At 34.2% G+C, this 72,089-nt stretch overlaps 1 protein-coding gene and 6 long non-coding RNA genes across 7 annotated transcripts; 6 read left to right on the top strand and 1 right to left on the bottom strand.

Moving 5' to 3' along the window:
- The first annotated feature begins 331 nt into the window (after positions 1 to 331).
- On the top strand, positions 332 to 12,593 carry LOC149090156 (pancreatic lipase-related protein 2-like). The gene is made up of 7 exons (XM_089233840.1): positions 332 to 425; positions 2,263 to 2,540; positions 3,245 to 3,391; positions 3,477 to 3,585; positions 5,903 to 6,022; positions 9,402 to 9,536; positions 12,337 to 12,593. Exons 1-7 carry the CDS (start codon positions 332 to 334, stop codon positions 12,591 to 12,593), a joined length of 1,140 nt encoding a protein of 379 aa, XP_089089966.1.
- Positions 12,594 to 31,656: 19,063 nt separating this feature from the next.
- Positions 31,657 to 32,603, bottom strand: LOC149090155 (uncharacterized). Its single transcript, XR_016192750.1, has 2 exons — positions 32,558 to 32,603; positions 31,657 to 31,794 (listed from the first exon to the last, which is right to left on the bottom strand). It is a non-coding gene; the product is annotated as an uncharacterized LOC149090155 (long non-coding RNA).
- An 11,531-nt stretch (positions 32,604 to 44,134) lies between these two features.
- Positions 44,135 to 46,570, top strand: LOC149090154 (uncharacterized). The gene is made up of 3 exons (XR_016192749.1): positions 44,135 to 44,321; positions 44,561 to 44,622; positions 46,542 to 46,570. It is a non-coding gene; the product is annotated as an uncharacterized LOC149090154 (long non-coding RNA).
- Positions 46,571 to 49,923: 3,353 nt separating this feature from the next.
- Positions 49,924 to 52,790, top strand: LOC149090153 (uncharacterized). The gene is made up of 2 exons (XR_016192748.1): positions 49,924 to 52,548; positions 52,673 to 52,790. It is a non-coding gene; the product is annotated as an uncharacterized LOC149090153 (long non-coding RNA).
- Positions 52,791 to 55,618: 2,828 nt separating this feature from the next.
- Positions 55,619 to 57,583, top strand: LOC149090152 (uncharacterized). The gene is made up of 3 exons (XR_016192747.1): positions 55,619 to 55,941; positions 56,919 to 56,977; positions 57,495 to 57,583. It is a non-coding gene; the product is annotated as an uncharacterized LOC149090152 (long non-coding RNA).
- Positions 57,584 to 61,526: 3,943 nt separating this feature from the next.
- Positions 61,527 to 62,911, top strand: LOC149090151 (uncharacterized). The gene is made up of 2 exons (XR_016192746.1): positions 61,527 to 61,654; positions 62,784 to 62,911. It is a non-coding gene; the product is annotated as an uncharacterized LOC149090151 (long non-coding RNA).
- A 3,253-nt stretch (positions 62,912 to 66,164) lies between these two features.
- LOC149090150 (uncharacterized) lies at positions 66,165 to 67,172 on the top strand. Its single transcript, XR_016192745.1, has 4 exons — positions 66,165 to 66,412; positions 66,590 to 66,610; positions 66,716 to 66,798; positions 67,098 to 67,172. It is a non-coding gene; the product is annotated as an uncharacterized LOC149090150 (long non-coding RNA).
- Positions 67,173 to 72,089: the final 4,917 nt, after the last annotated feature.

Genomic DNA, 72,089 nt, shown 5'->3' with positions numbered 1-72,089 from the left:
TTCATCTCTCGATACTATTCATCAAAAAACTTTTACGAGGAACTGTATTAATATTGCTTTGATGACATCATTACATAAAAAGAAACAGCTTCTTTCACCGAAGTTTATGAATGTTTCAATCGCCAGCTATATCACATAAGGGGAGGTGGGATCGACATTGACCGAAACAATCGTTTCATACCGATGCGAAAGTATCGTTACCCAATATTATATTGTAAACCACATACGTCTTTTTCAAGTTTACCTGGATTTTAAATGTTGGTATGGTAGATATATAAATGGCTGTACAGATACGACGTGTTATGACGTACGGAAAAAAAAAAGCGTGATAATGATAGGACTGTTTACTATTGTGTGTGTCTCTTCCGTAACAGCATCATTACTTGAGGATATTGGAGGTTATTTCCAAACAGCTGCAAATGAAGGTAGGAATGCAGTAAATTATGAAATTTCGGCCCGCATTTAGGGACCCTCACGCAATTCTGCAATCAAATGTTTTATGTTCCGTGCCCTACCACGGTTCGTAAGATTCGTAGATGAAGTATTGATTCCCCATTAAGCTGCACAAAGTCACACTATTTAGTGTGCACTATTTTTTATACAAAAAAAGAATTAGTCTTAAACTTTTGTCGATAGAGTGAGTACGCTAGGCGCAAATCACTTGATATATATAAATTAGACTCTTATAAAACGCAGGGTGATTAACAGCTCGTAATTTTCCTGTTAATGGCGCTTACATCATGCTTAGATTTTGACGCTGACATTTGAGGGTAAAGCACTATTGGTTAAGTTGTTTTATCTGAGCCACACGAATTGCCGACTGTAGCTTTACGAACGTTTTGCATATGGATGGTATTGAAGAAAGGTTCAGTTCCAATCACTCTTGGCGGACTGAAGTACGATACCTTCTATTCGCAAAAAATTTAACTCATCATTTTTTACTGTGCCGAAAAAAAATCTCCTTCGTGAGAATAATGTTTTTGCAAACCCCCTTCAAGTTCTCTAATTCCTTCGATTTTTATAAATTTTCAACCACTTTACGATCGAGGACGTAATATTGCGTCCAAACGGAAGTCGATTAAATTTATACAAATTCTCTCTGTTTTATTTCCTCTGTCCTCATCATCGCGAAGCTTTGTTATAACCCTATAATTTTTTTTTCTCTTGATTTCTTTGTATACCCAGATAGTGATTTATTTTCCACTTATGATGCATCTTTTCACAAGAGTGAAAGAGAACAGTTAGGGTGAGGATGAAAAGAGAGAAATCTACATTGCACCCACATTCTTATCAAATCATCTATTATTCTGTCTTTTTTTCCTTTTCTCCTGTACTTTTCTTCTTTTTTCTAACGCGTGGTTAGGTCAAGGTTACCATATTTATCACCGATTCATCAAATAGAAAGCATCCTAATTTTTTGCCAACAGCTTGTAAGCGAAGGGGTTAAACTACTTACGAATTAATGAAACACGCTGTATACGTTAGGTTCTTGTGCGAAGTCAATCATCTCCGAGAAGTGCCTAGCAAATGACCGATCACTTCGCAAGGTAGCCGGTATCTGAAGTCCGGGTGGTGCGCAGAGTGGCGGGCCATTTCACGAAGGTGCTACATTTTGGACCGTTAAGACCGAAACACACTACACTGACTGACGTACCGTGATTTCACGTCATGTCAAAGTCGCTGTGAATTCTGATTCATGGTGTCAACGCCTGATTCTATGACGTTGGAATCCCACGTTACATAATTTCCACGAGTCATAATTCGCAACGTCTCGTCTCACACGCGATTAGCACGTTACGCCGCCAGTACAGTGTGGGGTTTTGGCCTTGATTAGGCTTTCATGACTGACGTTTACTGAAGCATATACAGTTTTAAGGTGTACACAATTTGCGGTCCAAGAAATTTGCTTCTTGAGATATTTCGCCCACATCTGTGGCAGGCATCTTCGGAAATTCCATAATGCGCGAGTCTGTGACAACCGAGGACATCGCAAAGACCTACGCGTCACACTACTCTGACGTGATGTGGGCCCACGCCATGGAATTCTCATGAATCATAATTCACAATATCACTGACGAGACGTTGCCTTACGTCATAGTAGTGTTTTGCGGCTTTTATAAAACCTAAGACGGCGAAGACGTCTCCTACTGATGAGGGCGAAAATTCATGAAGTATATTCCGTGGACCATGGCCTAACAACCCTGAAACTGTGTGTATATCATTCATATACATAGTGCAGTTTTTTATCTGTATTTTAACTAGTTTTGTTCAGTAACAACTGTTACGGGGAATTGGGTTGTTTTTACACTGGTCCTCCGTACTTTGATCTGTTTCGACGGCCAATCAGCTTGCCTCCTTTGCCACCGAGAGACATGAACACGAAGTTCATACTGTTTACGTCAGAGAAAAAGGATTCTGGGCACGATCTGCAGCCGGGGAATGAAGAAACGTTGGAATCCTCCACGTTCAATGGAACTCTCCCGACGAAGATTCTAGTGCATGGATATGTAGCTCGAGTTAGATTAGGGGATCCTTTCATAGTAAGTGCAACGAACTTCTATATGCCGTTTTTCCCCCAACATTCAAGCTTTGCCGTGCGTATTGTACAGAGTGGGCAAAATGTCAATAGACACTTTAAAAATGAATAAAAACCGGAAAAATAATCGAAATAGAAAACTGTTTGCAGGGTTAGCATCGCTGTCACGGGAATTTTTCTAAGACAGGAAAAAAATAACTCAGAAAATAGCCGATAGATGGCACTGGTAAGAGCGACTTCGGTGGAGATATGCAAATGAGACGGTTATAAGGACTTACGCTCCGAATCCACAACCAGTTCACCGTTGTAAACCATGTATGTGGACCTACTGTACTCTGCCGTTGCTGGATTTGTGACTCGCCTGCAATGTGGTATCCCCTGTGATGGTGGTGATCATGTGGAACACGTAATAAACAATTTGGAGGCATTCTGTTCGTTATTTGCGCATCTTTTCTTTGACTTGTGTACGTCAACACCACCTATCGGCTGTTTTTGAGTTGCGTTTTTTTTCCTGTCAAAAAACTTCCCGCGACCCAGCAATGCTAAAACCCTGCAAACCGTTTTCTATTTCGGTTATTTTTCCGGTTTTTATTCATTTTTAAAGTCTCTACGGACTTTTTGCCCACCCTGCGCATGTAAATCAAGGGAGCGCAAAACTGTCACGCACAGTGTCTTAAGAATTCTATTTCTTTTCATTAAATTACACAGAAGATGAAAGATGCTTATCTTGAAGAAGGTGACTACAACGTGATAATCGTGGATTGGTCTCACAGTAACGTGGGGCTCTACGCCCAAGTGGCAGCTAATACTCGGATGGTTGGCGCTCAAACTGCGCATCTGATTAAGTTTCTTCAGGTAATTGGTAGAATTTAAAAAAAAAAATTCGTGACCGCATCAGAAAAGTAAATATTGCATAAAAACACCTTTTTTGCATTCTCAGAAAGAGCGTGGTATCGATCCAGTTTCCGTGCACCTAATTGGACACAGTCTGGGTGCCCACGTTGCCGCTTACGCCGGTGAGAAAATTCCAAGACTTGGAAGAATAACAGGTAATATATTGCCTTCGATCGGTGTTTTCGTCCGTTCAATTTCGTGAAGCGAGTGAATGGGAAAATCACTAATCACGTGATTGTGACCCGAAAAAGAAACATTTCGTAAAACAGTTTACGGAAAATTCACCTGCCATGCAATTCACCGCTAAGACAATTCACAGACCAATAATCCATAGACGGCGGAAGATTCACCGCTGGGAAAATTCACCGACAACAGAGTTCGACACGAGTCAGTGAGCCCGTAAGTAAGCGAGGAGTGACCGAGTCAGTGAGTCAGTAGATGATACAGTAGTTAGTGAGTGAGTGAGTGAAAGAGAGATTAGAGAGTGTTGGGAGGGGGTGAGTGAGCAAACTAGTGAGTGAGCGAGTGACAGATTGAGCGGCTAATTGACCTAGTGAGTAAGTGGGCGACCTAGTGTATGAGTGACATGATCAGCGACCCAGTGGTAGACTGAGAGATCTTGTGAGTGAGCGAGTGACAGAATGAATGGCCTAGTGAATAAGTGCGTGACCTGGTGATTGAGTGTGTGTGCGACAGAGTGAGCGACCTAGTAAATGACTAAGCGAGTGAGAGTGAGCAACCAGGCGATTGAGTGTATAACAAAGTGAGCAACCTAGTGAGTTTGAATGAGTAACCTAAGGAGTAAATGAGTGACTTAAAGATCAAGTGAGTGACCAGCCTACCGAGAGAGTAATTGAGTGACATAGTGAGAGACATTGAGTGAGTGGATTAAGTGAGTAGGCATTAAGTGAGTGAGTGATCTGGTAAGCAAGTGAGTGATCTGGTAAGCAAGTGATATGATAAGCAACCTAGTGAGTGAGTGATATAATGAGCAACCTAGTGAGTGAGTGATATAATGAGCAACCTAGTAAGTGAGTGATATAATGAACAATCTAGTGAGTGAGTAACAGAGGGACCTAGCTAGTGACCTTGCTTGAGCGACCTAGCTATAGTGACAAGCCGGTTTCACCCATTCATCCGCTCGGTCACTTGCTCACGCGATCATTTATTAACTCGTTCACTCACTCACTAAACCGCTCATTCACTCACTCATATCGAACTGATGTGACTGTCGAACTGGTGAATTTTCCCAGCGATGAATTTTCCATTCGGTGAATTTTCCTGGCGATGAATTGCATGGCGGTGAACTGTTGTCGGTGGACCTCATTATCATGAACCCACTTTCCCCGTTTCCCCCCCCCCGTAGTCCAGACCATGCCCGGGTGGGCCCATGCGTTAAGACGGCACTGTGGTATACTGTTTTTCTGGATAATAAATCTTCGCTCCAACCGAGCGAAATTTTTGTATTTACTTCAGACCTATTGCATTTGAAAAGAAGATCACAATTCAGTCTCGATACCGGAACACACACATACACGAAATAAGTGCAACTTACCACGCAAGGGGCCACACATACGCTTAGAGAACATATTCCAGCATGTACCGATTCATTAAAAATTCTTCAGAGGAATGTGTACGAGGTGCATATACGGTTAAGAAGTCATCGTAGTAGTAGTAGTACGAATATCTGTTTATTCCGACGGATGGAAGCACCGGCAAGAACACCAGCAGAAACAAGCGCAATTCTGGCAACATAAAAGCGTAAGGGGCATACTCTGATCAAATTGTAATTTTCACGCTTAATACAAAATTTGGTCAATGTGAAATTTTTTTGGCGTTTTTACGATTTCGTTCCAACCGGATTTTATTGTATCATGTCTTTCCGGTCTGTCCTCGCTCTACAAATGCTCTGTTTTTTCAAGGAGATCGGTGCCATAAATTAGAAAAGGGTCTAACCAATAGTTTCCCAAACTTTCTATTTCATCCCCCCCCCACCTCCTTCATATAAAATTTCTCTTCTCATCGCCCCCATTTCAAGCCAACCCATAGAATCCTACACAAATCCCAAAGCTTCTATCACCCTCCTGAATCATTCCATGCCCCCCCCCCCTTCCAGGGAGCGATATTGCTGACTTTGGGAAGCACTGGTCTAAACTTTCATTCACGCTGATCAATTGGGAAGACTTCGAAGGCCTCTCTAGAGGTCTAATTAATTTTCTAAACGAGTTGCCAATCGAAACCATCAATTAAATTAGTCCTTCTATAATAACATTGATGGCTTTCTTAAAAATATAAGAGAAATTTGAATTGCGTATAACAGTTCATAAGACTTTATCTTCCTTTTAATTCTACGAATTCCATTTACTTTGATATCCAAGATCATTACGGTTTTTGCAACTGAAAGCTAATATAAGCTGTCAGGAAAATATATTGCCAAACTTTGCATTTTATCTTTTTTTTTCCTTCTAAAAGGTTTGGATCCAGCTGCGCCATATTTCTACGGAACTCACAAGAGTGTTCGATTGGACGACGCAGATGCTCAATTTGTTGACGTCATACACACAAATATCGGAAGAACAATGGTGATCGATGGTGAAAAAAATAATAACAATGAACAATACTCTTTGTAGTACCAGTGTGTCCTTGAAGTGCAATAATACACATCTTTATAACAGTGTATCGATAATGATAAAAATATAAATGAATGCTAATGCTTACGCTACCTTTTACACATTTGCCAACACTTCAAACTCGAAGGACATTATGTTTAATGCAAAAAACTTCGAAGTTTTCATGTAATTCAAGTTCAGTTAATTTGCCTGAGAATAATTTAAGTATAATAACTTATTACTTTAATGAAATGAATCAAATTCAAGTTTTTCGCAATTCCACTCTAAAAAATTATTTCTTTATGTATCCGACTACGTTCGAGACCACTTTTCTATAAAATGGTACTGAAGTGAACTTTAATAGCATTTTCTGATTGAAAGTATCTCGAAATGGCAAAAACAGTAACAAATTTTGGTCTACCTATGCCATTTTCTATGAAAAAGTCACTTTATGTCAAATTTTAGGCAAAATGTATGTAATATTCGAAACACGATTGCAAACAACTTTGTTAATGAAATGTTTTTGTAATTTTAACAGTACATTTGGCTAGTGCTGTTGGAGATTATGAAATAAAATTTAAAGGATTGCATGATTTATGCTCATAAGTTACACCCAAATACGTTTCATCCTACATTTCGTCTATAAAAAACTTTAATTCGAAAAATGTCATAGACCTTAGATTTCGTTCATAACCTCAGCAATATACAGCGAAATATCATATTAAATTTCGTAATGATGCAATGGACAGATTGTTAGAAATCATGTCACAAACTCAAATAAAATGTCGAAGATAGAATTCTTCGTAAAACAAACATTTAATGTTTTTATTCACGGATTAGTCGTATGTACAAATGCAACACTAAAGTGGACGTAACTTCGGTTCTGAGCATCACATAAACAAAACAAAGCCTGTTCTGGAATCGCATAGAAAAGGGATTTCATAAAAAAATAAAAATCGAGTTTCTTATAAATAATAAATAGTCTTGTAATAAAAATCGATAGTCTTGTAATAAAAATCGATAGTCTTGTATTTACAAGTGGAGAGGGCATTTCTACATACAGAATTGATGTTGTTGTTGTTTAACAATTTTATCAATGATCTATCCGCACTTTTCCAAAATTGTCTACTCTTTGCTGATGATTTGAAGATTTTTAAAAGTATTGATTGTATTGATGTATGTTATTGCGTACAAAATGAGTTGCCTTTACTTCACAAATGGTGTTTACTTAATACACTTAATCTCAATATTGATTAATGTTTTGTTCTTTCATTCACTCACAAAAAAGAATCTAATCTCTTTTACGTATAGCATTAGTAATAGCCAATTGCTTACAAGAACTTCTGCGACCGATTTGGGCATTATTTATAGTACCAATTTTAACTTTGCTGATCACACATTAGAAATCTTTCTTTTGTGTCATATAAAGAATCTTGGCTTGCTTAAAAGAATGTCGAGAGATTTCAACGATAGTAATACTTTAGTATACCTTTATAATACGCTTAGAAGATCTAAACTGGAATATGCTTCATAAATCTGGAATCCATTTCACGCTTGCCATATTATGAGCCTTGAAACTATTCAAAACAATTTTCTAATGTATTTATACTTCAAAAAACATGGTCCTTATAACAATATTCTATCTGCCACTCATCTACGAAACAGTTTCAACGTTATTAGTTTACAGAAACGCAGAAAGTACTTGCTCGTTATTTTATTCAAGAAACTGTTGACTAACCAAATTGATTGCATACCCATTCTTAACAAAAATATGTTTCAATATTAAGTTCTACAATAGAAGATCTAATTGCTTATTTGCCGTCAAACCACTCAATACTAATATTGGTAATTACTGTGCTGTAAACAGATTTTCCGAATTTTATAATGAGCTTCCTCAACATCTGGATATTTTTCATTCGTCTGTTACCGACTTTAGAATATTTTTGCTATGATTGCGTTGTACAACGTATATACCTTTGTTTAGAATTTTTGTATTTTGCGTAATTTTTTGTTACTTTTTATTTGTCTTTCGTGTACTTTATCATGTTGTTGTCGTTTTTTCTATTCTGTGCTAATTTCTATTTTTACTGCAAACTGTAATTGGGTTTAAACCTGTAGCTTTGTATTTTTTAAATAAATAAAATAAATGACAGTACAATGAAAAATGTTCTGGTAGACATCATTATAAAACAACCATAGACCAGGGAATGTATAAAAAATTGAATTTTGTAATGTTTTCAGAAACACTTTTTTGGTCTAAAATGGTCGTCTTCAAGAATTGTCTGACAATATTTAAAACATTTATTTTGTAATTGAAGGTTTCCTCTAGTACAAACTGTTAGAGAAATAGATAAGTGGGCGCTCTCTGTCCCTCTTAAACCCTACTTTACCACACACCAACTCAGGTCATATATAGCCATGGGGCAATATCCAACCACTGGAGTTGAGTGGGAAATGGAAGTCCCATATATAAGTGGTCGCACCAGGCAAAAAAATTGATTATGATGTTCCAGATTGATTATGATGTTTACCAGATTCGAACCCGTGGACCTTCACAGCAACCTTCCTTGCGGAAGTCGAGCATTTTGTGACTGCGCCACTCAGGACCCTTTGAGGACCTCGTGCACACAAATGTGTGCGTTGCTTTATCTCTCTGTGGAATTTTTTTTTCTCTCGATTTCGGGGAGAGCTAGCTCAAAGGATTGGGTAAGTTTTGAGTTGGAAATATGGTGAACACACAAACTTCGGAAGTTTTCATCAGAGGGCAGCACTTGAAGTTGAACTTTCAGGAAGTTTTCAAGATGCCTTCGAGATATTGTGATTTATTACATAAAATTTAGCAATTAAATTCTGGTAAAACTTGCATGTGAAAAATGAATATGCCCTGCATTATGTTAGCTGAAAACATTTTAGAACGAAGAGAATTATTTATTAAAAAATAAATATAAATATAAGAAATTGAAAATTTAAAAAAAAAATGAATATCTTTGCTGTTATTTATGTTTTAATGCATTTTTTGAGTATCAAAAAATTCAAAACCATTTTGAAAATTTGAAATAATGAATTCCCGGGTTTGAAAGGGCTATACATAGTTGAATAAAAATAGGTTGGCTGAATGAGAGAGAGAGAGAGAAAATGAATCAAGTATAATCAATTTTAAATTTATGTGAATAAAGTAATTTTCTGTCAGCTGTTGTGTCAAAATTTAGCGAATTTTTCCATTGAATGGGTAACTTCATAATTCAAAGGTGATTAGTTATAGCAGTGCCATGATTACATTGAAATGATTAGTAGCAATACCTCGACGTATCGTGCAATCTGTAATACCTACAATAATATATTTTTTCAATTGTTTCCTATAGGTATGGGAATTCCCGATCCGATCGGTGACGTTGATTTTTATCCGAACGGTGGCAATAATCAACCTTTCTGTGGGCCAAGTATACTGAATATTCCAGTCACATTAATCAACCTTAGAACTTTTATCAGTGAAGAAGGTATCCAAATTTTTCAAATAAAGAACGGTAACATTTACTTCATTCCAATTATGAATGTGGTTAGTGTTAAGAAAAAAGCCGCCCCCTTAACATATGGGCCCGGCCGTGGGCCTCGAGTAAGTGGAGGAGGGGGGCATAGATGAGTTCTGGTGTTATGATTTACAAAATTATATAAATCACGTTGGTAATTCTAGCCGAGTGTGGGATCCTCATGACAGAACTTTGCTCAGAAGCTCATTACACTTCGGAGACGACTCTGTTATGCATACATATCTTAATTTCCTGCATTTGATTTACGGATGATTCGGCATTATTCATTATCTCTTAATGTGAATCATAGACCACTGCTTAATGTATGCAGCTTTTACTTGAAAGATCGGAGTAAAAATAAGTTTTATTGAAATCAATTCATAAAAATTATATAATTATCACTAGAGGGACCGTCACTACGTTGTACCTAGAAGGACCGATACCGGTAAAAATGACCGGAGGTTGACTTTTACTATAAAGTCTCGATTTTCGTACGTTTTCTTTTGCGTTTAAATGTAGATGTGAGTGTAGGTGAGTAATATAATATTAAAAAAAATTGTTTTTCAAATATATTATGTAATAAAATTTTATTTTTAACCTCTCTTTGGTCCATAGGCACACGTATGTGTACCTGTATTTAAACGGTTTTTAATGGTTTTAAATGGTTTTTAACGATTCTTTTTGAAAGTCAATACTTTAGGTATGCGTAAGGGTAGATAACTAATTAGTAGTTAAATAATTAATTAAGTTACGTAATTATTATTTTTTTCATTTTTGTAGGTCATTTTGACATACAATAAACACAAATCAATCGAACAAAATATTTTTTAATGGTCCGTTTTTTGGCTCAGGTTTGAAAATGGTAATAATTACCCAAAACCCCCCTCGTTGCATAACTGATAAAAAAACGTTTACATTCTAAACGTCAAAGTTTCAATAGTATTAACACATCACACTTTCTACAATTTTCGATACCTTCGTTATATTAGAAACCCATTTTGCGCATACAGATTTCTACGCATTCAAAATTCATTTAATGGATACTATCATTATTAATATTTATTATTATAAAAGTTATTGCATTACGGGACCTGATATATCTGTCTTTTACCTGGTACAGTAGTGGTTTATAGAGAGAGATAGATGGCTTTTTCTCAGCATAAGATATCAACGAAACTTTTATTTTCTGGATATTATGCGGAGGTGGACTCGGAAAGAAGAGTTATCTTGTCTCCGCCGAGACTCGAACCAAGGCCCTCTTGCATACCGGGCAAGCATGCTACTATCTACACCACTGGAGACACGGCCCTGCATTCCTTATTTCACGCACTGGGGCGTGAGGCGCTGAAGTAGAGACATTAGTAGCCTCCCTTAACTTCAGGAAATGACCCCCGCGTGGGACGGTTTAGAGAGAGATAGATGGCGGCTTTTTTTTCAGCCCAAGATATCAAGGAATGATTTCGGTATGCAAGAGGGCCTGGATTCGAGTCCAGGCGGAGACAAGATGACTTTTCTTTCCGAGTTCACCTCAGCATAATATCCAGAAAATAAATGTTTCCTTGATAGTAGCGGTTGTTGTTTTTGTTGTCAGTAAAATTCTGATTCCTGAGCAAATAAGGGGTCTCTAAGCTTTTTAGCTAATTTCAACAGCGGAGGAAAAATTAACTTTCCCCGTTTTATTTTTTTTCTTCAACAAATCACGTCAAATGTTGTGAAAAGCGCACGCTGGCAAATGAATGATATGCGCACCGAATACTGTCGAGCCATCTGATCAACACTACGCTTCGTTTCGTTGTAAAACACGACGGTTTCAGAATTCTTTTCTCACACACTTTGGGAATATGTATTTCAATATCTCAAAGCAGTGAAGGCAGTAGAAGAATATATTTTCCTTTTTCCTACCCATAAAACACACAATATAACGTCTTTATGGGTAAACGCGTCAAAATGATGAATTTCATGTGAAACCGCTTTTCGATCTTTTATGATTATACCTACAAAGGTAGTATTATTCTGTTTCGGTATTTCAGCAAGTATTCATGAACAAAAACAGTCATCACGGGATGAAATTTCTACTAGCTTTCAGAAAAGAGATTCAATGATTTTCATTACTACTCTTTCGGCCATGTTAGTACTTTTATTTTGTAATTAGTCGACATCATTAAGGATGCTTTCAATTAACCGAAGTGAGCATATCTCCATCAGTTGCAATTTGATGTCTCAATTCAACGAAATATTTGCTGCGCATGGCTATGAACCGATGAAAGTCCTTCTAGGTATAACTAAAAATATCTCGGCCGATTTTTTAATTTATAATAATTGGACAGTGTAATATTTAAGTATTTTAGGAAAAGTCGTTAAATTTCTACATTATAAACGATCTAGTTCATCATAAAAATCGAGCGAGAAGATCAAAAACGGTTAAAATGACCGGCGAGGGTCCTTCTAGTGTTAAGGAAAACAAATATCCTTCGGAAATCAGTAGAAAAACTGCTTTTTTTCCTAAACTCTGGTCAACAACTCCTTCCGTTCCTTGAAATTTCCCGACTGGCGAATGAAATCTGCACATGTGTAATTGTAATTATGCAAATACTGTATTACTTCAAAATTAACGCACAAAATTCTTGAGAACAGCGCATGAAAATTATAGTATGAAATTATTTTGGAAAATATTTTCCAGCAATTTGACATCAGTTGGGACTGATAAGTGTCAGGATGCGAGGCACCACTGTATTATTATTAATTTCATATGTATTATTTTTGAATCCAGGACTGAATTTCTTGATCTGCAATCACAATGCAGCCAATGAATATTTCATCGAATCAATCAGGAGCCAAAAAAGCTGCTCATTCATCGCAACACAATGTGAGAGCTACGAATCTTACGAAAGAGGAAACTGCAGGTCCAGAGTTCACATACCGATGGGAAATCAAGCCCAGAATATTCCTGGCCTCGAACCTGGCAAAAAGTTTTATTTGCATACGTCAAAGAAAGCACCGTATTGTATTCGAGAAGATGGTGATTGAGAAATTTACAGTCGAGCCCGCTTATAACGAAATCTTATGTTAGAAAGTATCGGCTATAATTAATTTTTTCCGTCTCAGTGAACCTGCGATGCGAAAATAAAATGTTTAAACTATCGCTTATAACGTATTTCCATATTTATCTATATCGGATATAACGAAGTTTTCGGCCAGAATAGGATTTTTTAGAGCTCCTGGAAATCTACCATATTTGTGTTAAACGTGACATCAATATTATCACTCCAGCTGCTCCCTATGCCATTTTTTTTTTCAACGACTAGCACCTCACCCTGAGCCATTAAACTGGCTATAAAAGTCCAACAAATGCTCTTAAGAGCCGCTTCTTACATATATGTCCACCATCCACAGCTTCCTTTTTTCAGTCCACGTTTAGTCTCGGATTCCCAGAATAATCTAATAAGAACCGCTTGAAAGCACATAACAATATCGGCAGTTCGACTCTTACCAATACTGGCGACACTCTTAGGTATATAATATACCATAAGTATATAATGACACCATAAGTATCCTGACCTGCAACGATACTTACTCAACTCGAAAATTCAAGCATTTTAAACGCTTTACTTCAAAATATTGGAGACAGATGTCCAGCAATGACGTGCTGCACCAGCAAGAACACAAAACAATCACAATTCTGACTGCATAAATACATTGGGGGCCACACATACATTCAGAGCACACATTGTGGCGCGTACCAATTCGTTTGAAATTCGAGCAATGTGTACGAGGAGCATGTGCGGATAAGTAGTATATGGGTCTGGAATTTTATTCGAACACACCCTATGTAAATATAAATATCGTTATTATATACGACACACTTGAATTACTTTCGTTTTCAATAAAATTTTCATGTCTATCCGCACAGACCACCCGTCTTATGTTTGCGGACCATAGATTGAGAAACGCCGCTTCACAAGCGGATTCCTCTCATAAACTCGAGCATTTATCGTGTATCGGTTGTAACGAATATTCGATATAACTAGTGAATGTTTTTCATATTTTCATGCGGCTTCCGTACATCCAGGCTCGACTGTATTATAATAAAAAGTGTATAAATTTTTTCCTAAGACGAAAATTTCTAAGAAAATGAAAGAAACTTATTAGGGCATTCAGTTCACAGCACCACAGAGCTCTAGTAAAATCAAATAAATATCAAGTTAATGAGCACATGGTTATTTCGTATGTCATTTGTTCACTATTGATTCACTGCAGCAGATTTGTATACACAGGGTTTTCATAGTTAAACCTAATCAGGACAGCTGAATAACAGAAGGATACGGCTAGTTATACGCAAGGACCTAAAGTGATGCAATCTGGTTAGTAAATATTTATTCAAAAGCTGCATTTTTTGCATCGGATTCTGGTAAATATATATATATGTATATCTATAAATAAAGAGAAATTTCGTTCTCCACATATAAGAATTCGAAAAAGAGAAAAATCAAAACAATGAAATTCTGTATATTTTATACGTTTACATTTATTACCAACATATACTGGGCCGTGTATGGCTTCTCATAAGGCTGCTCATTTCTTCTGGTATCAAACATTTTTTCCGACTTGGTATGTCACATGGCAGAGAGTATCCCTGAAAATAATAAATTAAATATTGTAAATGGTGTCTATAATTAAAGTGTCATGCTCTAGCTGTCTACAGCCTCAATAAAACGAAAGGTTGATCAGAATGTCATGAAACTTTAGATGCATATTAATTGACAGCCTTGTCCAGTGGTAAACCTCAGTGGTTTTTGACTTTTTTTTTTGTCTCCATTTCTTTCCCAAATCCTTTCATCAAGATGTTCCCAAAGTTTAATTGCTTTCTGCTGAATGTTTAGAGCTGTGTGTGTAGAAAGAATATGACTTCCTTTACTTATAGACAGCCTGTATACAAAGTGTCATGTATAAAATTACAGCAAAGCAAAACCCCTCTTAACGGACACCCCTCAGATGCGGTCACCCCTCTTTTTCGGACAAATAATAATTTCCCCTTATATAATAAAAGTATGCATTTCAAACCCCTAATTAACGTTTACTCCCTCTTTTACGGACGAATTTTTTCGCCCCGAAGGTGTCCGCAAAGAAAGGTTTAACTGTATTTAGGAATAACAGATCGTCCCCAACATGTTAAAATCATGAATGTGCAAAACTTTTCTTTCTTTTTTTTATCAGCTTTTTGGATACCTTGTGTAGATATCTAAGTTTTACCTGAAACTCGAATGTGTATCCCTATTGAAACACGTGTTACAAAACAGTTTAGGAAAATGACTTTCATAGACATGGCTCCCACGTTCTTTTTTATACAAAGGATATTGCACATTCTTGCTTCTAGCAATGAGGGGGTGGGGCGATATTATAAATAAGAGATATACTTACATATTGCATAGCATTGCCTATTTCTTCTCTAAAAAAAATAAGATTATTATTAGCACAAGCAATCGAAATCAGAAAATTTTAACGAATACACGCATTGCTAAACACTGATTTTATTGCCAAAGATATTTCGCTGATTTTAGGGTGATTTTGGAGTGCTAATTTTTCAACCTTAGCATCGATTTTGTCAGATTGGCTCTAGTTTATGAGATAAAGTGCGAATTAAATTTCGATGGTAATAAATAATCTCTTCGCACCGAAGGAACACATGTGTAGGACCTCATTTTCAATGATTTTAAATGGTTTTTCATGATTCTTTTCTCAAGTTAAGAGTTAGGTGGTAGTATTTTCTCTATCTCTCTCTCTCTCTCAAGTTTTTTTTTTTATATTTTTTTCTCTATCAATTTTTCTATACCAAAGTCTCTCTCTCTGATGATATTCGCTGTTCATACAGTAAGCGTTTTTCTTGAATGCCATCTCACATGTTTTATCCCATGATCTCTATATGCGTTACAAGCAAATAAAACGGGGTTACTTCGTATGTACGCTTTGTTGTGCAAGTAGAAATTTCACCCTCTCAACATCGATACTTATAGATCACTGATATATAATTACGATATAAATATGATAATATAGTGAATAGAATAGGAAAAGAATTAAAAGTGAAATTTCGACGCAAAAATTATTGGCTGCAGATTATGAAATTGAAATGTTCAGAATATGCATTATCTCAAAAACTGGAGCTGATTCGGCAAAACCAACCGCAAATCCGAAATCATCAGCCCAATATTCCCTAAATCCGTTAAAACTTCCTCGGCAATTTGTGATTTTTTTTTTGAGCAGCGTTATCACTGTGTGGGGGAAGGCTAGCTACAGTTTTACAGAAGGCCCTGGCAGGAAGCTAGTGCATTATTATCTACAGGGTATAAAATCTTATCCTTATACATCCTTTCTCTTTTGAACCGCCAGTGATAGAAACATACTTTCAATTACAAAAAATATCCAAACAACGTGCCCGTTTTAGATATGCCATTTATTTTACCAGGGGGTCGAATATGTACCAAGATACAAAATATAATCATCTATATGGTCCGCATGTTCTCTAACTTTCAATTAAAAACTTGTTGTCCTGTGTCTACTGAGCCAAATAAAATAATTACGTTTTTAAAGACGATATTCGCTGAGATATTGTTGATTGAAAGTTATTAAAATTAAGAGAATTAACAGAGAGTTTATAGAATAACGGCGTCTGGTAAAATGAAAGAGAGAGATCTAAAATGAGCACGTTATTTGGGAACTTTTCTAATTGGAAGTAGGTTCTATGACTAACGGTTGATAAGAAAAAGGCGTAAATAAGAATTTTCCGTTCATTCCTGCTACAGTACTCATTTATATCTTTGTTGAGCTTTCCCTAAGCCTGTACTGGATTTACTTATTCGTCTCTCGAAGATATTCAAAACATTTCAAGCTGTACGGTAAATTTAAATCGGGCTGAATTTTACTTACTGTCCTTTAGTACGAAATTCAGAACTTAATTCAGACATGGAAAAAAATTATATTTATTTCGATATCTGAAGACATTGGAACTAAAATATAAAGAATTCCACTATAGAATACACACTAAATGCATAGTATGCATAAAAGATACATGTAAAATGAAATAATTGTTAGATTAAATAAGGAAATATGAGGCTACGAAAACAAGTCTGACAGCAGTCGAAATAATCATTTCATTTTACAATGACGTCATTCCGCTAATAGAGTTCATTTCAACAGAATGAATGTCCCTCATAGCATTCGTAGTTATACAGTACTTCATCTGATGATATGAGTAATATTTAGTAGTAGGATTAATATATAATATTAGCAAAACGTCGAATTTTCTCAGTATATTTTGGTCGGGTATATTTTTCAGCAGCTGTTGTATCTTTTTTACTGCATTTTAATAAATATTAAGCATTACATAATTAAAAATATAACACGGGGAAATCGGGAAAGCTTTTGATATGTCCAATGGAAAATTGAACTGTGAAACATATGAAGGTGATATCGCTCAAAAATTCATTGTGATAGAATAGGGTGATATATCATATTCACTATATTTACAAAATTTTATTTCTTTCAGTTTTTTTATATTTTTTGAGAATCAAGCTTTTAAAAGCAATATAGATGGTGTTCGATATCAGCTGAAGTGAAAGCAAGCTGAAATTCCGAAAGTGCCAAAAAATAGATAGAAAATTATGAGAATACAGAGGATCCTTGGAAAATTTTCGACGAATCAAATGATACCAATGTTACTTACGGGCTGTAATCCATCATAGCAAAGCATAAATTACAGTACATATACATAGCTTCGGATATCTGTGACAAACTGCTATAGCTATTGTTTGAATCAATTAACTCCTCGTTTCTCAACCTATGGCTTGTGGAGATGAGACACGATCTTCTAGTTAAATAAAAGAATAAGATATTCTAGTTAAATAAAAGTGATTCGATTATTGCAGTTTTTAAGTAATCACCATATGAGTTGTAATAACAGATTGGACCTGCTATAAGGTAAATCAGACTCCCGTTTAGAATGTTTTGCTGGTCCGTATATCCAAAAATGATTAGAGGATCAGCTTATAAATTAATTATTTAATTAAATATGTACGTATATGAGCTTGGTGACGTGATCGTTTACGTTTAATAATGAATTAATGTACAGGATGTATTAATGTATACGTCCACAACTACTTTAAAATTAGTAAAAAAAAAGTGATATCATTTTATGTGCTTGAATGCCATTCATGCAAATAGTGTTAGTAGGAGAAATTTCGGCATTGGTAAGCAAAAATGTTAAAAATTTTGCCGAACACTTCATTCGAACACATGCCGTAATATACTTGCAAGTATTTGCGTACTGCAAGGAAGAAATTTCTCATTGCTTGTATAGCGTAGTTGTGACGCACTCGGCGAGGACTGCAAGAAGGCTGTGGTTCGAGTCCCAGTAGCAGCAGTATAGAAGCAAATATAAATTTTTCTTTCCCCTAAAAATCATCATCTCTACATAACAACCAGTTCCTACATATCTTGTATTTGTCTGAATTCAACGTAGTCTTTTAAACGGAATTCTATGATTTAATGGCATAAAGTACCATATATCGACAAAAATTCGATATACGGGTGTTGCATGGGGTAATAAAACGCTCAACGATATTCAAGTGGAAGACGTGGAGGTCCTAAATCTTCTAAGAAATGGATGTGCAAGCAAAGCACCAGGACCAGATGATATCTATCCCAGGGTTCTCAGGGAAGGTGCTAATGAATTGTTGGGGCCAGTCGCACAGATATACAGGAGTAGTGTTGCTGAGGGTATCGTCCCGAGAGATTGGAAACTGGCTAACGTTGTTCCGATATTTAAGAAGGGTAGTAGAGAAGTGGTGTCTAATTATCGTCCAGTGAGTTTGACGAGCTCCCTCTCGAAAATTTTGGAAATTATCATCAAAAGGCAGTTTGTGAAGTGGGTAGACGAGAATAATGTATTGTCGGATAATCAGCATGGGTTCAGGAAGGGGAAGTCATGTGTAACTAACCTCCTTTGCTTCTATGATTACGTGACTAAGGCTTTGGGTAAGAGCAAAAATGTCGACGTTGTTTACCTTGATTTCCAGAAGGCATTCGATCGGGTCCAACATGGCAAACTCTTGAAGCGTTTACACGAGATTGGAATAGGGGGCAACTTGCTGAATTGGATAGAATCGTGGTTAAGAGATAGGTCGCAACGAGTTATGGTGAACGGGGAATTCTCTGGTTGGACAGACGTCACAAGTGGAGTTCCTCAGGGAAGTGTCCTTGGCCCCATACTTTTTTCACTTTTTATCGACAAACTCGATCAGGGTATCGATGGAATTACTAGCAAATTCGCAGATGATGTGAAGCTAATGGGGGTAATCGGAAATGAAAGCGATAGGGAGTTGCTCCAGACCAACTTAAACAAGATTGCAGCATGGGCAAATGAATGGAGCATGACGTTTAGCGTAGATAAGTGCATGGTCGCTTATTTTGGTTCGAACAACCCACGGTTCTCTTACGAGTTGAATGGTGTCACTATCCCGGATGCAACTAGAGTCACCGATTTGGGAATTCTCATTGACGAGCGACTTAAGTTTTCTGAACATAGTTCAGCGGTTGTCAAAAAATCGAATAGAATGCTTGGTCTCATTTTCAAAAAGGTCTCTTCGCGTTCTCCTAAAGTCATTCTTCCGCTTTTTCGAGGCTTAGTTCGTCCTGGACTGGAGTATGCTGTAAGGTTTTGGAGACCATACCTACAGAGGGACATAGACTTGGTTGAAGGGGTGCAGAGAAGAGCTACGCGTGTCCTTATTGGCACACAGGGCTTGAGTTATGAAGAAAGACTTCATTTTTTGAATATGTTTACATTGGATGAACGCAGGTGTCGAGGAGATATGATCGAAGTGTTCAAAATTTTCAATGGGATGGATAGGATGGACCATGAACTTTTAGTACACCGCCAATCGACTGCTTTTACAAGGGGACACCAGTATCGATTGGTGAGGGACAATGCAAGGTTATGGTGTCGCAGGGAATTTTTCTCCAATAGGGTTGTTAATAAATGGAATAGCTTACCCCCGGAGGTAGTAAATTGTAACACAATTGACACGTTTAAAAAGAAATACGATAAACATGTTGGGGTAAATCGAGAAGCTATCCATTCTTAGAATAAGACAACCATAAGTATTCTTTATGGGCATTGTATAATATTTTATCATGTGTATATATTGTTTGTAATTTGTGTTAATTGCATTTTTAATTGGGTTGCTGTATTTTTGAAACATATGACAACCATATTTTTATGGGCATCTTTTTATCAGCCACCTCGTTGGGCATTTTGCCTGTTGTGGCGTTGTATTTGTATTTGTATTTGTATTTGTATAAAATTTTCTCAACATTTTTTCCCCTTTTAAGAAACCGACTCTGTGAGTATTATTTAATATACCAACCCCCCCGAATTCAGACACACCAATTCCTTCGTTTTTACCAAATTTTTAGAGTCCTTACGTACTTATGGGACACTCGGTGCACGTTGATAGCTTTGCGTGTGGGCCAGTGGCAATAATAAATGTGCCTCGTATCGAAATTAAAAAGAGTATATTTTCATCTCTAAATTGAAGAATATTGATGATACTTACAGGCTATAGATAAAAAAATCATAACCCATAAAATTGGTTGCAATTCAAGTATTAATATATAATGTGCAATTTAAATATTCATAATGTAAAACTGTTTATAGTGGGAATCGATTAACTGGATCAAGAAAATTTATTTGAGAAATTTTCTAAAGGCTGCGAAAGAAAAGTAAAATAATGATAATAATAGTACTATAAAAAAATTATTCGAAAATATTTCCAGAATACTTACATAGTACTGAAATATGAAAAAAATATATTTTTAATGGGAATGAATTTGTATGAAATACTAGAGAAAAAATTTAAGGAGAAAGCCGTTTCACGCAGTGATTGGAGGTTATAATCATAAACTCTTGCTTTATAATAAATAGCCATATCATGTCATCAAGTAAAACTTCCGACGGTTTATATATTACTGATCTTAAATCTTTATAAAGAGGTTACACTAACAGTGTCCGAATGTAACAAAAATTCTACGGTTGATCCAGAAGTAAAATGTGAAAAAACATCGTTAAAAAGAGCGGCATTGAGCTGTAATTGGTATTTCCATACAGTAAATAAATGAGGAAAGTAGAAAGATTTTTACACTGCGCTCAATGAAAAAAAAATTTCAATTAGTGAAATTTGTCTCTCAATTTATTACACTAAAAGAAATATCTCCGAGAGACACGTTATGTATTATACAATGGGAATCCCTATGTATTTTATGTATATGACGCCTGTAAGATAACAGGTGACATGGGGCTCTGTACTTCTGATAAAATAGTATATTCATTCTTTCAACGAAACCGGACCTGCTCCTACAACTTCCATCCCCGTCTCATATAAAATCACAGCATAAATATGTTTTAGTTGCTACAGTACTCAAATGACCAGATGTAAATTTGTATATTTAGTTTGGTTGCATATTTTTGTAGGTATATGCTTGAATTTTTTTCTTTTTTGACTTAATAAGAAAGTGTACCAATCTACCACGAAGCTGGCTGGAAGACATATTGGCAAAGGGATAAGTCCGGTGGCAGAGTTCTTCATTCGTGTAAGCTACTTTTAACATTTGGATAAAAATTCGACGTGAGAATGGTGCTTTAAATTCTTAATTATACATTTTCTGTTGGTCCACATTTTTTGAAGTGTTGAAATTTTTTTAGACTTGGAATAAACGCACTGTCTCATAAATTTCGACGCAGATTACAAAAAATTCAACAAATTGACGTACCGGAATGCAGTTAACGCCCTTAAGACGTGCCAACAACTCGGTGTTTTTTTTTTTTTGTCACAATTATTAAAATTTTCGCCTATTTGGCGTCAAACCATGGGAAATGTATTTTTTTTCCGTCAAACCATGGCGTCAAACCATGTATTTTTTTTTTCATCAGAGAGTGTAAAAATGTAATTTTACATATTTTTCTCAATTATAACTTTTCGGAAGTGCCACTATCACAACTGATTTTTTTTCCCCATCTTTTGTTTTAGTTTCAGAATTAACCGCGTAGAATTTCTAATCTTTTTTAGAAACTGTAAAAAGAAAAAATTCGATACACTCGTGAATGATAATTTTCATCATAATTAATTGTATCAAATAATGACTGAATATTGAATTTATTGGTGCAGTAATATTTATTTATTGCTTTACTACTTACACCCTGTGCAAAATGAATTTTCATATAAATGTGAAATTGGCAATGGAGACGTATGAAGTGGGTTAAAATTCTAATTGTCACACAGAAAATTGGTGAAAAAACATTCACGCAGTGAATATAATGTTAATGAAATTTTGGAGTGTTGTAAAATGGAGTAATTTTTGACATTTTTTAAAATTACAATTTTTAAATTTTTACAATACAGTTGCAATATTAAAAATTTCACAATGCAATTGCAATATTAAAAATTTCACAATGCAATTGCAATATTAAAAATTTCACAATGCAATTGCAATATTAAAAATTTTGCAATACAATTACATTTTTATAAAATTGTCAGAAATTAGATGCATTGAAAATTTATTTTTCTTAATTATTTTTTCTTTCTCTTTTACAACGAGTTTTTCTTTTCTTTTGAATGTAACCAATTTTTTTAATTTTTTAAAATTTAGTCGAACTGCTTCTTTTTTTTTTAATTTAAAATGTTATTTTTCTTTGTTTTTCTCAATTTTTTTCTTCTATTCACTGAAAATAGCTGTTAAATAGAACAAGAAATATAAACAGGAAAAACTTGTGGTTTTTAGAACAATATTCTAAGCATATAACGTAACCCAAATTAATCACAGTCACTCAACTTGATAAATTCACTGAAAAACGTTCATAAAAATTATTTATTTTTTTTAAATTCTAAATATTTATTTAATTTTTAGTTGACAAAAGTCCGGTCTGCAAAGCAATTTAAAAAATATTTCCGTAAATTAAAATACGATATAAGACACTATTTTTTATGTGAGATTTACACGAATTAATGATAATTATGAAAAAAGTCGTTGAATGAATGAAAACTGATGTTTAATTGATTCCGTCGGTATTTTTCATTCATATTTGACTTCGGAGGAAGTAATTTAGCTGTTACAAGGCCAGCAAAAAATGGTCTGCAAATCTGAAGATTGTGGATCTGCTCATCATTTCAAAAAATATTTATGGTGTAGATTTATTTTTTCGAAAATATCTGTACACTCTCAAATACTATCAGTATTCATTTCAAAATTCATGTTGAGAAAAACAAATATCGCTGAAGTATATTCATAAATTACTTACAGTCCCATATACTTCCTATTATTATTCAAAAGAAAGTTATTGTTAGTATCATGTACGATGCAAAAAAACTCACTCATCGTTATGAATAAAAATTTAAATTTGCCGTAAAATACTGGGGAGACAAAAAATAATTTCACAAGAACTTAGTCATTCTTACAAACAATGGAAAAAAGTACTTACGTCAAGTATTTGCTAAAATATTTATATAAGGTAATAAGAGTGTTAAAATCACGCGTAACTAAATTCAAAATTCAATAAATTGTTCGTAGATGAAAATGATGAAATGAAAAATATAAAGCGATTTCGAGTTATATATATTACTGTGATACGTTTAAATAAAAAAAATATTTTTAGACGCTAGGAATACAGTTGCATTATTATCGTATGATTAATAATGCCTGTACATACAGTATATATAAGTATTGTTATTACAGTGACGTATGAATTATATTAATATTCTACGCGTTGTATATTTCAAAACACTGAGACGTAACAATAATTTCCGTTATACTTACATGGTTCTTTTGCTGTAAAAGCGGAAAAATACATAAGTTTACATATGATTGTAATATTATCGAAAGAAGCGTCTGATGTTTATATTTATACGAAAAAAATTAAATTTGAATAAAATTTTTGTATTAGTAATCAATCCCAAAAATCTTTTTTTCCATGCCCCGAATTTGCGATTCAAAATTTCAAAAATTAAAACCACAGCAGTACTCACGGCAAGCATTTGCTAAAAAAAATACACAAAATATTCATTTTCTCATTTTATTCCATATTTGTAAAAAAAGGAAAAAGCGAGGCATATATGCATTATATGCACGCACATTATGTGACTGAAAGTTTAGGAATAAAGTATAAAATAACACATATACAGCATCGACAGAACAAATTCAAAGTAATTTTTTTTATTCGCGTTGAATTCGAAAATGTGGACCTTTTAACATGGTCAAAAAAACCTCAAAAATATGCTTTGGTTGAAACATAATTAAAAATATTATTTAACCATTGATATTATTACAAGGTTTTTGCTGATTTCGATTGTTACGCTGTGTTGACAAATTTTCAAACATTAAGATGAAAAATGCATTATTAACACCTTACGTACATGATAAAATAGTATGACATCAAAGTGATTGAACAAAAACTGATTCAAAATAGAGAAAACTGTTCAGCTCATAAAATGAGGTAAAAGTTTGAGATTCCATCGACTCAATCATATATTATATAAATTTAAAGTTCAAAATTCTCAAAATTAAAATAATTATTACTTTTTTTGTTATAAATCCAGTATTTATATGAATGGATCTCAAATATTCTGCATCATTTTGTGAAAGATTCATCTATTTTGAATCAGTTTTTAATCAATTACATTAGATTTCATGCTATTTTATTGTGCGGGAATGGAGTTAACAATCCATGTTTTCTTAACATTAAAAAAAATACGACAAAATAAGTACTGCAGATATTTAAAACACTGCGTTGGTAAAGCATAGAATATATAATCAATAATGTTCCTACCAAATTTTAATTAAATCTATGGGTTAAATTATATTTTAATGATAATTCTAGTAGAGCATGGTTTTTGAGGCTTTTTGACCATGTTCATGACTTCTGCTTCCGATAAAAATATGATTGACTTATAAACGTCAACAAAAATGTACCTACTTCTATCTGCACAAAATATAATGAAAATGTATCAAGTATGACTTTTCAGAGAGCAACGAAATTCCATAAATTATTTCTCTGTAGAAAATATGATAAAAATTCTAAAATTCAGATATGATATAGTATATGACTGTTGTTTTTTCATTTCTAACTACGTATATTTGATTTGTTCCAACTTACCATGGAATCTGTTGTAGTAAAAATGATTGTAAATACTTCAATATTAACATTTATATAATATATAAATACGTATAATAGTTATTTTTAGTTTTATATTATAAAACTAGAAATGATTATATTGCACCTATTTTATCAAATTAGGAAGATACAAAAAATGTTTATGAGAGTATCTCAGATTATAAATTCGGTCAGTTCAGAAAGATGCACAGGAATAAAGAATCAAAGAAAAAAAAACATTTCTTATTTGTACTTGCATGTATTTTGATCTAAGCGTAATTTCCAAAAAACTTTATAAATTAAAAAAAAAAAATTTGTGTGTGAATATCATTTGAAATAACTTACCATCATCAGCTCGTTCAACTAAAAAGTTGAATATATTTAAAATTCAGTTGAGATAAATAACAAAGACTCATAATACATTTTTAAATTAAACAGTGATAACTGAAAATTTCGGGAAAATAACTATAAAATAAGAACATTTTTATATGTACTGTGTACATTTTGAAAACTCAAGTTCATTTTACCTCAAATAACTCGCAAACCATTTGACTATAGAAACATACTTTAAATTATAAAAATATTTAAAAATAAAGGGTTCGTCTTAGATGTATCATTTATTTTACTAAGGTCTGTATGTGTGTGTGTGTGTGTGTGTGTGCACAGAGATCAAAATTTAATTTTTTACGCTCCACGTCGCTTCCCCCTCCCGTCCTCTAATTTCTAATAGAAAAATCGTTGTCCTGTTTCTCCTGAGCCCAACAAAAAGGTTTCATGTTTTTTTATTCGTGAGATACTTGGATTCAAAAAGCATTGAAAATGAGAGAAAGAACCATATATATAATAAGGAACAAGATCATTCTTCGCTTCAAATGCTGTTCTAATAAAATATCTCAGCGAACATTAATACTCATTGAATATTGCATGTTGATACTGACTGAATATTGCATGTTGATACTGACTGAATATTGCATGTTGATACTGACTGAATATTGCATGTTGATACTGACTGAATATTGCATGTTGATACTGACTGAATATTGCATGTTGATACTGACTGAATATTGCATGTTGATACTGACTGAATATTGCATGTTGATACTGACTGAATATTGCATGTTGATACTGATTGAATATTGCTCATTGATTGCACTTAGTAATATGAAAGATTTTTTTGTTGGGCTCAAAAGAGACAGAACAACAAATTTCTGATCGGAAAATAGAGGATAGGGCGACCGTATAAAAAATTAAATTTTGTATCTTGGTTCATATCTCTTCGTAGAGACAGCTGCGGACTATGACCTTGCTAGGAAGTGGAGGAAGTATATATACGGTCCTTGTTAAACTAAACGATACATCTAAGATGAACACGTTATTTAACTTATTAAAAGTACGTTTCTATAACCAACGGTTTACGAGTTATTTGAGGTGAAACGGACTCAAGTTTTCACCCTGTGTGAAGGTAAGCGATAATCTTAAATGACTCAATCGGTCTACTGGAAGTAATGAATTGATTTTTTAAAAATTATTCTTAAAAAACCACATGGATGTTTGCAATTCGATTTCAACTGTTCTCGTGTTAAAAAAAATGTCGATTTTTGTCGATTATTTCGAACAACAAATAAAGATTAAGAGAGTATTTTCTTCTCCAGAAGTAAATAGAAATGGACTTACAGGCAGTGCAAACTGCAAACAAAACTGCGATGAAAGCATAGATGAAGAAGATTTTCATGGTGGATGAATACAAGTGAGTGCAAACCTCAAATGATCAAGAACTGATCTTCATAAAGTTTTACGTTATATATTCCTTTGGAGTTTACTTCGTATACAGGTGGGGCAGTCATAAAACTACGCGAAGAAGAAATATAAGTATAAGCTTATCAAGCATCCATGTAAAATCAATGGCGTAAGTAAGCAAATTCGAAGAATAAATCTATGAGAAAAATGAGCAGCTGTTCAATCGTCTCATGCTTTTGTTCTTGGATGGTTTTCTCTCTTTTTGTTTCAATTCCATAGCTCAATGAGAAAAGATACACGTTCTATACTTGTTTTATTTTACTTTTCGAGAAACGTACAAGTATCCCAAGTATAAAAAATACAAAAATTACAAATGAAAAATAAAATATTTTACATGATTTTGTAAAAAATTCCATTCATTAATTATTTTTGAAACATTCATTAATTACAAGGATGACGTCACTCTCCGCTACCATACGAAGGTTTTAACAACTGGCTGTTGCGAAGATATATTTTGGAAAGAGAGAAAATTCAGCGGGCCCTGCGGGGAATCGAACCCACGTCCTTTCACTTTCCGGGTGAACGCCCTAGACCACTAGAGGCACCGAATCTCTCAATCTTTCCTTGGAGCTCGTGTACACTGAAAGTTACCGTACATGGACGACCGGACCAGACTCAGGCCAAGCTCACAACTGCTGACTGACTTATACAAGGATGACGTCACTCTCGCCATCTGGTGGCAGCGACACCATGTTCCATTGCAATTTTTGTTTCTCTTGATTCCTACTAACAACCCTCTGAGTTTGTCGGCCCATTAACAAAACACCCTGTATAAGGTTGCATGGCAAACAGGGGGATGACATTTTACTGGCGAACCATTGATCCTAGAGGTATACTACTAGTCAGAAAAAGTTTCCAAATAACGTGTAGCACTCAGATATGCCATTCATATTTAAAGGGGTTGTATATAGTTATTAAAATAAAATAAGCTTTGTATACCGTCCCCGGGTGCCCCAAATACGGGGACACGTACTGTCCTCGTGTAAAGTATCGCTAAATAAAGAGTTTCTCCACCCATTATTGGCTTGTCATTACTGCATCATCGTTTATCCTCCAGCTGATCAGGTTTGGGTTTCCGGTCATATATTTCTGTGTGATTCTGTTTTGTTTTTATGTTTCCTACCTCTTCTAAAAGTTTGTGTTGAATCACCTTGTATAATAATAGAACATACACTCATTGCCATAAAAATTTGCGCACCAAGAAATAATTGTGGGATCGAAACGAAAGTTGGCCTGAAGGTACATGTCGGGCAGATATGCAAATGATTAGAAATGCAGCGTGATTGCGCATTGCGTAATGCCACTAGAGGGCGTTGAACTTCGTTCTCCTTGCAGTATAAAACAGGTAAGCAGAGCTTGCTGGAGTGTATTTAATCGTTTGCAAAGGAAATGCTGAGGTAGACATGCCGTTACGCCGCAGTCGAAGACCATATGAGCAGTTGTCAGAGTTCGAGAGGGGAAGAATCACCGGGATGATGGAAGCTGGGTGGTCAGCTCGGCGAGTAGCTCGTCAACTAGGCCGTTCTGATTTTACTGTGAGGAGGTGTTGGGACCAGTGGACAGAAGAGACGTCATTTACACGGCGACCAGGTTCAGGACGCCCTCGACAGACCAGTCGTCGAGAAGACCGTCACATCATCCGAAACGCACGCGTAGAGCCAACTGCCTCATTGGCCGCTATCCAGACACAGGCAGCAGCTTCACTACGGGCCCCTGTGTCTTCCCGAACCATCGCAAGGCGCCTGTCTGAAAGACATCTGGTATCGCGGTGCCCATTACGTGTGCTGCCAATGACACCCACCCACCAACGCCTCCGTTTGGAGTGGTGTCGAGTACGACGGAATTGGACTGCAACGGAATGGAACCAGGTCGTCCTCAGCGACGAATCGCGATTCAACTTGAGCAGTGATGACAATCGTGTTCGTGTGTGGAGGCCCCGTGGTGAACGCTTCAATCCTGCCTTCGCTTTACAGCGACACACCGCTCCCACAGCTGGTGTCATAGTATGGGGTGCCATTGCTTACGATACACGGTCACCCCTAGTATTGATCCATGGCACAATGACAGCCCAGCGGTACGTCCATAACATCCTTCAGCTACATGTGTTGCCACTCATAGCAAGGCTCCCAGGAGCCATTTTTCAACAAGACAATGCTAGGCCACACACAGCAAGGATGTCACAAGACTGCCTCCGCCACATTGCCACCCTTCCCTGGACTGCTCTATCCCCAGATTTGTCACCTATATGCTCTATCCCAGATATGCTCGATTGGTGAATCGAGCATATCTGGGATCATTTGGGACGGCAAGTTGGACACCCTACGAGGTTGGTCGAACTAGAGGCGCATTTACAGCAACTGTGGAACGAGATGTCTCAGGACATCATACGGAACTTGTATGCCTCAATGCCCGCTCGTATCGCATCGTGCATTCGCGCTAGAGGGGGTCCAACAGAGTACTAAAACTTCTGTTCGTCTGTACTTTTTTCTGCAATAAATGATCCTTTTTCTTGGATTTTCTAATCGCTTACTTATATCAACGTAGTACTTACATGTGTAAAATTTCGTTTCATTTTGACGACTTCTTCTGGGTGCGCAAATTTTTATGGCAATGAGTGTATTTATATGAAGTAAAGCCATAAAAAGTTAGAAAATTTTTCTCTTATTAGTTATTTTTTTTTCGGGGGTTCATAAGTTATTCCTCCCATTAATACCGGTCCAAGAAATTGTTCATGTAATTCCACCAGTTCACAAGGATTAAAGGCAGGAAGAAGAACACTGCAGTCTTATATCTAATAATTAGAGCCCGGATTGCAATTTGATGTCTTAATTCAACGAAATATTTGCTGCGCATGGCTATGAACCGGTGATAGTCCTTCTAGGTATAACTAAAAATATCTCGGCCGATTTTTTAATTTATGATAATTGGACAGTGTAATATTTAAGTATTTTAGGAAAAGTCGTTAAATTTCTACATTCTAAACGATCTAGTTCATCATAAAAATCGAGCGAGAAGATCAAAAACGGTTAAAATGACCGGCGTGGGTCCTTCTAGTGTTAAGGAAAACAAATATCCTTCGGAAATCAGTAGAAAAACTGCTTTTTTTCCTAAACTCTGGTCAACAACTCCTTCCGTTCCTTGAAATTTCCCGACTGGCGAATGAAATCTGCACGTGTGTAATTATAATTATGCAAATACTGTATTACTTCAAAATTAACGCACAAAATTCTTGAGAACAGCGCATCAAAATTATAGTATGAAATTATTTTGGAAAATATTTTCCAACAATTTGACATCAGTTGGGACTGATAAGTGTCAGGATGCGAGGCACCACTGTATTATTATTAATTTCATATGTATTATTTTTGAATCCAGGACTGAATTTCTTGATCTGCAATCACAATGCAGCCAATGAATATTTCATCGAATCAATCAGGAGCCAAAAAAGCTGCTCATTCATCGCAACACAATGTGAGAGCTACGAATCTTACGAAAGAGGAAACTGCAGGTCCAGAGTTCACATACCGATGGGAAATCAAGCCCAGAATATTCCTGGCCTCGAACCTGGCAAAAAGTTTTATTTGCATACGTCAAAGAAAGCACCGTATTGTATTCGAGAAGATGGTGATTGAGAAATTTACAGTCGAGCCCGCTTATAACGAAATCTTATGTTAGAAAGTATCGGCTATAATTAATTTTTTCCGTCTCAGTGAACCTGCGATGCGAAAATAAAATGTTTAAACTATCGCTTATAACGTATTTCCATATTTATCTATATCGGATATAACGAAGTTTTCGGCCAGAATAGGATTTTTTAGAGCTCCTGGAAATCTACCATATTTGTGTTAAACGTGACATCAATATTATCACTCCAGCTGCTCCCTATGCCATTTTTTTTTTCAACGACTAGCACCTCACCCTGAGCCATTAAACTGGCTATAAAAGTCCAACAAATGCTCTTAAGAGCCGCTTCTTACATATATGTCCACCATCCACAGCTTCCTTTTTTCAGTCCACGTTTAGTCTCGGGTTCCCAGAATAATCTAATAAGAACCGCTTGAAAGCACATAACAATATCGGCAGTTCGACTCTTACCAATACTGGCGACACTCTTAGGTATATAATATACCATAAGTATATAATGACACCATAAGTATCCTGACCTGCAACGATACTTACTCAACTCGAAAATTCAAGCATTTTAAACGCTTTACTTCAAAATATTGGAGACAGATGTCCAGCAATGACGTGCTGCACCAGCAAGAACACAAAACAATCACAATTCTGACTGCATAAATACATTGGGGGCCACACATACATTCAGAGCACACATTGTGGCGCATACCAATTCGTTTGAAATTCGAGCTATGTGTACGAGGAGCATGTGCGGATAAGTAATATATGGGTCTGGAATTTTATTCGAACACACCCTATGTAAATATAAATATCGTTATTATATACGACACACTTGAATGACTTTCGTTTTCAATAAAATGTTCAGGTCTATCCGCACAGACCACCCGTCTTATGTTTGCGGACCATAGGTTGAGAAACGCCGCTTCACAAGCGGATTCCTCTCATAAACTCGAGCATTTATCGTGTATCGGTTGCAACGAATATTGGATATAACTAGTGAATGTTTTTCATATTTTCATGCGGCTTCCGTACATCCAGGCTCAACTGTATTATAATAAAAAGTGTATAAATTTTTTCCTAAGACGAAAATTTCTAAGAAAATGAAAGAAACTTATTAGGGCATTCAGTTCACAGCACCACAGAGCTCTAGTAAAATCAAATAAATATCAAGTTAATGAGCACATGATTATTTCGTATGTCATTTGTTCACTATTGATTCACTACAACAGATTTGTATACACAGGGTTTTCATAGTTAAAACTAATCAGGACAGCTGAAAAACAGAAGGATACGGCTAGTTATACGCAAGGACCTAAAGTGATGCAATCTGGTTAGTAAATATTTATTCAAAAGCTGCATTTTTTGCATCGGATTCTGGTAAATATATATATATGTATATCTATAAATAAAGAGAAATTTCGTTCTCCACATATAAGAATTCGAAAAAGAGAAAAATCAAAACAATGAAATTCTGTATATTTTATACGTTTACATTTATTACAAACATATACTGGGCCGTGTATGGCTTCTCATAAGGCTGCTCATTTCTTCTGGTATCAAACATCTTTTCCGACTTGGTATGTCACATGGCAGAGAGTATCCCTGAAAACAATAAATTAAATATTGTAAATGGTGTCTATAATTAAAGTGTCATGTCCTAGCTGTCTACAGCCTCAATAAAACGAAAGGTTGATCAGAATGTCATGAAACTTTAGCTGCATATTAATTGACAGCCTTGTCCAGTGGTAAACCTCAGTGGTTTTTGACTTTTTTGTCTCAATTTCTTTCCCCCCATCCTTTGATCAAGATGTTCCCAAAGATTAATTGCTTTCTGCCGAATGTTTAGAGCTGTGTGTAGAAAGAATATGACTTCCTTTACTTATAGACAGCCTGTATATAAAGTGTCATGTATAAAATTACAGTAAAACCCCTCTTAACGGACACCCCTCTTTTTCGGCCAAATAATAATTTTCCCTTATATAATAAAAGTATGCATTTCAAACCCCTAACTAACGTTTACCCCCCTTTTTTAAGGACGAATTTTTTCGCCCCGAAGGTGTCCGCAAAGAAAGGTTTAACTGTATTTAGGAAAAACAGATCGTCCCCAGCATGTTAAAATCATGAATGTGCAAAACTTTTGTTTCTTTTTTTTTATCAGCTTTTTGGATACCTTGTTTAGATATCTAAGTTTTACCTGAAACTCGAATGTGTATCCCTATTGAAACACGTGTTACAAAACAGTTTAGGAAAATGACTTTCATAGACATGGCTCCCACGTTCTTTTTTATACAAAGGATATTGCACATTATTGCTTCTAGCAATGAGGGGGGGGGGGGGCGATATTATAAATAAGAGATATACTTACAGCATTGCCTATTTCTTCTCTAAAAAAAATAAGATTATTATTAGCAAGAGATCAGAAAATTTTAACGAATACACGCACTGCTAAACACTGATTTTATTGCAAAAGATATTTCGCTGATTTTAGGGTGATTTTGGAGTGCTGATTTTACGACCCTAGCATCGGTTTTGCCAGATTGGCTCTAGTTTATAAGATAAAGTGCGAATTAAATTTCGATGGTAATAAATAATTTCTTCGCACCGAAGGAACACATGTGTAGGACCTCATTTTCAATGGTTTTAAATGATTTTTCATGATTCCTTTCTCAAGTTAAGATTCAGGTGGTAGTATTTTCTCTATCTCTCTCTCTCTCTCAAGTTTTTTTTTATATTTTTTTCTCTATCAATTTTTCTATACCAAAGTCTCTCTCTCTCTCTGATGATATTCGATGTTCATACAGTAAGCGTTTTTCTTAAATGCCATCTCACATGTTTTATCCGATGATCTCTATATGCCTTACAAGCAAATATAACGGGGTTACTTCGTATATACCCTTTGTTGTGCTAGTAGAAATTTCACCCTCTCAGCATCGATACTTATAGATCACTGATATCTGATTACGATATAAATATGATAATATAGTGAATAGAATTAGAAAAAAATTAAAAGTGAAATTTCGACGCAAAAATTATTGGCTGCAGATTATGAAATTGAAATGTTGAGAGTATGCATTATCTCAAAAACTAGAGCCGATTCGGCAAAACCAACCGCAGTTCCGAAATCATCAACCCAATATTCCCTAAATCCGTTAAAACTTCCTCGGCAATTTGTTTTTTTTTTGAGCAGCATTATCACTGTGTGGGGGAAGGCTAGCTACAGTTTTACAGAAGGCCCTGACAGAATAAGCTAGTGCATTATTATATACAGGGTATAAAATCTTATCCTTATACATCCTTTCCCTTTTGAACCGCCAGTGATAGAAACATACTTTCAATTACAAAAAATATCCAAACAACGTGCCCGTTTTAGATATGCCATTTATTTTACCAGGGGGCCGAATATGTACCAAGATACAAAATATAATATTTTATATGGGTTCTCTAACTTTTAATTAAAAACGTTGCCCTGTGTCTACTGAGTCAAATAAAATAATTACGTTTTTAGTTGAGATACTGTTGATTGAAAGTTAAGAGAATTAACAAAGAGTTTAGAATAACGGCATCAGGTAAAATGAAAGAGATCTAAAATGAGCACGTTATTTGGGAACTTTTTCTAATTGGAAGTATGGTTCTATGACTAACGGTTGATAAGAAAAAGGCGTAGATAAGGACATTCTGGGCATTCCTGCTATAGTACATACATCATTTATATGTTTGTTGAGCTTTTCCTAAACGTGCATTGAATTTACTTAATCGTCTTCGCAGATATTCAAAACATTGAAATGTTTTGAATATCTGCTATACGGTATCTATACGGTAAATTTAAATCGGGCTGAATTTTACTTACTGTCCTTTAGTACGAAATTCAGAACTTAGTCCAGACATGGAAAAAAATTATATTTATTTAGATATCTGAAGACAATGGAACTAAAAAATATAGAATTCCACTATAGAATACACACTAAATGCATAGTATGCATAAAAGATACATGTAAAATGAAATAATTGTTAGATTAAATAAGGAAATATGAGGCTACGAAAACAAGTCTGACAGCAGTCGAAATAATCATTTCATTTTACAATGACGTCATTCCGCTAATAGAGTTCATTTCAACAGAATGAATGTCCCTCATAGCATTCGTAGTTATACAGTACTTCATCTGATGATATGAGTAATATTTAGTAGTAGGATTAATATATAATATTAGCAAAACGTCGAATTTTCTCAGTATATTTTGGTCGGCCATATTTTTCAGCAGCTGTTGTATCTTTTTTACTGCATTTTAATAAATATTAAGCATTACATAATTAAAAATATAACACGGGGAAATCGGGAAAGCTTTTGATATGTCCAATGGAAAATTGAACTGTGAAACATATGAAGGTGATATCGCTCAAAAATTCATTGTGATAGAATAGGGTGATATATCATATTCACTATATTTACAAAATTTTATTTCTTTCACTTTGTTTTTTCTTTTTTGAGAATAAAGCCTTTAAAAGCGACATAGATGGTGTTCGATATCAGGTAAAGTGAAAGCAAGCTGAAATCAGAAAGTGCCAAAAAATAGATAGAAAATTATGAGAATACAGAGGATCCTTGGAAAATTTTCGACGAATCAAATGATACCAATGTTACTTACGGGCTGTAATCCATCATAGCAAAGCATAAATTACAGTACATATACATAGCTTCGGATATCTGTGACAAACTGCTATAGCTATTGTTCGAATCAATTAACTCCGCGTTTCTCAACCTATGGCTTGTGAAGATGAGACATGATCTTCACAGACATAATAAGATAGTGTAGTTAAATAAAAGTGAATCGATTAGTGCAGTTTTTAAGTAATCACCACATGAGTTGAAATAAAAGATTGGACCTCCTATAAGGTAAATCAGACTCCCGTTTAGAATGTTTTGCTGGTCCGTATATCCAAAAATGATTAGAGGATCAGCTTATAAATTAATTATTTAATTAAGTATGTACGTATATGAGCTTGGTGACGTGATCGTTTGCGTTTAATAATGAATTAATGTACAGGATGTATTAATGTATACGTCCACACATACTTTAAAATTAGTAAAAAAAAAGTGATATAATTTTATGTGCTTGAATGCCATTCATGCAAATAGTGTTAGAACGACAAATTTCGGCATTGGTAAGCAAAAATGCTAAAAATTTTGCCGAACACTTCATTCGAACACATGCCGTAATATACTTATAAGTATTTGCGTGCTGCAAGGAAGAGATTTCTCATTGCCTGTACAGCTCAGTTGTGACGCACTCGGCCAGGACTGCGAGAGGGCTGTGGTTCGAGTCCCAGTAGCAGCAGTATAGAAGCAAATATAAATTTTACTTTCCCCTAAAAATCATCATCTCTACGTAACAACCAGTTCCTACATATCTTGTATTTGTCTGAATTCAACGTAGTCTTTTAAACGGAATTCCATGATTTAATGGCATAAAGTACCATCTATCGACAAAATTTCCTCAACTTTTTTTCCCCTTTTAAGAAACCGACTCTGTGAGTATTATTTAATATACCAACCGCCCCCCCCCCCGAATTCAGACACACCAATGCCTTCGTTTTTACCAAATTTTTAGAGTCCTTACGTACTTATGGGACACTCGGTGCACGTTGATAGCTTTGCGTGTGGGCCAGTGGCAATAATAAATGTGCCTCGTATCGAAATTAAAAAGAGTATATTTTCATCTCTAAATTGAAGAATATTGATGATACTTACAGGCTATAGATAAAAAAATCATAACCCATAAAATTGGTTGCAATTCAAGTATTAATATATAATGTGCAATTTAAATATTCATAATGTAAAACTGTTTATAGTGGGAATCGATTAACTGGATCAAGAAAATTAATTTGAGAAATTTTCTAAAGGCTTCTAAAGAAAAGTAAAATAATGATAATAATAGTACTATAAAAAAATTATTCGAAAATATTTCCAGAATACTTACATAGTACTGAAATATGAAAAAAATATATTTTTAATGGGAATGAATTTGTATGAAATACAAGAGAAAAAATTTAAGGAGAAAGCCGTTTCACGCAGTGATTGGAGGTTATAATCATAAACTCTTGCTTTATAATAAATAGCCATATCATGTCATCAAGTAAAACTTCCGACGGTTTATATACTACTGTTCTTAAATCTTTATAAGGAGGTTACACTAACAGTGTCCGAATGTAACAAAAATTCTACGGTTTATCCAGATGTAAAATGTGAAAAAACATCGTTAAAAAGAGGGGCATTGAGCTGTGATTGGTATTTCCATACAGTAAATAAATGAGGAAAGTATAAAGATTTTTACACTGCGCTCAATGAAAAAAAATTTCAATTAGTGAAATTTGTCTCTCAATTTATTGAACTAAAATAAATGACTCCGAGAGACACGTTATGTATTATACAATGGGAATCCCTATGTATTTTATGTACATGACGCCTGTAAGATAACAAGTGACATGGGGCCCTGTACTTCTGATAAAATAGTACATTCATTCTTTCAACGAAACCGGACCTGCTCCAACAACTTCCAACCCCGTCTCAAATAAAATCACAGCATAAATATGTTTTAATTGCTACAGTACTCAAATGACCAGATGTAAATTTGTATATTTAGTTTGGTTGCATATTTTTGTAGGTATATGCTTGAATTTTTTTCTTTTTTGACTTAATAAGAAAGTGTACCAATCTACCACGAAGCTGGCTGGAAGACATATTGGCAAAGGGATAAGTCCGGTGGCAGAGTTCTTCATTCGTGTAACCTACTTGTAACATTTGGATAAAAATTCGACGTGAATGGTGCTTTAAATTCATAATTATGCATTTTCTGTTGGTCAAAATTTTTTGAAGTGTTGAAATTTTTTTAGACTTCGAATAAACGCACTGTCCCATAAATTTCGAGACGCAGATCACAAAAAATTCAACAAATTGGCTTACCGGAATGCAGTTAACGCCCTAAAGACTTGTCAACAACTCGGTGTTTTTTTTGGGTTTTTTTTGTCACAATTATTAAAATTCTCGCCTATTTGGCGTCAAACCATCGGAAATGAATTTCATGTATTTTTTTTTTTCATCAGCAGAGTGTAAAAATTTAATTTTACATATTTTTTCTCAATTATTACTTTGCGGAAGTGCCACTATCACAACTGAGTTTTTTTTCCCATCTTTTGTTTTAGTTTCAGAATTAACCGTAGAATTTCTAATCTTTTTTAGAAACTGTAAAAAGAAAAAATTCGATACACTCGTGAATGATAATTTTCATCATAATTAATTGTATCAAATAATGACTGAATATTGAATTTATTGGTGCAGTAATATTTATTTGCTGCTTTACTACTTACACCCTGTGCAAAATGAATTTTCATATGAATGTGAAATTGGCAATGGAGACGTATGAAGTGGGTTAAAATTCTAATTGTCACACAGAAAATTGGTGAAAAAACATTCACGCAGTGAATATAATGTTAATGAAATTTTGGAGTGTTGTAAAATGGAGTAATTTTTGACATTTTTTAAAATTACAATTTTTAAATTTTTACAATACAATTTTTAAATTTTCACAATACAATTTTTAAATTTTCACAATACAATTTTTAAATTTTCACAATACAATTTTTAAATTTTTACAATACAATTTTTAAATTTTTACAATACAATTACGATATCAAAAATTTCTCAATGCAATTGCAATATTAAAAATTTCACAATGCAATTGCAATATTAAAAATTTCACAATGCAATTGCAATATTAAAAATTTCATAATGCAATTGCAATATTAAAAATTTTACAATACAATTACATTTTTAAAAAATTGTCAGAAATTAGATGCATTGAAAATTTATTTTTGTTAATTATTTTTTCTTTCTCTTTTACAACGAGTTTTTATTTTCTTTTGAATGTAACCAATTTTTTTAATTTTTCAAAATTTAGTCGATCTGCTTCTTTTTTTTAAATTTAAAACGTTATTTTTCTTTGTTTTTCTCAATTTTTTTCTTCTATTCACTGAAAATAGCTGTTAAAAAGAACAAGAAATAAAAACAGGAAAAACTTGCGGTTTTTAGAACGATATTCTAAGCATATAACGTAACCAAAATTAATCACAGCCACTCAACTTGATAAATTCACTGAAAAACGTTCATAATAATTATTTATTTTTTGTAAATTCTAAATATTTATTTAATTTTTAGTTGCCGAAAGTCCGGTCTGCAAAGCAATTTAAAAAATATTTCCGTAAATTAAAATACGATATAAGACACTATTTTTTATGTGAGATTTACACGAATTAATGATAATTATGAAAAAAGTCGTTGAACGAATGGAAACTGATGTTTAAATTGATTCCGTCGGTATTTTTCATTCATATTTGTCTTCGGAAGAAGTAATTTAGCTGTTACAAGGCCAGCAAAAAAATTATCTTCAAATCTGAAGATTGTGGATCTGCTCATCATTTCAAAAAATATTTATGGTGTAGATTTATTTTTTCGAAAATATCTGTACACTCTCAAATACTATCAGTATTCATTTCAAAATTCATGTTGAGAAAAACAAATATCGCTGAAGTATATTCATAAATTACTTACAGTCCCATATACTTCCTATTATTATTCAAAAGAAAGTTATTGTTAGTATGATGTACGATGCAAAAAAACTCACTCATCGTTATGAATAAAAATTTAAATTTGCCGTAAAATACTGGGGAAACAAAAAATAATTTCACAAGAACTTAGTCATTCTTACAAACAATGGAAAAAAGTACTTACGTCAAGTATTTGCTAAAATATTTATATAAGGTAATAAGAGTGTTAAAATCACGCGTAACTAAATTCAAAATTCAATGAATTGTTCGTAGATGAAAATGATGAAATGAAAAATATAAAGCGATTTCGAGTTATATATATTAGTGTAATACGTTTAAATAAAAAAATATTTTTAGACGCTAGGAATACAGTTGCATTATTATCGTATGATTAATAATGCCTGCACTGTAATAATAATGCCTGTAATGTAATGTAATAATGCCTGTAAATAATGCAGTATATATAAGTATTGTTATTATAGTGACGTATGAATTATATTAATGTTCTACGCGTTGTATATTTCAAAACACTGAGACGTAACAATAATTTACGTTATACTTACATGCTTCTTTTGCTGTAAAAGCGAAAAAATATATAAGTTCACATATGATTGTAATATTATCGAAAGAAGCATCTGATGTTAATATTTATACGAAAAAAAATTCAATTTGAATAAAATTTTTGTATTAGTCATCAATCCCAAGAATTTTTTTATCATGCCCCGAATTTGTGATTCAAAATTTCAAAAATTGAAACCACAGCAGTACTCACGTCAAGCATTTGCTAAAAAATACACAAAATATTAATTTTTTCATTGAATTCCACATCTGTAAAAAAAAAGAAAAAACGAGGCAAAATGCCTTAGTGCCATATATATGCACGCACAATATGTGACTGAAAGTTTAGGAATAAAGTATAAAATAACACATATACAGCATCGACAGAACAAATTCAAAGTAATTTTTTTTATTCGCGTTCAACTCGAAAATGTGAGCCTTTTAACATGGTTAAAAAACCTCAAAAACTATCCTTTGGTTGAAACATAATTAAAAATATTATTTAACCATTGATTTTATTTCAAGTTTTTTGCTGATTTCAATTGTTACGCCGTGTTGATGCAATGTTTTACATATCTCCGATACTTAACTTTTTGAAAATTTTCAATTTGCAAACATTAAGATAAAAATGCATTATTAACACCTTACGTACATGATAAAATAGCATGACATCAAAGTGATTGAACAAAAACTGATTCAAAATAGAGAAAACTGTTCAGCTCATAAAATGAGGTAAAAGTTTGAGATTCCATCGACTCAATCATATATTATGTAAATTTAAAGTTCAAATTTTTCAAAATTAAAATAATTATTACTTTTTTGTTATAAATCCAGTATTTATATGAATGGATCTCAAATATTCTGCATCATTTTGTGAACGGAAATGATTCATCTATTTCGAATCAATTTTTAATCAATTACATTAGATTTCATGATATTTTGTGCGAGCATGGAGTTAATAATCCATTTTTTTTTCTTAACATTTAAAAAATACGATAAAATAAGTACTGCAGATATTTAAATCACTGCGTTGGTAAAGCATAGAATATATAATCAATAATGTTCCTACCAAATTTTAAATAAATCTATGGGTTAAATTATATTTTAATGATAATTCTAGTAGAGCATGGTTTTTGAGGCTTTTTGACCATGTCCATGACTTCTGCTTCCGATAAAAATATGATTGACTTATAAACGTCAACAAAAATGTACCTACTTCTATCTGCACAAAATATAATGAAAATGTATCAAGTATGACTTTTCAGAGAGCAACGAAATTCCATAAATTATTTCTCTGTAGAAAATATGATAAAAATTCTAAAATTCAGATATGATATAGTATATGACTGTTGTTTTTTCATTTCTAACTACGTATATTTGATTTGTTCCAACTTACCATGGAATCTGTTGTAGTAAAAATGATTGTAAATACTTCAATATTAACATTTATATAATATATAAATACGTATAATAGTTATTTTTAGTTTTATATTATAAAACTAGAAATGATTATATTGCACCTATTTTATCAAATCAAGAAGATACAAAAAATGTTTATGAGAGTATCTCAGATTATAAATTCGGTCAGTTCAGAAATATGCACAGGAATAAAGAATTAAAGAAAAAAAAACATTTCTTATTTGTACTTGTATGTATTTTGATCCAAGTGTAATTTCCAAAAAAATTTATAAATTAAAAAAAAAACCATTTGTGTGTGAATATCATTTGAAATAACTTACCATCATCAGCTCGTTCAACTAAAAAGTTGAATATATTTAAAATTCAGTTGAGATAAATAACAAAGACTCATAATACATTTTTAAATTAGACAGTGATAATTGAAAATTTCGGGAAAATATAAAATAAGAACATTTTTATATGTACTGTATACATGCTGAAAACTCAAGTCCATTTTACCTCAAATAACTCGCAAAACATTTGAATATAGAAACATACTTTAAATTATAAAAATATTTAAAAATAACGCGTTCGTCTTAGATGTATCATTTATTTTACTAAGGTCTGTATATGCACAGAGATAAAAATTTAATTTTTTATGCGCCACGTCGCCTCCTCCCTCTCGTCCTCTAATTTCTAATAGAAAAATCGTTGTCCTGTTTTTCCTGAGCCCAACAAAAAGGTTTCATATTTTTATTCGTGAGATATTTGGGTTCAGAAAGCACTGAAAATGGGAAAAAGAGCCATATATAATAAGGAATAAGCTCATTCTTCGCTTCAAATGCTGTTCTAATAAAATATCTCAGCGAACATTAATACTCATTGGATATTGCATGTTTATACTGATTGAATATTGCTTACTGATTGCACTGAAAATGGGAAAAAGAGCCATATATAATAAGGAATAAGCTCATTCTTCGCTTCAAATGCTGTTCTAATAAAATATCTCAGCGAACATTAATACTCATTGGATATTGCATGTTTATACTGATTGAATATTGCTTACTGATTGCACTTAGTAATATGAAAATCTTTTTTTGTTGGGCTCAAAAGAGACAGAACAACAAATTTCTGATCAGAAAATAGAGGACAGGGAGACCGTATAAAAAATTAAATTTTGTTTTTGTATCTCGTTTCATACGGACAGCTGCGGACTATCTTATGGTTAGGAGGAAGAGGATATACGGTCCTTGTTAAACACATCTAAGATGAACACGTTATTTAACTTATTAAAAGTATGTTCCTATAACCAACGGTTTACGAGTTATTTGAAGTGAAACGGACTCAAGTTTTCACCCTGTGTAAAGGTAAGCGATAATCTTAAAAGACTCAATCGGTCTACTGGAAGTAATGAATTGATTATTTAAAAATTACTCTTAAAAATCACATCGATGTTTGCAATTCGATTTAAATTGTTCTCGTGTTAAAAGAAAAAGTCAATTTTTGTCGATTATTTCGAACAACAAATAAAGATTAAGAGAGTATTTTCTTCTCCAGAAGTAAATAGAAATGGACTTACAGGCAGTGCAAACTGCAAACAAAACTGCGATGAAAGCATAGATGAAGAAGATTTTCATGGTGGATGTTTACAAGTGAGTGCAAACCTCAAATGATCAAGAACTGATCTTCATAAAGTTTTACGTTATATATTCCTTTGGAGTTTACTTCGTATACAGGTGGGGCAGTCATAAAACTACGCGAAGAAGAAATATAAGTATAAGCTTATCAAGCATCCATGTAAAATCAATGGCGTAAGTAAACTAATTCGAGATTAAATCTATGAGAAAAATAAGCAGCTGTTCAATCTTCTCATGCTTTTTTCCTTGGATGTTTTTCTCTCACGGTGCATTACTAACTCATAGTCATCCTAACCATCACCCCCCCCCCCCCCTTCATCCCGTTAAAAAATGTAAAACACTTCACTCATATCCGCAAACAACATCTGCGTTCTTCCGAGGTAAACATGTTTTGAAATAAAAAGTTAGGAAATTTTTCTCTTATTAGTTATTTTTTTTCGGGGGCTCATAAGTATTATTCTTCCCATTAATGTCTGTCTAAGAAATTGTTCATGTAATTCCACCGGTTCACAAGGATTAAAGGCTGGAAGAAGAACACTGCACTCTTATATCTTATAATTAGAGCCCTGCTTATATGCTCTAATAAAGTGACAAAATATGTTCTAAAAATATGCAAATATGCTCTAAAATATGCACTTAAAAATGCAAAAATATGCACTTAAAAATGCAAAAATATGCAATTAAAAATGCAAAAATATGCAATTAAAAATGCAAAAATAAGCAATTAAAAATGCAAAAATATGCAATTAAAAATGCAAAAATATGCAATTAAAAATGCAAAAAAAAGTAAGTACTTAAAATACAAAATGTACCCTTAAAATGCCAAAATATGCATTGAAAATTCCAAAATATGCATTAAACACCCCAGAATATTGGGAAATCTTGAAAAAGGCAAAAAATTCCGAAATATTTACAAAAAATGAGAAAATATGCATTAAAAAAATCACCACACAAAAAAAAAGCAGATGTGTTTTTAAAAGGATCTTTCCCATTTCTTAGTGCATAAGTATTCTTTTGCAAAAAAATTTCCCCTCATATAATATATACAGCATATGCAAATGACTTCTACATATTTTTTATTCAGGCATTTTTCAATTTTCAGTTTGTTGTAGCCGTATAATGAAAGCTCAATAATGTTGTAGCTCAATAATGAAAATAACAGTAACAAAAGAATTTCGACACTATTTTCTAAAAACAAATTAACACTTTGACCTATCTCTAGAAATAGCCTTACTATTAAACGGTTAATATTCGTGAAATACTTTATAAATATGTATTTAATTCACTAAATTTCTCCTGCGGGGAAAAAAAGCAATGTTATGAAAATATTATGAACAATATTTGTTTGAAATGTTATAAAAAAAATTGAGTGAGCTTAAATAAACCTTCAAAAATATGCACTTGTACTAAAAATTCTTTGATTTTATGCATTTATATGCATTAATGCTAAAAAGGCCAAAATATGCAAATGCATATGCACTTATGCATTTGCATATAATCCAGGCCCTACGTATAATCATTAACAGAATATTCTGAACATTATTATTCGTACTATTGTGTTTTTTCTTAACTTACTTTACTTTATAAAAATTTACTTCGTTTTTTCCCTTCTTAAGTGAATATTTGTAAGAGGATATTGTAGACGTGCAGCTGTCGGTAATGATATCATAGATTCATCTTTTATTTGCAAGGCTAACATATCGCTCGCTTTGGCCTTACATTAAACTGTTTACTGACGTCACTCTCAAAACATCTTGAAATATCAACTGTTTATAATGACTGTTTTAATGTCAGAGAATATGAACGGCATGGCATGAGACAGAACCTCCGGTGGCCACATTGCTCAGGTTGTTCCAACAAAATATACAAAACTGAGAAACATGAGAGCTCTAGTCCAAGTCACAGTTTCTCTGCTACTGATAGTATTTTTCATTTCCCGTAAGTACTATCGATACAGCTTGTTTTGTTTTTACTTAACCCGTTTAGAAAAAGTTGTTGAACTAGCATCACACTGACATTTTTACATTTCTGGTCCTTGTTGGATCGTCAATAAAAGAAATTACACTTTTAAAATTTTTAAGAGCATTTTGATGTGAATAAATTCAATTGAAATGAACAAATTTTAGTGAAAATTCAGGGCACTTTTGATTATTAGCACGTTATCTTTCCCGTTTTAGTGTCGCAAGGAGATGAACATGGCAACACACTGTGGGAAGATGAGGCAACACCAGAACCAGAGGTATGTCGATCGTAATTCATTTCAACATAGCATAATACTTCAGGTTTAATAATGTAATTCGAAATCAATTATGCAACTGAAGATTCACATTCACGCGGTTTTGAAAAACAAAAAAAAAATATTATACAGATAAATAACGAAACTAATATTTTTTTTCCCCCTTCTGGGACATAATATATAGTTCACGTTCGTAATAACAAACTTTCAACATTTTCCACGGAAAAGGGCTGTTATATCGGAGGTCGTTCTCTCGAATGTTCGAATTATCCTCTTAAGAGAGTTCACATTCGGTCGGAATGAACAAAAGCAGTTAAAATGCATCAGGTTAGAAAATAGTATTAAAATTGTGATAAATACATAATTACTTGTGAGCCCCCGTGTACCGAGTTCTTCAGTATCAAAAGTCAAACAGAATTTTGGCAAACGAAAAAAAATGGAATTTATACATTTCTGTGCAAAAAATATAAGGAGCAGAGACAAATTCGGATGTTGTATTGAATTGAATGGTCTCTGTGGGTCGTTATATTGGATGACAAATAACATGGGGGAGGGGGTGAATAGGAAGAAACGACGGTCTTATTGCATCGGTCATATATTGGAACGGTAGCAATAACTCATGGTCGAGTATCGACTGTGTTTGTGCTGTCAGTACATATTCCCGTCATCAAACGTAAAACAGTAAAAATAAAGATGTGATAACAGAAGAGATATCTTTCAATCCCAAATCCTAAACTTCTTTTCATTCAGAAAAAAAAAAAAAAAATACAGTCAAACCTCGTTGATGGGCCACTCTTGGAGACCAAAAATATGACCTCGTAAGAGAAGTGCCTCGTTAAACGGAGTGAGCCGTGACCGAGTTGATTCCTGTCTCCCTACTGATGCAGTCATTCAGAAAAAAAACCAAATTATAGTTAGTCGAACGAATTCAGTCATGAAAATTAATATTACTCAATTGCGCATTTGAATAACGAAAAATATTACCCTCTTCGATTTTTAAAAATTCGCAAATTTTTCTGCATGTTTATGGAAACTAAAGTAGCCTACTGTTGTCGTCTTGTATGGCAGTTTAATTCTTTCGGAACATCATAAATGAAAATAAAATATTCTCTGCGAAGTTCGAAAAAAAATAGTTTTTTTTTTACTGAAAAGGTTTTGTGGCGAGTTTTGTTTGTGTGAAATTGGTAGGTGAAGAAGCGTCTCTTTTTTCCACAGAAGAAAGAAATAGGAAGTCTGTTGTCTCGATACAAATTTTCAATTTTCTTAGTATGGAGATAAGAGTTTCATATTCCTCCATCGTAACGCTGCTTTGTCTTTAAAGATGAAAGAACTTTTTTGTTAATTTGGAGAACATTCTGAAAGTAGGGGAAGCACACAGGGTTACAGATGCCTGACAATCGTCCATCTAAGATCTGTTCAAAACATAAAAAAAACCCACAAATATATTGAGCGGCTTACACCGGCTTAATCTCCCATAGAATCCCATAGAGGACAATTGGATTTCTAAAAAGTGACCAAGTAAGCGTAGTGAGGCGTTACCTGGGTGACGAACTAAAGAGGTATGACTATATAAGTGTTCAATGTTCGATCTGCATGGTAATCAAAAACATAATCATGAAATTTGACGTTTTCCATTGCAATGAGTCATAGTCTCGATGAGGTTTTCATATAAAATTTGAATCAACAAACGTTGAATTATTGTTTTAGCAAATTAAATGAAATTTATTCATTCATTTTCACACATACAGAAATAATAATCAGATAATTTGTGAGAAATATTTTTACTAAAGTGATTTCAAATTAGAATGTTGTATTCTCGATAAAATATATTTAAATGCAAATTGCAAAGTTCACTATCAATCACATGTGTTGATTTGTCTACGAAAAGTTTTTAATAGGTTTTTTGTAATTTTTTACTATAGGGCAAACAAGCTAAGGTGAGTTACAGATTCGTGATTTAAACTAGTTTCATTTTCATATTTATATCAAGATTTTTTTCTTTATTTGTGTGTAATTTAATTAGTAACTTCAACGTTAAATGCTTTATAATTTCCAATGATTTTGTTTCTGCATGCGAATTAAATGAAAATAATATACTGTACTATCACTCCCATAAAGATCGTGAGTGCACTTTTGTTTATTACCCTTCATTGTTCAATGTGAGTAAAATAATAACATGACGTTGAAGAATGAAACACGAAAAAGAATGTCAAATATGGATTGATTTGGTGAAATATTTTAAAAATTGCAAACTTTCGGACACGAAAAAATGCGATCACGTGCATTTTCCCGTTAAATTGTGAATTAGGGGAACATGATTTTAACCCTCTAATGCAGTGGTTCCCAACCTTTATTGACTCGCGGAGCCCTTTTTTGTACATAATTTTTTGGCAGAACCTTGTAGGCCTCTCTTACTTACTCATCTATCAAATTTACTGATCCATTTTATTTTCCTCGAGTCGCCGCGGAGCCCCTGGGAGTTGCACACGGAGCACCGGTTGAGAACCATTGCTCTAATGGTTCACCTCAGTGAAAACGTGGCGAATTTCTCTTTTTTTAGAAATAAGGATGTAAACCGTTCCTGTTGGCATATTTTTAATTGAAACAATATATCTCACCGTAGAAATTTAATTAATTAGACTGGGTTTTTTTAATTAGCTAAAATGGTAAATTAAGAGGGTAAAATATACAGTTTGCCTTGATATTAATGTTATCTATTAAACATATAAGATTTTATTTAGCAAAGTTTAATGATTTTTATCTTGAATTTTATTTGCTATACCCTGAATTTTGTGTGTTTTTATATACACTGCTGGCCACCGTAAATGCAACACCCTGAAGGAAGCATGCAAATAATATGAAATTTACAACATGCATTAGCGGAGGTGAGATATGCAAATGATTAGAATTTCAGCGCAGACGCACATGACGCGCGCCTGTAGCGCCACTTCAAAGCGCTATTTAAGGCTTGGAGATTTCGACGATTTGAAGTACGGCAATTGTGTTTTTCTTGTGGTTTTTTCAAAAAAACGATCAATTATGCCTCGTAGAAAACAGCGTTCATCTTTTGATCAAGTATCCGAGTTCGACAGAGGAAGGATAGTGGCCTACCGAGATAGTGGATTATCTTTCAGGGAAATCGGTAGTCGTGTTGGACGAAACCAAACAACTGTAATGCGGATATGTGATCGTTGGATGCAGGAGGGTACGACGGACCGACGTGTTCGATCGCATCCACCTCAGTGCACCACTTCACGTGATGACAGGCGTATTGTGCGTATGGCAGTGACGGATCGCTCAGCCACATCACGAACCATAGCACAGCACATTCAGTCTGTACCGCATCATCCAGTGTCTGCGCGTACCATTCGACGTCGTTTACAGCAGAGTGGTCTGTCCGCAAGACGTCCATTGCTTCGTCTACCCTTGACGCAGAACCACAGACGTTTCCGCCGCCAATGGTGCGATGAAAGAAAGATGTGGACGGCACAATGGAATGAAATTGTCTTTACTGACGAGTCACGCTTCTGTCTGCAACACCACGATGGTCGGATTCGAGTCTGGAGCCACCGTGGAGAGAGGATGCTGAACAGCTGCGTTATGCACCGCCACACTGGTCCTGCACCGGGTATTATGGTATGGAGCGGTATTGGATATCACTCTCGCACTCCTCTAGTACGCATTGCCGGTACTTTAAAAAGCCAGCGCTACATCTCCGAGGTGTTGGAGCCAGTTGTCCTTCCTTACCTTCAGGGCTTGCCCACAGCCATATTTCAGCAGGATAATGCGCGACCACACGTGGCACGCATTGTCCAAAGGTTCTTCGTCAATCGCCAGATTGAATTGCTTCCCTGGCCAGCTCGCTCTCCGGATCTTTCGCCGATAGAAAACATGTGGTCCATGGTTGCTCAACGATTGACCCAGATTACATCCCCAGCTGCCACACCAGGTCAACTTTGGCAACGCGTGGAAGCTGCTTGGTCTGCTGTACCCCAAGAACACATCCAAAGTCACTTTGAATCAATGCCGAGGCGTGTGGCAGCGGTGATCTCCAACAATGGCGGCTACTCTGGCTACTGATTTTGGCAGGAACCACACTTCACAGAAGTCTATAAATTTAATCATTTGATGCTTGGTCAACATGTTATCTACAAAATAAATATTGTTGCGATATCTCTTGTCTTTCTCGGTGTTGCAATTTGGGTGGTCAGCAGTGTATATCTCCGAACAAGTAAAATTTAAAAAGCTCTCAAAAAATGACATTAACAGGGAATAAACTTTTTCTAGATAAAGAAGTATTGCACGTATTTGATACTGAAATGATACCAAATGTGATATACTTTCTAAAATATCAACAAAAAAAAAAATTTTTTTAATTAGTATAAGGGTTTTTTTTTACCTAGTATTTACTATGTATATTCAAATATACACGGGACCACAGAGGGTTAATTGCTGATATATTGACTACAATCATTTTAAGGTACGTTGAGGTAAAAAGATGATCTATTAAATTAGGAACTGAAGTGTACGTGCGTGTTGCGTGTGTGAACACCGTGAATCTCCCCCCCCCCCTTCCCCCGAACCATGCCACTAAAATCATGCGATTTAGGGATTGTCCCACTGTGTGGTTTGAGATTATTTTGCCCACAAAATCATTTTTCTTTCTTTCTTCTTTTTTTTGGCATATAACAATGACTAAGTTGATTATTTTAGCAATTGCAAAGTTCCTGAATCGACAACTGCTCTAAAAAAAAAATGCAAGATTCCTTAAATTTTTCCCGAACGTATACAATCACGAAAAATGAAAATTCAATTTTGAATCGTATTGAAATTGAGGTTGTGAAATGCCAAATCGAAAGACAAAAATTTAGAGGGATACAATTTATTCGTTAGATTTAAAAATGATATAATTATTGATAATTAATTATATTTAAATTTAAAATAAATTTGTGCTCACTCTGTTAAACGTATTAATTTTACCGCGCCTAAATCTCAATCGCAGATCAGTATTTCACAATTTCGACCTTCCGAAATTTCTTCCATAAATTCGAAAAAAAAAATTATGTAAAATAACCCCACGAGATCAAAAATTTAAATTTATACACGTCTTAAATTTCTTCTGTGCAGCTCGTGAGTATAATTCTAGCTGGGTTTTTTTCGATAATCTGAAACAGTAATCAACATTTGAGAAAAATTTAAATAGCCTCTTTCGTGAACTGATGGTTATGAAGTCCTGATTTTCGTTTTATTGTTGTAAATTTTTGGTTTAAAGTTCCGATTAATAAAAATGTATGAATTCAGTTTGTAAGTGAATTTTTCATATTTTACTTTATTTTGAAAAAATTATTATACGCATAATTATAATATTTTTTAACTAAGCAAATGGCATTTATACGAAGCCTCTCTTACGATCCTTATTGAGATCCTTATTGAGAAAATTTTCAACGAATGATTTCCTTCTTTCACGTCTTTATTTTTATTTATTCCGTTTTACACTCATGTCCATAAATTAAGGATAATTCAGAATCACACGAAAATCGAAGTCAAAAGTAAAAATTTCACTTGTAGAATTATCACATACATCTGCAAGAATGATATGCAAATTTCAGGAAGCCACCAGATGATGCCGATAGTACGTCACAATGACGAGAGTGTAAGGGGGGAGGGGTATATAAGGAATGGTGGCAAAGAAGTGAAATTGTTCACAGGAGTTCTGTAAGGCGCTCAGTGCCATAAGCGAATAGTTATGACACAGAGGACGCATGTGGATGATTTTTTACGTGGTAGAATTATCGGCCGCCTGGAATGTGGGCGTACTCAGATGGAAGTATCCGAGGAACTTGGAATTGGCCAAAGTGTCATCTCTAGGCTTTGGCAACGATTCCAAGATAACGGAAATGTCAGTAGACGTTACAGTGCAGGTCGCCCCCGAGTTAAAACGCCGAAATGAAGACCGGTATTTGGCAGTAACTGCCAAAAGAAGCAGACGGAGCACAGCATCCGACCTGTCTCGTCAGCTATCTGCAGCCACGTGTACCACAGTTTCAAGGCAAACCGTGTACAGACGTTTGGGAGATATTGGTCTATATGCTCGCAGGCCTATCAGATGTGTTCCGCTCACGGCAACTCACTGTCGGCAGCGATAAGCCTGGAGTAGAGAACATGCAATGTGGACATCGTCACAGTGGGCTTGTGTGATGTTTTCCGACGAGTCCAGGTTTAGCTTGCAGTCTGATTCACGTCGGACTTTCATATGGAGAACGCCAGGTACCCGTTACCACCAAGACAACATCATTGAACGACACCGTTACGGTGGTGCAGCATTGCTCGTTTGGGGTGGAATTATACTGGGTTCCAGAACAGATCTGCATGTTCAAACCGGAACCATGAAAGCCCAAATTTATCGGGACATCATTCTGGAACAACGTGTACGTTTGTTTAGGGGTGCCATGGGCGCAGAATTTGTGTTTATGGATGACAACGCCCGTTCTCACCGAGCAAACATCGTAAACGAATGCCTTGAATCTGAGGATATAAATATAACCTGTATGGAATGGCCAGCATTCTCACCTAACTTGAATCCGATAGAGCATGTGTGGGACATGCTTGGCCGACGAGTTGCAGCCCGTCAACCACCTCCTACATGTGTACCGGAACTTCGGAGAGAATTGCTTGCTGAGTGGATTGATCTTCCCCAAGATCAGATCGATAATTTGATACTCAGCATGCCTAGGCGTTGTAGGGACTGTATTTCATCGCATGGGAGACATACAATGTATTAACGATCATACCAACCATGTAATAGAAAGTTTTTGTAAAGGAGATATTTTTTACAATTGCTCCAGGGAGCAAAAATCGTAGTTTTTATGAATGGTATCATACATATACCATCGTTTTTGTTCTTTATCTTTTGTTTAATAAATGGGCTTTATGAATAAGTAACGTTTGTTTTGTTTCTGAACCTTTATTTGCCGGAGTTGGCATTATTCTCAATTTATGAACATGAGTGTATATACCTGATGGCCGGTCAAGTCCCTTGTTCCTCGAGTGGCATGGTGGTAAGATGCTCGTCTGTCATTGTGAAATTTACGGTCCCAGGTTCAAACCCGAGGGAGGAAGGGAATAAGTATTAGTGAAATGTGCGATATTTTCCCTAACGAACTAGAAGTGACCGCCGACAGATAGCGCCTTCATTTCCACCCATCCATCCATCTCAATATTAGCGGTAAATTGCGATATGTCCAAACCTGGTGTTTGGTGAAGTAAATCAAGTCCCTTGTCCGCAAATTAGAGGTATACCGTTGATCCTAGAGGCGTACTTCCAATTTGGACATAAAGTATCGAAATAACCTGTAGAAATCGGATACGTCATTTCTGTTGCACGAGGTTTTACAGTAATTAAAATAAAAAAGTAACTTTTTATACGGACACGCTGTCCTCATAAACCAAATTAGAAAGTTATTGCTCTGTCTTCACTGAGGCCAACAAAAAAAATCCCAAATTTCTAAGTGCGATACTCGCGGAGATACGTATTTCAATTCACATTCAATCGAGAAAAGTTGGCAAAGAACATCATAAACCAGGGATGCAAAACTTCCGTCTCGTGGTTGAAATGTAGACTGCCGGAAGTTTCCATTCGACTCCCTGTGATAAAAGCCCCTGAAGTTCATATTCACTATATTTCCAACTCAAAACTTAATCCTTCAAGCTAAGATTTTACTCAATGAGATATAAATTATTAATTAATTAATTCTACAGTGAGTAAAAGCAACCTGTTTATGCAAGGGAAAATTCATCACATATTTATTATGAAAATAAATTTTCTAATATTGTCTATTAATTTGTTGCAATTACAAATTTGTTTTCTTACAGGATTTCAGTTTTCTGTTAGGGTGAGACTCCATTCGAGAAAGTTTTTAAACAATATAGGTAGGCAAACTCAAATTAATTTGTAAAATTTTACGAAAACAGTTATTTAAATCAAGTTAATAAAAATGTAAATGATTGAAGTAAATAAATTATATTTAAAAGGTTTTTTCGTTTTATTTTATAGGACGCAAAGAAGTACATTTTGTTCAAGTAAAGATAATGTCATAATTCGTCGCCGACTCTATTGGAACGATTTCTTTGTAAATGTCATGAATCCGAATAAAATTTTCCATTAAAAAGTTGATCGAAGAATTAATATCTACTTTGAATTTACAAATTTATTTCAACTGGGCAGACCAAGCGCTCAAGCGTGCTTTGGATAACATTGAACGCTCAACTTATACTGTATACACAGTTGAACCCGCTTATAATGAAGTCGGAAAAAAAGAAAGAAAACTATTCGTTTGTATTCGCGAAACTATTCGTTATATCCCCGTACCGGGTTGGAAAATGATGCGTTCAAGTGAATGAAAACATTTTACTTGCACGATACAAATCTTTCAGTAATTGAACATTCTTAAAATGGAAAGATTTAAAACAATATATTAAAATCTCATTATAAAGATTAAAATCTCATGTAATTGAATACGTACATCAACAAAAATATCTATCAATCATTGCTTTTTTTTTTTTTGCTTGATATTCTTGTGGACTTTGAAAACTTTGCGTTTAAACAGTCATCTGACTAATTAATATCTCCTTTTTTTCACTTTTTTAAAAGTTTGAAGCTAATAAAAATATATTTTCCTGATTAAAACTTTTTAATGAATACATGGAAACTGACTCAATCATTTTCTTAACTGTGTTTTGAAATCATCAGCAAAAAATATATAATAATTGAAATAATTCGACTGAAAAATCGTCACGACGTCGCTAGGTGATTGGTTTAAAACATTTTTGCCAAATAAACCTGCATGAATGAATGAACGCCAGGGTCTCTGCCACCGGACTTATCCCGTTGCCGAGATCTCTTCCAGCCCAGCTTCGTGGCAGGGTCTGGAACAAAGTGAGTGCACCTAACAGTCTGAGTGTGTAGCTAGTGTTGTGTATGATATTTGAGTGCTGCCATCTATACTTCAAATTGTGAGTGAAGTGTAATGACTGAATATTTGTAACGTTGTAGGCCTGTTGCTCGCTGTGGCGAGACTTTTTAACGGGGAGATCGGCTCGCATTCGCACCTTGAAGTTGGGAACCACAGGAAACCAACTTCAGCCGACCACCACTGTGGGGTTCGAACCTGGATCTTCGCATCGCGAGTCCGTAACTATAACCACTCGACCACCACAGCGGCCAAATAAACCTGCAGTATATAATGCCTCTATTTTAGTAACAGCACGGAATGGAAATTTTTCTTGTCTCATTTTTTCGAACCGTTTACAGAAAAACTAACAAACTTCAAGTAACACCGAATTTTTTTTTTTTTTTTTTTTTTGATACCTCACTTTATTTTCCCTTTTTTTGTCTTTCACACAACAATCTTTGAAGCAATGAGTAGTGTTTTGCAATTGTGTGTGGACATTCCCAAAATTAATTTACAAACGATTAAATCATCACAACCAATGTCCGAATCTAGCTTGAGAATGGAAAATTTTTACAAAGGCGGTTTAGAGGTTAGATTCTATGGAAAAAATAACCTCAATCCTTTCTTTTTAATGAGGTTTTCTGCAAACAAAATAAGATTTAACAGAGAAAAATAAAAGCAAAATAGGATTTAACCGTATCCAAAACAGCCCTAATGTCTTCCAAGGAAAGAAAGGAGTCATTATCTGTTGCAGAAAGACAAATCTGCAGATGAGTAGATTTGGTTGGGATTATAGAGAAATTCGTGCCTATATATGTTCGAAAATCGGTCGAAAATTTATTATAGTCGTATCTTGCTGAAATCGGTGTTCGCTATAAGCAGTCAAAATAGCATGGATGAGCAGTACACAATTCACAGGAAAACTAACATCGTCCAGCCCTTCCCCCTCCCCACCACACGTATCTTAGCAAACGTATCTCATACCGCTTCAATCTGGCCTCATAAGATTTTTTTCTTTTGTATTCAACATTAAAAAGTCGTAAATTCATGGATATATTTTTTCCTGATTGTCTAGCCGGTCATTTGAATCTATTTTTTTACGGCTGAAATTGAAAAACGAATTTTTAAAAATACTGGTACTTTATATTATACAGTCGATCCCGCTTATAACGTTTTCTAAAAAACCGTCATGAGGAAACGTTATAAACGAGAAAACGCTTTGAACGGGGAATTTTAACGAGAATTAGTTAGAATTGAGACCACGAAAATAAGTAGTACTAAGAGGAAAACGTTATAAGTGCGAACGTTATAAGTGGCATCGACTGTATTTCTAGTTCCCAAAAATGAGGATTACTTTAAAAATTGAATACTCGTCATGGCAGTGAAAAAAAAGAGAAGAGAGAGAGAGAGAAGGGGGGGGGAGGTTAATTAAATTCTCTTTAAAAACAGTTGAGGCGCCTGCTAAGACTACACTTTTCAAGTCCCCATTCTGAAAATTACTTACGCCATCGAAAAGTTGTTGTATGGGAAAAGCGCATCATCACACACCATAGATTCTTTCGATCACTTCATGTTTTCTCTGCCGTTTTACTCAAGCGAAAACAAAATTTTATTGATGAATATTACGTTTCGAAAACAACATCCATTTTGATTCGCGCCGAAATGAAAGTGGCGCTTTCTTTGGCTGTTGGTTTTCGCACAATAATAACTGTAATATAGCGTGCTTCCATCTACTGGATCAAAGGATCGGAAATAGGTCTATTTACCCATTTTTATCCGAAAACGGAATAATCCGTTATCACCAAGGCCGAACTAGATGCTTGGTCAGCCTAAGCAAGCACACATTTTGGTACCCCCTTGTAACACTGAAGATGTTAAAGGGTAAAATTTGAGCCCCTTCTGTCCCGGCGCCCGGAGCACCAACCTGCCTTCCCCCCCCCCCCCGGTTGCTAAAAGTTGCTGACTTGTGCACTGGCCAAAAAACTAACTCACTTCATTCTTTTCCCTTCTTATATGAATGTTTGTGAGAGAATATTGCAAACATACAGCGTGCAGCTGTAGGTAATGACATTGGAAATCTGATTTTTTTTTTGTTTTTATTTGCTAGACCAACATTTAGTTACATTACTAATACGTTATACAGACTTAGATTGTCAAACGACGTCACTGGATGCCTAAAAAACATCTCGAATATCAACTGTTCGTAATTACTGGTTTTTAATGTCAGAGAACATGAACGACACGGCATGAGACAGACCACCTGGTGGTCACATTGCTGAAGTTGTTCAAGAAAAATCTGAAAAGAAGAGAAGTATGCATGTCCTACTCAATGTTGCTGTTTCGCTGTTATTGATTGCATTTTTCATGACGTGTAAGTAACATGAATTATTATTGTTTGGATAATTTATTTTATTTTGTTTATTTATTTCCCCATTTATTTACTTATTTCCTACCATTTATTGGTTGTCCGTTGTAATGAAAGTCCTATTTATGACAAACTAGCCATAACGCCTGGCGCTGCCCGGGTTTTCTTCAATTACTGGTTGGATTGAAAAAATGAGAAACCATTATAAAGGAATAAACTGTTATACATAATACTGGCAGCATTAAAGATGTGACAAGCAATTGTAAAGGCATAATGCATGTCTGAAATACATTGTTTGAGACCGCGGTAACCAAAGTAAATATTCTGAAAGTGACTGTTGGGGATCAGAAACCATTGTTGCCCGACAGTTTTTTGGCCATTTCGGGCATTTGCCCTGCTCTGACGAACTTTATGGAAGTAGCCTATGGTTCAATCCCGTTCCAGTTTGGTATATGTGCGACATTTGTGGCGACGATCGGTCTAAAATTGTAGATTTGTATAGGGAACACACAGGGGCATACATGCTTTCACATTTATATATAAGATAATTCTTATAGTGGTTACACATCAGGGTATGTAACAAATGTGTAGTCGTGCTACAGAGTGTACACATCAATGAAAGTACAGTATTTGGCTGTAAATAGTGTTCATTATATATAAAATAAAAAAAAAAACCTTCAACATAGATTGAATGGAAAAATGAATATGTACGTATATGTATATACGTAGAAATATGTATTACGTATGTCTGTATAAATATTAATTTTTGTGGCTGGTGAGAGCGCGGTGAGTTATGCAGCGCATCCATATTAACAAAACAACGATCGATGTCCGTCATAAGCGAAGTCCTTTACAGTGGGGCCCGTTATAGTGCGGTTTTACTGTATTTGATCAACGAGCCTTAAACTTTTAAAAAAAAATTAGAACATTTCATTTTTGGTTACTTGTACTAAGTTACTTTATACTACATTATTTCGTTTCAGTGTCACAGGGACATGAAAATACTACGCCGCTAGGAAATGATATAACATCAGAACCAGAGGTAGGTAAATATTGTTTCCTTCAAACTTTGCTAAGAGACAAAGAGGATAGATGTACCGTAACTTCCTCAGAGTATAATCCGAACGCTAATTTCGCTTTTTTGAGAAAAAAAAATACCACCGCAACACTGAGTATAATCCACACGTGAAAATTTCATTAATCAATAATGAAATCTTAAGGAATGGAAAGTTTGTTTGTCCCGGTTTTTCTGTAAAAAGTTTTTGATTTTTCCGTGAACATCTCCAAACACCAAATATTCTCAACAAATTAAGCTTCAAAAAATATTAATTTCTATTCCAAACAAATACACGCAATTCCCGGTATTTTAACCATCTTGCGATTCGTTTTTGACGTAAAACAATAAAAAGTAAAAATTACTTGGAAAAAAATTTTTAACGAACAATTTTTCGTAATGTCGTTACGTATGCCCATAATAAAAAACTTCCTCCTACTGTGAGTAATGATTTTTGTCTCTGCGATTTGATAACTTATAATTGTTACATATTTTATTATTATAGGGTAAACAGGCTAAGGTGAGTTCGAAAATTATCTTTTTAACTTGTTTATACGATTTATTGGACTGAACACAACACATGAGATCAGTGCGAAACAACTAAGAAAAATACAAAATGACGTACATGACGATGACACAGACGCTCTGTGACCCCAAGTGGGTCAATACGAATATACATATATATTCGTATACTTTAATATATGTAATTAAAGAGTTTATTTGACAAAGCAATAGTCTCGTTAATAGTTTTATATTTTAGAGAATCATATACAGTATTTTTTTTTTAATTTTTTAAATAAGAAGCAAAGAAAACATACATATATGTACAGGGTGTCCTATAAGTGTTAATGCAGCCTTTATCTCATCAACTGTTCAAGATGTACGATTCCAATTTAAAAAATGCTCAAAAGCCGTTAAAAAATTACTCTGTACCAGTTTTGAGAGTAAAAATACAGTTGTATTACAAAATAAAAACTCTAAACTTTTACACACTCCCCTTATCCTCCAATTTCAAATTATAAAGTTGTTGCCCTGACCATGGTCCCCACATCCTGTAGCGGGGACCCAGGCTGGAATCTTTTGCGGGTCTCTCCGTCAGACTTTTAACTTCTGTAGTTAATTTATAGCGTGAAAAAGCAAAAAAATGACGATAACCGTCCCGGGCCTCAGGGCTAGAGCCCTGTCAGCCCCCCCCCCATGTGGGGGGCCATGGCCCTGACTCCCTGAGGCCAACTGAAAAAAAATTTCATGTTTCTAAGTGTTTCTCGCTAAGATATTTGATTGAAAAATCGGAGAAAAGTTATGAAAGAACAGCAAAAACTAACGAATAACAATCCTTTCCCCTCATTTATGATGTCCTTCCCTGACTTTTCTCCGATTTTTGAATTCTAATATCTCAACGAATATTGCACTTGGAAAGTTGGAATTTTTTTTTTCGGCACCAGGAGAGTCAGGGCAACAATTTTCAAACTGAAAGTTAGAGGAAAAGGGGACCGCATAAAAATTTAGATTTTTTTTTTTATTTTGTTATACGCTGCATTTTCACACTGAAAACTGGTACAGGGTGATTTCTGAACGACTTTTGAGCATTTTTCAAATTGAAACTATTCCTCTACGATGGATGGTTGATGAGATAAATGTAGCATTAACAATTACAGGACACCCTGTATATTGTTTAAATACAAACATATAAAATTACGCTGCATTTGCCTTTGTACATGCTTCTGTATTAACGAAAAATAAGTGTATTACGCTTTACTATTCACTAACTTGATTACTTTATCATCATCCTGAAGCTTGTAAGTGATATTTTCGTTAGTTTCAACTAATATTTTTTGTTCAGAGTTTAATTTGAGTAAAATACCAATATGTGGCATTGAATAATGGAAGAAATAGCCACCATATATGTAATAATTCAAAATGTTTGCACTTTCAGAAAAAAAACCTCTATATAATCAAATTTGTACCCACCGTAAGTAAACACGATCTGACTTTTAAATTAAATAATTACATCAATCTATCATTTTCATTTTCTTATGTGCAGCTCGTAAGTATATGACTTACGGTAAATGTGATAAATACGGTTGTTATACATAATCTCCGAGCATTTTGGTGAGGTTGATAAATTCCCCCTAAAAATGTATCACTTTTACCGGTGATTATGCATAGTACTCAAGCGTCGTAGGTAAATTTAATAAGTACTAAAAAATTATCACTTTACCGGCGATAATACACAAGCTTCGCGTCGCTGGTAAACATGATAAATCGTACTATATCATATACTATACGTGATACTATACATGCATTGTGTCATTACATCGGGGTACGGTCGTAAAATTTGTTATCATTATATCGGGGTCCAACTATATTCATCACACATACTAGACTGATTTGGATTTTTTTTCATGTTTATCAAATTCACCAATTACGCTAGGATATTATGCATAATCACTGATAAAGGAGATAAATTTCAAACATTTATCAAATTTACTGGTGATGCATAATCACCAACGAAAAATGAAAGTGTTTTCAGTATTTATCAAATTTACCAACACCACTTGGCTAATTATGCATAATCGCCGGTAAAAGTGATAAATTTATCAAACATAAAAGCTGATTGGTAAGTATGCATAATAACCGGTTATCGTGTATTCCGATTTATTACATTTACCGTACGATATGAATATCGTTTGCTCCTTTCTATGTCAAACAAAATTTTTATTTGATAAAATGATAGATCATTCTCAGTGCTTAACACCAGGAAAAGATTTCGCAAGTAACTAACTTTTTGCCCCTATCCTGCACGGTGCATCAAAAATACGACTTTTGAGACTTGAAGCTGATTAGAGGGCACTGCACCAAAGAAAATCATTGGAAACATGAAAATAAGAGTTCCTATATATATAAAATGTGTATATAGGGTGTACGTTTACCAGCTTATTTCTGAATTTTCAATTTTCTTGTAATATAAGATTTTCGTTATAATACTGACATTGGTGGGAAAAATACTATTGGTTAAATCGTTTCACCTCAGCCACGAATCGCCGGCTGAAGATATACGAACGTTTCAGACATAGAAGAGATTGAAGAAAATGCCGGGTTCAATTACCGATGACTTGCTTTCGTGCAGCACCCTCTACCCCTGAAAATCCCCCTTTGTGATAACTTTTTTGTGAAATGCATTCAAATGCAGCCACACGTATTTTTTGAAACTAATTTCATTTTAATATTATCAATTTGAGTTCAAGTTCTCACATATATAACATGTTAATATTCAGTTTGTAAGTGATGATTTTTTTTTTTCATATTTTACTAAATATCAGTTTATAAATAAATATTTTGTACCACAAACTAAAAAAAAAACATTTTTATGTTAAGTTTTCCATTAAAAATTTTTTTTGTTCTATTTCTGACAGAAAATTTTCTAATGTTTTTCTACCGTAAAGAAATTTAGTTCATTCCCTTTTTTTTAATATATACTACAAGAAAACCAGCTAAATTGAACACATCTATAAGTTGTCCATCTCGCCCTTTCGCAAACGCCTATGGGCAGTCAACTTGCACCGGTTTCACTGTATATCAAAAAAAAGTGACACACACACTAAAAAAAAAAAGACTATTCAAATAAGAATACATAATTAATTATTATAGGACGCGGAAGCCCAGGCCGATAAAATACTCGCCTAAAGTATCAAAGGATGTTTAGATGTGTCGATACCCGGTTTGTCCTTGTCAGAAACTTTCCAGACGCGCGGGGTTGACAACAGAAACTGCGACAACATGACCACAGAAAAAGGTTGCTACGGCAGGGAGTCCCCACACAGAGGGGTTAGCCCACCAACCTCTCGGTGAGCATAAAAGGGCTGCCGTTCGGAATCAGCAATAAATAGTAGGCTCCTGGTCTTTAATTAGCCTTCGTGTGCAGAAAATGACCATGGCGCAAGTTAAATGGTCAAATGACACCATGCAGATGGACGAGTGAGAATTTGGCGGAAACGGCACGAAAGCGTGGACTCCAATTGCATCGCTACAAAGCTTAAAGCTGGTTGAGGCTAATGTGATGGTTTGGAGGGGAATGGAATGTTTTCCTGGCATGATTTAGGCCTCCTTTAATTCATGTTTTTGAAAGTTTGAATGAGGCATCATATCTAAACATCATCGCTGACCACGTACATCCCATTATATTGATGGTTTATCCTAATGGCGATGTCTACTTTCAACAAGATAATGCGTCCCGCCATAGTGCTGGTAATGCATAGGATTGGTTTGAGGAACATGAAGGCGAGTTTACTTTGCTTTGGCGATCCCCCTCCCCCCATCTCTAAGATCTCAATCCTATTGAGCATTTGGGGGATGAGTTTGAAAGTGCCATCACACAACAACTATCCAATCTCGCACGTGCTATTCATTAAGAATGGTCTCAGATTTAAGGTCTAATTAGCCCTCATGAGCAGAAAATGATCGAAGTGCAACAAAAATGATCAAGTGATAATTAATTATTGTAAACTAATTTTTTTTAGCATTATTGATTACTGAGCATTATCAATAAATCTGAAACAATCCGCTTTATTTGCATGCAGAATTTCGGCATTGATCTAGGGGATCTGGGAAATCTAGATGACGAGTGAGTGCATGCGTCTGAAAAAACTTCCTTTTACATAGTAGGTAAGCATAATTCAAGCAAAATAATGCGCTAAACGTTTTTGTGGAAAAGTTATTGAAATATTGTTCGACACCACATAGAATTAGGTACCGATAACTATAAATGGTGTGAAAATACTGTCACCCGGAATTTCACTGGTCAGTGCACCAACCTCAGACCCCACTGATCTGTGTTCGAATCTCAGCAAAAGCATATGAAGTACACACACACCTATTTGGAATGCCGTTGTGCTATTGCTACTACTAAACCGTACATGCGCCTCGTTCATATTACTCTATGGAATTTCTACATGAATTAATACATGACGGAATGTGCGTGTATGTGTTGTGAATCTGACGAGAAGTTTATCTCTGAGGAATACTTGTCATATGTTGCTTGTCAAGTACAAATACAACGCCACAACAGGCAAAATGCCCAACGAGGTAGCTGCTCCCATTTGCTTCCCACTTCAGAAACAGACAACCGGCAGGATTTTTTTTTCCTTTTTTTTTTTGGTTGTAGTGCCATGCGTGAATTATTTTACATGTTGTAAGTCTTATTCTGATGCTATGTAATCACAAGATAAAACACATTAAAAACTTAACAATTTATTAATGTATAATAAGTAAGAAGTACAACGACGAAGAAGACATGCTTACGTATCAGTAGTACAAGGTTAAACTGATTTTTTTCACAAGCAACTACGCACAAGAAAAAGTGTGAGGAGGGTGCGCTATCTGCAGGAACTAGGACGCACCACAGCCTGATTGCTCTCTTTCGAAAGACTTTTTTAAGTCTCGAAAGAAATCGGTTCTCAAAAGTGCCTTGAAGTTGGAAAACCCCAGAAGACCAACTCTATTCCATCAGTGAGATTCGAACCTGGATCCTCGTGATGCGGCGGATTTGGATTGAGGGTCTCGGTCTGCTGAGCCGAAGCGAGCAAAAAAAAAAAAAAAAAAGCCGTAATTTGTTAAATATTGATAAATAAATTGTTGGAAACAATAATTTGTCAATATTGCTGGAATAAGAAACTGAGTTTGACAACAAAAATGATTCACAATGTAATATTGAAGCCGTTAATCCAATGAGGAATCAACCATTCAGTATTAAATTTCAAATTAATTTCTTTTCTTTTATCATTTTATATTACAGAGCGGAAAAAGATGTAACTGCTCTTCTTATCAAGTAAAGTTGCGTCATTATTCGCTGACTTCTCGAATCGAACCAGTTTTTCTCGCAATTGTCATGAGTCCGAATAAAGTTTATGTTTGAAAGAAATATTTCGATATTTTTCTTTGATCAGGAAATTGATCGTTTTCTTATTCTAAAAAAAAAAAAAATTGATAAAAATATAACCAATAAGCCTATTGGTTACATTTTTCAAGTTTTATAAGAGAACTTTATCTCAAACTTTTATAGTGTAATCGCGGTTTAAGATCCGGACCCACAACTTTGATGTTACCCTTCTTAGGGGTCATTCAAGTATTATGTCATCATCGATGGGGGGGGGTGTTCCGATTTGCTGACTTTTGATGCCAAGGGGGAAGGGGGGGGGGGGTTTGGATAATGCCTACGTCATCGACCACCCTTTATGAAAATATGAGTTAGGATTCAGAGGGGCAGAGCTGATGACGAAATTTTGCTGACATGAGGAGGGTGGGGGGGGGGGGTGTCAGCGTTTTGCTGACTTTTGCTGACAAGGGGGGGGGGGGTCAAAAATGGCTAAAAATTTGCTTACGTAATACTTGAACGGCCCCTTACCGGGATTACACTATAGAAGTTTAGCAAAAGATCGTTTACAAAACTGGAAAAAAGCAACCAATGAGCTTATTGCTTGTATTTTTCCAAGTTTGATCAAGGATCTTTTACATACGTTTTATAGTGTAATGTCAACATATTAAAAAAAGAATTACAATAAATTACACCATTTGATTTTTTTCCGTATCAAATTTATGATTTTCTAAGTGAAAGTTCGCCTACATTAATTAAATAAATATGGTAATTCATTGTTATACGAATTGGTAAATAACTTATTGGTTTTAAAAAATGCAATAACAAAGGTGCAAAATACGATTTTTTATTTACAGAAATTTTATTATTTCGAGCTGTACATATAGTAATTATTCTTTCTTTCGTTAATTTTATCTAAATTTTTTTTTCTTGTTTATAAAATCACACGATATTCGACGTTATAGCTCATTGTTCCTCCTTAATTTATAGTCATTCTCTTCGAGTCGCTGGATTATACGACTGAAATTAAATCACATCTATTCGAAGTTATTAATAAGAGGTTTGTGAGAAAAACTTTCTCTTTTATATACCTATATATATTTTTTTTTCTGGAATATTGTGCAATTAAATAAACGCTGCAATGTTAGACTACTGTTATTATTTGCATAGAATCAAATATGATTGAAGAAGGGGAACAAAATTAGGGAACATCAAAGTGAAAATTTTTTTTTAAGCACTAAAGAGTCAAGTTATGGCCGATTACAATCGATAAGTAAAATAAATTTAAGGCCGGGATTACACTATAAAAGTTTGATAAAAGTGCTTTTATAAAACTTAAAAAAACAGCCAATCGTATCGTTGGCAACAACCTTATCGTATCAATTAACTTCGCTCGAATATAACCGATGCAATTATTGGAAGCATTTTCAAGTTTTATAAAAGAACTTTTATCAAACTTTTATAGAGCAATATCGGATTACTACCATTTATCACCACACATGCTTCAACAAGGAATGGATCCCAGGGTATCGTCCTCAAAAGATTATGAAAAATTTTAAATACATTCATCTCAGCATGTGATATCTTTACCTTTTCTTTGCAGTATATACAATAGCAATAGGAAATATGCATGGCCTTCTTCGGTGACGTCACAATCTTTGTGACGTCACCGTTTAAGACTGAAAAAGTGGCTTAGATACAGAGGCATATTTACGGTGTGGGGGAGAACTAAACGGGCCTAGCGATATCAGTCCAGGGAGGCTAATTGTGGGGGATGAGTAGTCAAGAAAACAAGACAAAACTGGGTGAAGTGCTGCAAAATTTGTACAGCCCACAGGCCGCAATGCTATAAATCCACCTCCGGAGAAGGCCGAAAAACTAAGTAGTCCTTGTCAATTGCTCGAATTTCCACGTGTAAAAATGAGGCATCTGCTATTTGTCATAGCAGTTGATCCAATCATCATGGAGAAATCCCTGCGAGAAACATTGGTTTAGAATTAATATGAAATTGTGTGCAAAAAAATGCTTTTGAGAATCAACTGCTTTGAGCCAAAAATCAATTTCACGATTGGAATTTCGCTCATTGGCTGACCTCGAACCAAGATAAGAACGTTATTTTGAAGTAAAACACGTAACTGCCCCTCTCCCAGAAGAAAAAAATCAAAGGGGCGTGGTAGCCCGGTGGATAAGATGCTCGCCTAAAGTATCAAAGGATGTTTAGAGGTGTCGCGAGTTCGATACCCGGTTCATCCTTGTCAGAAAACTTTCCTGACACAGGGGTAAAATAAAAAACGGCAACTTGATCGCAGCAAAAAATTACTACCGCAGGGAGTCCCCCATCGAGAGGTTAGCGCACCAACCTCTCGATGAGTATAAAAAACAAGCCTGCCGTTCAGAATAAATTGTAGGTCCCGGTCTAATTATCCCTCGTGTGCAGAAAATGACCGTGGTGCGACAAAAATGATCAAATGAAAAAAAAAATTAATTCCCCCCCCCCCCCCCGCAAAAATTCGGCACACGCCTATAATCCTGCTAATTCACTGATGTCAGAAGGGAAAGATGTGAAAGACAGTGACAGTGTTATATAATGCAGGGAAATAAAATTACAAAGTTCAAGCGAAAAATTGAAATTCGCTCTTAACGGGAAATCCATTATATCGAAAATTTTTGCCGTGATTGAGGGCTCTCTTATAACGGACTTTTGGTGGATATTTCTCCGTGATGGATTCCGGATGGGGTTCACTGTTATTTTTAGCTTCAACTGCAACTACCCATTTTTTTTTTTTTATATGACAACGAAATCATGAAATATCGTGAGTTCAATTTTTAGGTTAAAAATTGTGTAATGAAATTTCAATGAGCAATTTTAATGAAAAAATTAAGCTGAGAAAACTTATTATTAAGCATAAAGTGTGAAACAGTTTTTTAAAGAAACCACGTGCATATACTTTCTATAATACAACTTTTGTAATCAGTTATAACTCTGAAGAGACGTTTAGTGAAATAAATTTCAAGAAGAAGCAGAGTGTGTGTGTTCAAAACTATCAAAAATTGAAATATTTTAAATTAACAGGAAGTATTCAACAAATGTATTTATGAACATTATCTTATTATTATATGTTATTAGTACGAATACTTCGATACTAAGAAACATACTTTTCTTTTCTAAAGGCTTTTCTGTTCTCTGATTTAATTATGCTATAGGACATGACAGCAAAATCAACAAAGGAAAAGAAATGTTTCGATAAAACTGGGATGGTGGGGAGGGGTGGACTGTGAGATGGCGAAACTTTTTCTTTCATTTTCCATCAGCTTAACGAATAGCAAATGTTTCTCTGTTTTCATTATTATTGACGGGACCCTTAGGATGGCTACAAATAAAAGCAAATTTCTGAGATTCACGTGATTATTTGCGTATTTCATTAGGTCAATATTCGTGTAACAAAAAAAAATTTGGCTACTCTGTATATCCATTCTTTCATTTCAAACCACAATGAAATTATTTTACATTTTTGGAATTTTTCTCGCGATTTTCACAGCGAGTCTTGCTGGTAAGAAATAGACCTATATATTTATATATATTTAGATATAACTATTTCATATCTGTATATTAAATGTTTTGCGTTTTTTTCTCAGTCACTTAATCATACGAATGATAAACTTGCAGTACGTTATGGCATAAATATATTTCTTTTTCCCCTCTCACATCGATTCTTTATTTCTTGTAGCAATAACTCCAGCAAATAATGGTTAGTAATTTCATACTTTCGAAATTTCTAACTTTACACTTTTTAAATTTAGTTTTCGATGTATATGTATATATCTTAGGTAATAGAAATTTTATTCTACTTTAGAAACAACGTCTGAAGATATGTCAGTTTCAAGTTTAGAAGAATATGACCAACTAACAGAATTGACACCCAAGCCAAAACCAGATGTGTGTTTCAATTTATATGATTTTGTTCTTTAAGAAAAATGGAAAAAGACTAAAAGTATCTTTTTTCGATGCAAATAATTCAATGTTTAATACATTGAACTTTTTACTTATTAGATCCGCATTGTGATTTTTATCTATTATTTAAAATAAAACTTTCTATCTAAACAATTATTTCTCCAACATTCAATAATTGAAACAGTATTATGAGGCCCTGCGCTTTTTCACAAAATATTTTGTTATTATGGCGGTATATATTGGCGTGTAATATGAATTAATGTTTTGTTTTTCCCCCCTCTCAGGATAAAAGCGGGAAGGTGAGTCGACATACGTATAAAATTTATAAAAATAATATAATATAGTTATTATATATCTACACATTTTAAAGACGTTCATCCATTCATTTTCAACGAATAAATTATTTATTTGTGCATAATATAAACGTGTTGGATTGTTCATGCTATAATCACTCTTATTGAACTTATAAATGTTCATTTAGCATAATTTGATATTCATGTTGCAAATACTGTATAATTATGATTTCACAAATATTTCTCCATTTTGTGAATTATTTCCTTTTTTTTCACACGTACTATAAGATTTTGCAATACAGAGTATATTCTATAGGCCAGTGGTTCACGGCCCGGTTGATTTTTTTGCGAGTGGGAGGCATGTTCACACTCACGACTAATGGGAAATAAATGGGTAAACATTAAATGGCAAATCGCTTGCTGCCTGGTTTGACTGATGTCAGGGCCTGGTACCAGGCTACGGCCTGACAGTTGAGAAACACTGCTATATATAAGCATGTAATTATTCATTGTAAAATATTTGATAATTGGGCAAAAATTTTTTACATTATGAAAAACAGAATTTGAAAGTACCTTCGGGTCGCCAAGTGTATATGTTTGTATTTATCTATGTATTAAAGTCTGTACATTATATGTTTATGTTTTGTTATATTGAAAAAATAATATTTCACTCCATTTTAATTATTCAAAGTTCGTAAGTACGTCTCCATTTTGTGTTCTTATCAACACATTCAACCATTCCATAGGAATTAAATTCAGTGGTTTTAAACTTATGTCAACCTTCCAAAATCTTTTGTAGCTAAACTATTAATTGAGCAAAACAATGCAAAAACAAAAAATCAACACTTGCTAATGTTGTTTCATAGAGAACTTGAAAAATTTTCTTATATATATGTATCCCAGTTGATTCGGAATCTAATTTAGTAAGAAAGTTTTGTAAGTTAGTACATATTTGTTTACGCAGCTAGTAAGTATAATAAATTTCAATTCACTCTCTATAAGCATTGAAATTTTTGTAGAACCATCGATTAGTACACATCGATGAAATGTTGAGAACTAAACCGTTATTTATTTGATGAAGCACAGTATTTCTTTTTTGCGATTCAAAATGCTTTCTATATCAGTATAAAAGAAAAAAATTACACATCTTTTCTAGAAAAAATAAAATTCATAGACGCATTCTTTTCTTTGTTTTCCATCAACAGATTAAAGTGAGTGAGAAGTTAAAAACTCAACATTTTATACATTTTATAATGTCCGTGTGCATTTTCATTTTACTTTACAAATAACAATTATATTGCATTATCATTTTGCCTTTATCCTAGATTTGCAAAGAAATTTCTGGCAAAATAAATATGTTTAATCTGTCAATATTAAAATTCTGAAATCTATTAACCATTTCCTTGTTGCTCATATGATGTGAGAAAATATGGCTGTAGATAAATGAGCATTATTTTTCAAGTTTGAGGTAATTTTCATGATGGTTTTCAAATACATGATGCAGTTTGTAAGTATTTAAAGTATTTGAACTTTAAAAAGAAATGTGCATAAATCAAGTCAATTTAAGTAAAAAACATGTGAAAATTCCATAGAGGAATGTGTACGAGGTGCATGTACAGTTTAGTAGTAAAAAAATGTGAATAGTCGATGATATATGTAAAGTGGAATACTGGAAGCATACTTCACCCTTTAAGTGGCATTGACAGATATCTTGTCTCTAATTTTAGCATTGACAACCCCAGATATTTTGTAGAGGTGATTTCTCAATGTTACACTTTACCCTGTATCCCATAGTTTGCACCTGCTGAAAACGGGAATAAAGTCTGCTTTATTAATAAAGTTGTAACATTTTGAAGAAGGTTTAGTGATTTCTGCTGTGCTGCTTAAAGGGTTAAGTACCTGTATACATGGTTTTTGGGCAATACCAACTCGGAAACACACAAATGTGAAATAATTACATGGAGAAGATTGAGATATCTATGCCCATAAATATACAATGGATAAAATTTCTTCTAGTTAAGCATTAATTGCTATTTTCCATTAACATATCTCAGTACTTGCAGAAAATTCAATTTTTTATTATAACAGTCAATAGTTAACAAAAAATGGAATATTTTATTATAGTAGTTATATTTGTGTTTTTAACCTACTTTCATTTTCTATATTGTTTCGAATTATTAAACAGCACTACGTAAGTAAATGTATTATTGCATTCCAAAACCAATTTTGACCACCATAAATAATAAGCATAAGGCCTATCCTTCTCTGAGTTTTATAAAAGAAAAACAAAAACGCATGTATTATAATTGGGCAAATTATATAGCAATATTTTAATCTTCAGCACGTGGTAAGTATATTTTAGCCTGGTCATTCTGATTTTAGATGTCTGAGAAAATTAGCCTATTGATTGAAATGGAACATCTGGAGTTCACGCTCTTCATTTTCAGACACACTATGTACATATTTATTAAAAATGGTCACATAAAATACCATACCCTTCATGAAGTGAATGGTCACAGTAAAAGACATCAATGTTGACCAAATGTTGACTTCTCTCCCTTTCCTTTAGGAATAGAATCATCCTATGTAAATAGGGATTGTTCTAGAGTTCACACACAAACATACAAAACAAAATCCAAGACCAATATTTAAAGGGGAAAAGAAATAAATTTGACTTATTTTTAAATTAGTGTTTCATAATAACATAAGCAAAATTTTGATTCTACAGCATCATCAGGTAAGTATATTTGGATTACCACATGTAATTCTATAAAATCCCATCCAAACACAGGGCATTTCAGAAAAGATTCGCAAAACTTTAAGATGTCATGACAAGACAACATTTCCTCAATGACGGGCATATGTAAGATTGATCTCTAGATCGATCTCACACACACTGCATACCTGGTTTGGAGGGGGAGGGAATAAAGGAAACGTTTTTTAAACAAATTTTGGTTTACTAACCTTTGAAATGCACTTTAAGTAAACAGAAATTGATTAAAGATTTTAAAAAAATGTTAAGTTTTTATTTCAAAAAAATTAAATTTTAAATTTTTGGATTGCCTTGGAAGCCTTTAACAGTACAGAGATGATATGCACGGTGAGAATAAAAATGTAAAAGGCACTAACTAGAGAACACAGCCGATTTGCTACCGCAATTAAAAAAACAAACTATTTTACTTTGTCAAAAACTTGATTAAAAAACTGTTTTACATTGAATAGATCACAGAAAATAACGAATAGGCCTACCCTGAGAGCTAGCTGGTTTCTTTCTTTAGCCCAGCATCTTAATCAAATTTGGATTCATGAAACTTAACTTAGTTCAATAATAAAATTTATTTTTTGCAAATTATCATTTTCTTTTATCATTATGGATTCATCTGCATACAGCATGTCATGTTAGAATAATCCTAGTATCTGATTAACTAGCATATTACATCAAATGTGATTAAGGAAGATACATATGATTACATTAATACAATAAATGCAAATACAAGGGCCAGAATAGGTAAAATGCCCAACAAAGTAACTGAAAAGGGATGCCAATAAGAAACATAAGGTGAATATATTGATAAGATGATTATCATCATTATGATTAGCAGGGTATCTGAATTTAATTCAGCTTGATTTAAATCACATGATTTTAAAAAAAAAATCAATGATTTAAATCAGATACTTTTGATATTTTTCAAGCAATTATGAATGGTATATAATTTTTTTAACTTTTATAATGTAATACAAGTAAATGAGAGATAGTAAAACTCATATTTTAATTATTTACACATTAATTAACATTTATAATGTGATAAAGTATTTGTTTTTTTTGTTTTTTTTTTTGGGGGGGGGGGGAACTCCGGTTGAGTTCAGTTTTTCTCAGAAGATTATATTTTAGGGAGAGATTTTCAGAGTCTATTCCAAGAACTTTCTTTCCCATGGAGAAAATGAAGTCATTGAACTGTGTTAACTGTATGAATAGATTTTTATCCCTGGAATGTAATTTACTACAGACGTTGAAGAAGTAGGCGGTACACTATCTGTAGAAATAATTGTCATGGATGGGAAACAAGATATGTTTTTTTTTTCAAAAGCAATAAGAACTCACAACTCTTTCACAAGTTTAATTTTACCCTTAAACAATTTTTTTATCATGCTACGGCATACAACTTAGCAAAATTTTTCATAGCTCGTAATGAAACCTTTTGTTCAGTCAAGGTGGATCTTTTTCCAAAGAAAAGTTTGTGGTTTTTTGCAGTAATATTTTACAAAGATTTTTCTCCAGAATATTTAAATTGAATAAATTAATGATGCAAAATATATGACAGACCATCAACTACATTATCCTGTGTTATCACAACTAATATTTGGAAATTGCACAGTTAATAAATTTTCACAACTTAGTTTAGGACGTGTATTTAAACATTTTTCCATTTGCCTAAGATTTTCCCTCATACCTTAAGATAGGGCCCTTATACTGTTTGGAACTGGAAAACTTGATCTGGGATCTACATAAAATTACAGATGAATGATCTGTGAATGAACCAGTTTGTGTAAAAAAATAAAGAAATTTTAACTTATTTTCAAAAATTACACAATGCTCATTTACACGTTACAGATATTTTTGATATACACTACGCTATTTTTTTACTCTTCCAGATTATTTGGAAACATTTCATAGAAATGTCATTGATAGAAACAAACAGTTATAGAATTTATTTTATTTATTTTTTTATTCATTTATAGATTGAATAGAATTGTTGAACTATATAAGCCTATAAGTACATGTAGGCATGCATAATGATACATCCATAATGATATGCATAAATGATATTCAAAAATTCCGAGGGTGAGACCTCAGGGTCTTCTTAAAAGCACCATTGGGCCCCTGAGTAGTGATTTTTGTGATTTTTCTGAAGCCCTTCCAGGCAAATTTATATTCCTCGAAAATTTTAACTATATCTCATTTTTGTGAGGTCCCTCTTCTCG

The sequence above is a fragment of the Pholcus phalangioides genome, unplaced genomic scaffold (genome assembly GCF_987345545.1).
Source record: "Pholcus phalangioides strain wild (caught in Gottingen) unplaced genomic scaffold, Ppha-v1.0 ptg000001l_1, whole genome shotgun sequence".
Taxonomy (NCBI): domain Eukaryota; kingdom Metazoa; phylum Arthropoda; class Arachnida; order Araneae; family Pholcidae; genus Pholcus; species Pholcus phalangioides.
The sequence above is the reverse complement of the archived record's forward strand: the minus strand, read 5'-3'. Positions and strand labels throughout refer to the sequence as shown.

Bases quoted from the DNA above. Each gene is read 5' to 3' on its own strand.
- LOC149090156 (XM_089233840.1), top strand. From the start codon at position 332: ATGATAGGACTGTTTACTATTGTGTGTGTCTCTTCCGTAACAGCATCA. The intron at 3,586-5,902 runs GTAATATATTGC...TCCTTCTAAAAG, and splicing joins AAGACTTGGAAGAATAACAG to GTTTGGATCCAGCTGCGCCA. The intron at 9,537-12,336 runs GTATCCAAATTT...TTTTGAATCCAG, and splicing joins AACTTTTATCAGTGAAGAAG to GACTGAATTTCTTGATCTGC.